This window comes from Gallinula chloropus (assembly GCF_964237585.1).
Source record: "Gallinula chloropus genome assembly, chromosome: 6".
NCBI lineage: Eukaryota > Metazoa > Chordata > Aves > Gruiformes > Rallidae > Gallinula > Gallinula chloropus.
Genome location: NC_140091.1, coordinates 1260651 through 1314780, shown reverse-complemented (window position 1 = coordinate 1314780; position 54130 = coordinate 1260651). Strand labels below are relative to the sequence as shown.

The following is a 54130-nucleotide window of genomic DNA, read 5'->3' as shown; positions in this document are numbered from 1 at the left end:
TGGCCAGAGCAGCCTTTTCATCGCTCCCTTTGGGCTTGGTCCAGGGACTGCACCGGATGGAGGGATTTTTCCATCCAAGGAGGGATTTTTCTTCGCTGCCTGGGTGTGGGCTGCTCGCCTCTCGCTCGCTGGGAGCCCAAGGGCAGCCTGAGTCAGATAATGGGGTGCAGGGGCTGGAGAAAAACAGGCAGAACAAAGGAGAAATGATGATGTAGGAGGGAAAAGTCTTTGTATTTCCATCCTGAGATGAAGAGCTCAACTGCATCACTGAGATATAAAAAGAAAGCTCCCCACTCATCCCCATGCCGGAGACTTCGGTGCGGTGCTCTGCCACCCCTGCCAGGCGCTCACCCTGCAGCAGGCTGGGAGCAGGGTGAGGAAGGAGCCCCCTTAGGAAGGGAACAGCCCATGGGACACCACAGCACAAGGATGTGTCCTTCAGACCTCCCAGAGCTGAAGGGAGCAGGCATCAAAGCCCCGTGGCACTGCTGGGGAAAGCAGTGCACGAGGATGAGAGGCTTTGGGCTGGGTTTTGCTTCCGACTCTTCGCCAGCATTTCCCCAAGCACCTCACTTTTCACTGGAGCTAAAGAGGAGTCAGGCCTGCCTAGGACCGAGGGGGCAAGAGGAGGGCTGTGGGAGCTGTAGGAGCTGGGACTTGCCCTTCAGACTTGTTAAAAATCAGTGCAGAAGAGAGGGCTGCAGACCGAGACTCAGCCCTGCCGCCGTGGGATGCTGCCACCTCCTGCAGAAGGAAAGCGACTGTGCCAAGCCAGCGCTTTGGTCCTGGGCTCTTCCTTTCCCTCCTCCTCCTCCCCTCCTTTCCCATTATTAGATGTGTGTTCCAGGGAGGGGAGGAAAGGGAACATTTCAGGGCAGCAGCGCCAGCCTGGCACGCAGCAACATCCACTAAGGAGGAGGCTGCGACGCTGCCATTAGTTTTAAGCAGTCCTGAGCACTCCCAGCAGCTCTCAGATGCTTCTGACCCGCCTAATTTACACCACAGAAGCCATCAGAGAGGGCAGGGGATGATTAAGATGTGCGTTTACTCTTCTAGAGCTGGCCAAGTACCTGGCAGCTACAGCCAGTGCTTCCCCCTGCCGCTGCTTGCTGTACTAATCACACTGCCTGCTCTGCTCTGGGGAGGGGGACTGGAGCACAGCAACGCTCTGGCTGCTTGTTTTTAAGACACACGTGTGGGTGGGCACTCCAGCTACTGCTCACATCCCCCTCTTGCAAGCTGCAGAAGAGCTGTTGGGGATTCTGGTGTTCCCTCTGTGGGCCAGGCCCAGGAAGGCAGGAGCCTCAAGCCAGCTGACAGGGAAACAAGCAGCATTACTCGCTGAGAAACCTTTGAATTTTGGGATTGCAGAGAGGAAACCTCAGAGCAGCCTTAAAAAGAGAGGTGCTACAGTATTTCCCCCCAGGAAACAGGCAGGCTGCAGTGCTATTACCTGTGCCCATCAAAACACTTGGGATTTGACACTCTCCAGCCTGAAGATTGCTTAACAAGTTATTTGGGGCACACTGCCATCCTGTTTCTGAGAATTAGTGAAGAGCTCTACAGTGGTAGAGAGCAAGGAACTGATTTTTTAAGAGCAAAACTGGCTTTAAAGCAAGCTTGAGATAGCAAAACCCAGATCTGAGGAAGGCCTGTGTGAACGTTCCACTCAGCCCATGTCCCTTCCAGCTTAAAGCAGCTGCTTGCTGGAGAAAATTATGGATGGGAATACATACCTAGCTGATCCAGACCAGGAACTGCCAAGTCCTGAGACAGAGGGTAGGGAATAAATGCTGTAAATGACTGTCTGAAAGGTCTCAGCCTTCAGCCAGGTGACTGACAGGTCTCTGGATCCATTCAAGATGCTGCACAGAGAAGGTTTATACTCAGCTGGGGTGACCTCGTGATCCTGGAGAGATGTCATGGAAGCATCAAAAGCAACCCAACAAGTTGTGCCAGCCTCTTCCACGACCTTGCCTCACCACATCTGAGCTCGTGAAGAACGCTGCAGAAACCCAGCGAGCTCTGGGGCTGAGGGAAGCTTGATGGAGTGAGAAAAGCAAGAGCAGAGAGAGGAGGGAGGGAGAAAAACAACCGGCCTGAGAAACAGCGAGGTACCATCCTGCTCAGCACACACCAGCAGTGTGTCAAGGCATGTCTCCAGGCTGAAGGGTTTACAGGGTGCACAAATAGCTCCATAAAAACATTCCTCACCAGTCCCTGGTGATGCTGGACCTTCAGCCACCCCCCAACCAGCCTGAGGGCCATGAGCCCATGGCTACACCATCACTCCAGGACAACAACGGCTGTTGCTTATAAGAGCACAAGAGGTGTGACACCACCAGCTGCCTCCATCCCCCCAGCCAAGCCCACCAGATCCAGGTTATGAGGCAGCAGATCCAAGCACAAGGTTCAGGAAGTGACATTCATTTACCAGTGGGATGTGGCAACTGTTTCATAACGATTAATGAGCATCCCCAGGCCATATGGTATTTTTACTCTAAGTCTAGGAAGTCTCTACACAGCCTCTGGAAGTTGCTGAGGATCTTGCCCTGCACAGAACTTTTCATAGCTGGAAATCTTGACAGACACCAGTTTGACTAAAACTCTTTTCCCTCCTTGTAAGAATTATAGGTATCACACACACACACACACACACAGTCAGACCGGTTCAGTTCACATGGAAACATACACTTAGACAATTAATTTATTAATAGCATTTCAATTTACAGTGTGGGTGATCTAGCACACCCAAAACACAGCACAACAGGCAGCCCCCACCCCAGGCATCACCCATCCTCATCTGCCCTGTGCTTTCAGCTCCCACGCCCCCCTGCATCTCATCTCAAGCATCTCCACCCTGCATCTCATCCTGAGCATCTATCTTCACCCTGCATCTCCTCCTGAGCATCCCCACCCTGCATCTCCTCCTGAGCATCCCCTCCTGAGCATCCTCACCCTGCATCTCCTCCTGAGCATCTCCACTGCCCACTCAGTCCTGTAGGACATTCTCCCGCAGCTACCAAGGGCAGTTTGGGGATCTGCCAGGTACAGGCAGGACTGAGCCTGTTTTGTTCATGTCTGAAGTTCCTCATGCTCCACTGGCCCCCAGCCCTCAGTGATGCCTTTCCCACATCCATGGAAGACCCTGCAGTGACACCAGCACGTTATGGAACACCTCAGCTGGGTGGGTAACCGCAGACACACGCCGCTCTGCCTTTGCACAGGCATCTCCACCAAGGCAGAGGGAGTTGGAGAGACGTTATTAGGTCTCACCGACATCTTAAAGAGGTTTAAATATAAAATGACTTATCAGGGGTTTCAAAGGCTGGAGTGGGACTGAAATAGTCCTCCCAGTGCCAACTGCCAGATGCTAAACACGACCCACAGGGACGCATTGCGTAACGGCTCGGAAGTGAGCGGACAGAGAGAGCAAAATCCACACACACACACACACAGAGCTGGAGAGGAAAGAGCTGGAGTGATTTCCAAGCAAAGCCATTACTGCTGCTTCCAGAGCCTGACTCACCCAGCTGCAAGGGGGCGAAGGTTGCAGCAGCACAGAGGCTGCACCAGCCAGCACCACGGCCCCGGCACCGGGACGTCACCTCTGTCGCCGGTGCGCAGCCTTTCTGCCAGCTCAGCACCTCACTGCAGTGAGCGGGTTTCTGGAGTCATCAGGGAGATGTTCTCCAGCAGCAAACAGCACAAGGGCTCCGGCTGGAAGCAGGAGAGACCCCCCTGGCACACACAGAGCTAACAGACCCCTCATGCTTGGACAGCCTGAGGAGACCGGACCGGCGGCTCACCCGCACACAGAGGAGACAACCGAGCATCAGAGGCCGGGGTGGGCTGTGAGAGTTGTTAGATAGGTGAGGTATTATCAGGCACACAAACCTCAGGGGTCTGTGCATTCCTCTGCAACATGAGAACACACACAAGCTGAGAGAAAAGGCCCTTCTCTAGTATCCTACATAGAAAAGCAGCAGTTAGGAGCAGGCACTAGCGCTTCCCAACTATGCACTTCAGCACCTCCTGTCCTGTATTTGGATCATCAATAAACCCCCTTCACTAGAAAAGTGCTATTAGAAAGGAGACATTCCTCTCTCCTACAGCTCTTGCATCAAGACTATGTTGCCATGGCAGAATCCAGCCCACAGTGCAACACTCCAGCCCTTCCAGCCTTCTGCCTGCATGGACACACACACAAAGTAGGAGATCGATGGCACAGGCTGACAGCAGACACTTGCACTTGTTGTCCTGAGGTCTTTCTCAACCATCTGCAGATGATGCTCATCATGCTTAGGGGGAGGCAGGAGATAGACAAAGCCTGTGTCTCCAGGCCTTTTATCTGTGGGAAGTGCTTGTGTCCTGGTTTTGGGTAAGAAAAACTCGCTACAAGTTTGCATCAGAGAGGAGTCTGCTTTAAACAGGGTGAGGATGTTTCTTCCTGAAGCAGCGTTACCTTCCCAGCCTCAGCTAAAACCTGGGTAACTTGGATGGAATGAGAAAGGGAGGAAAAAGCAAACCAGACTATCTAAAGGAACTCCAGAAGGCTGCAAGAGCAGCTTCAGCCACATGCAAACCCAGGCTGGCAGCTGAGAAAGGAAAGGCAAATTGCCAAGATAACAACCTGCTACCATGCAACTGGTACCTCCAACCAGGTGATTCCCTTTGTGAAGGAGCCAGCTCTGGCTTAAAGATGCTGAGAACCACCCCTGGATTCAGAGCCAGAGGATGTGGAACCACCTGCCTGAACAAACAGAGGAAGTCAGAGTAAAGGAAGGGGGAAAGCCAACAGCCTGGTATGGCTGTAAGCACTCACAGAGCTGCAGATGTCTCAGGAATTGCACAGCACACTGGAAAACTTAACTCCCATCATGGAAAAAAAACCCAAAACCCCACACATCTTTGGGAGGCAAGTCAGTATTTCTGCCAAAAACATCAGCATCAGGAGCCACATGCACATCCTTCTGCAGTGCAAATGCCTGGCTTTGTTAAAGATTTGCTCTGGCCTGAAAACAATTAAGACTGCACACTATAGATGCTATGATTCCTTTCAAGCTATTAGGCTGGAAGTACTTAAAAATTACCAGCAGGTACTGGCAGGAACAGAGATATTTGTTTCTGACTGGCATTTTTCTCTGCTTGCATTAAAAACTGCTAGTCAGGTGTAAGTGCTAACACGGAGCATTTATTGTTTTAGAAAAATAAACATGCAGAGAGCTGTCCTCTTTAAAACCCACACATAAAACAAGCCAGCAGAGACTTCAGAGAAAAGCAGTACCCCTGCAAGGCGTGGATTTGTCTGAGACCTCCAGCAGAGCTGTGTTTTCTGGGGGGGGGGGAGTCCCTGCTCCCATCACACACCACGCAGGGGTGCGAGTCCAGAGTCAATCACATAACAGAGCACTTGCCTTGCAGCTTATCCTTCTTTTTCTGCTGCTTGGATTTCTTCCCATCCACCTGGAGGCTGACAGTTCTCCTCTTCTCCAGGTTCAGGAGCTCCTGGAAGAGCTCCTGCACGTTGTAGTTCATTTTGGCTGAGGTCTCCATGAAGGAGCACTTCCACTTGCTGGCTAGCGCTTGCCCCTCGCTGGCATCCAGCTCCCTCTGGGTCTCGTCGCTTTTGTTCCCCACCAGCATTATGGGGATTTTCTGGATGTCCCCTTTGATCTGACAGATCTGGTCGAAGATGGGCTGGAGATCTTCCATGGACTGCCTGCTGGTGACGGAGTACACCAAGATGAAAGCGTGCCCTTTGGATATAGACAGCCTCTGCATAGCAGGGAACTGATGGCTTCCCGTGGTGTCTGTTATCTGAAGGGTGCAGATGCTCTTATCACAGCTGATTACCTGCCGGTAGGTATCCTCGATTGTGGGGATATAGGTTTCCCTGAAGGTTCCCCTGACAAACCGAAGGACCAGGGAGCTTTTGCCGACCCCCGCTGCTCCAAACACAACCACCCTGTAATCGTTGCTTTGTTCAGGCATGTCTGCAGCTCGACACAAGCGGTACAAACGAAGCTTTTAACCAAAAAAACAACCCCGAGTTCTTCAAGTTTACACCCCCCTACTGAGAGGCAGCCTGCGGAGAAGGGAGAGAGGGAGGGGGCAAAGGAAAAGGGGGGGGGGGAAGAACAAGAAACCGTTCACACCATCTGGGCAATTACACGGCAGGTTACCGAAATAAGCGATTAGAGAAGACACTCCCCTCCCCGCCTTTTTTCCTGCGTTACGGAGGGAACAAACAGCCACCCCCCAGGCACGCAGCCCCTGCACTCAACCCCAGGAGAAGTGAAAAGGGATTCACCTGTGGCCATCAGCTCCACCATCCAGCCCAACGGGACTACAGGCTCCCCCCCCGGCCGCTCAGCTCGGCGTCTGCCGCCTCCGCATCCCCCCCGCTTTCCCCGCCCCGGGTTGCGGGGAGCTTCCCCCTCTCAGCTCGGGGCCGCCGGGCTTTCTCCTTCCCGCCCTACGCGCTCCATCGGCCCCGCTGCGTGAGGGGCGCCGGGACGCGGGAGGAGCCGCCGGGTTGGAGGTGCTGCGGCTGTGCCACCTCCGCGGCCCCGCCGCGCCGCTGGGCTGGGTCTCGGCGCCGCCGCCTCACCCCTCCGCCCTCAAAAAAGCCCCCCCAAACCTAAGCTTCCCCTCAAAAGCTGCGTGGAAAGCGATGAGGAACCGACACAACAACCTGAGCGGGGGGGCTGGAGCGCGGCGTCGGCGCCTCATCCCTCCGAGTCCGTGCAGAGAGAGAGAGAGGCGAGGCGAGCCGCCTCCCCTCAGCACCTCCCGCGCCCCCTGTGCCGCAGCCTCTGCCCTCCTCAGCTTCCCAAAGCTGGTTTTATTCAGGGGTGGCTTTATTTCAACACTTTAGAATACAGCTCAGCTTCCCCTCCCAGCGCTGCCGTTGGGCAGGGGCGGGCTGAGGCGGCAGCCCCTTCCCCAGAGCAGACAGCGAGCCTTTCAGAGGCTATGGCCGCCAAGGTCCGCCGCTTCCATTCAGCTCCGTCACGCCGGCAAGTTGGGAGCTGCATTTCGCAGTCACAACTTGGCTGCCTCCTCCCTCATCAGACATCTCCCCACAAACACGGGCTCCCCGCCCGCCCTCCCCGCAGGCGGGCGGCATCACCAGCCCGGGCAACCCGCTGCCTGACAGGGACGGCGCCTGTGACGCCTCCAAAAGCGGGACCGACAGCGCCGTGCCCAGGGCGGCCGCTCCCGCCGCCCTCAGCTCTCGTCCCGCCTCATCGCCTCCTCCTCCTCCCGCTGCCGCCATGGCGGGCGGGCGGGCGCCCAGCGCTCCTCTGCCGCCTCACGGCCCCGCGCACAGCCCCTTCCCCGGCCCTGCCACCCCCATCCCGCGGGGGCTGCCCGAGCGCGGAGCCCCGCTGAGGCGCTGGCGAGCCCTCCTTCCCGCCCTAAAATGGCTGCTGGCCCCCACTGAGAGGGCTGAGGGCAGCTCTTCCCGGTCAGACAGACGCCGGTCTCTTACCTGCGCCCGGGAAGGCACCGCGCCGATCTCCACCGCAGGAGCTGAGCCCGGCCCGTTAGCGGCTTAACGTAGACATTTTAACCGGCCGGCTGGTGAAGCAGCACCGCGGTGCTCCTCTGCCTTGCTGGGCACCCGGGCAGGGGTCTGCCCTCTGACCCAGCTTCACAGACGGGGAGGGCTGCAGGGCACCAGTCTTGGAGCTGAGGTTCAACATCCCTCAGGCTGACAAGCGCCGTTTGTTTAGCCCTGATTTCCCGAGGACAACCAGGCTTGGCTGGTACTGACAGCAGCATCTCTCACTGTGACAATTAAAAGCACCGTCCCTGTGCCTGACTGGCAGGGGGATGCTGCGTGGATCAGGCTGGAAGTCAGCAGAGAGCCACGAGTCCCTGGGAGGCCATTGGGGAGGCCTCAGCGTGGAGCTTGAGCTACCTCAGAGGGCAAGGCTGATTCCAGCGTGCCTGGGCCAGCCCTGGGAAAGCCACAGCCAGGGATAGGACCTGAGGAAGTTTCCAGATGTGACAAGGGGCTTTTGAGGTGCTCTGCTGCCGGGGACAAATGTCCCAGCGAAGAGCTCGGCTCTGACTGGGAGGCTTGAAAATGGGGGTGCTGTAGGCCAAGGGGCATTCCGGGCCTGGCTATGGTCTGTAACTCATGTGCTGGCCAAGATGGGGCAGCTCGACACCCTTCCACAAAGCTGCTTTTCACTGTTGGTGTTGTTAAATCACAGCAGGACATACTGCCCAGCCGAAGGGCCTGGCATGCCTGCCCCAGGGCAGCCCTGTGCTCCTCACCTCAGGAGGGAGGGAACTCTCCAGAGCTCTTTCCCCCCATCACCCGTGTTGTAAATGAAAACATGGGTATAGAGGATGCCATAGATGCTTTCCCTGATTCCACAGGCCTCAGGGTCTGCCCGATTTGGGGTATAACAGCTTGAAAAGGGGCAAATAAAATACTTCTAAAAGTCTATAGGTTCTGCTGCTACCCTGCTCATGCTTGTTTCTGCCTGGCCCTGGGCAGCACATCTCAGCCCACTGCAGCCCCCTGCTCTGCTGCTGCAGCCCAGCAGTGACCACCTCACAGGCTAAACTCTCTAAGAAATAATTGCTTATCCTGACACACAGTGCCTAATAAGCAAGCCATGGTTTCAAAATGCATAATTACATCCTCATCAGAGAAGGGCAGTGCTGCCGCTTGCGGTCTGGGGTGAGGAGGCAAGCTTCTAGCTGGGGCATGCTTGGGTCGGTGAGCCCAAGAGTTAAATCTCTTTGGGAGCATTCACCACAGCCCTTCCTTGGGAGCTGGGGAAGTGAAGGATCACTGCCCTGTGGGATGGTGAAGGATCACTGCCCCGTGGTGCTTCGCTCTGCCACATTGATGCTAACAGATCCAGAGCAGCCAGAAGCAGTGGGGAAAGCTTTTCCTTCCAAATCCGTGTATCCAGGTTATCATTTGTTATTTCTCAGATACTTGCTGCCTTGCTGACCCTACAGTATTCTCCCATTTATTGTGAATCCACTTCTGTGGATTGCCTCCTATCCCAGGCTGGAAATCAATTAAAGAAAGGTCTTTGGACCTATTGCGTCCTGCTCAGGGGGGTTTGTCTGACACAAAAAGCCCAGAGGATTTTCTCAAGGAGTTTCAATCTTTACACGAGGCCCCGTCAAGCCCTGTCATCAGTCACTGCATTATTTACCAGGGGAAAAGGAAAGCAGATGTTTGACTACTGGGCCAGCTGCTTTAGACACAGAAACAAGCTGTCTCAGGCAGCTGCTGCTAAGGGCTAGGGCTGATCCTTAACATCTCAGCTGCACCACGTGTAAGAAAACACCCAATTTTTGCAAGGCCCTTGGGAGCACCCAGGAGAGAACTTGGATCAAATCCATCCAAAAATAAGGGGAACTATCACTGAGACCTTCAAAAAAACCCCCTCTAAAGCCAGTAAGGTGCCCAGTTGCACCAGCTGCTCTGAAAGTTCCCTCCTGAAACACTAATATTGATACAAGGAAATAATAATAACAGCAAAAATAACAGAGGAAAGAGAAATAGGGGAACAAACCAGATCTCTTTAACAGCACGTTAATCAAGATTGCTTCATGCTCAGCACAAAGGGGTGGAAATTAGTCCTAATAAACTGTCCTTCTGTCTCATTAGAGAATTATTAACGCTGCAATCAGAGCTGCTGAATCACAGCGCTGCGGCGAGCCGATGCTGTCCGGGAGGCTTTCCCCTGCTGCTAATTAGTCATCTCAGGAAGCCCGAGCTCAGCTCTGGAGGTGTGGGGACAGGGGGTGCCTGCTGGGTAACCACCCGAGGTTACCTGTGTTAAACGGGGAGCGAACCCCAGTGCTGCTCGTTGTGCGATGGCGGGGGGAAGTGCTGAGGTGGTGGGGTGCCCGGAGGTGCAGAGGATGGGTGCAGTGAACATCCCATGTGGGGATACCTGGCACCATCAGCTGACTGTGCCCATTCCTCTCTGGGCTCTCCACACCTCCTCTCACATGTTCTCCCTTTCACAGAATCCCCAGGTTGGAAAAGCCCTTTAAGCCCATCGAGTCCAATCGTTCCCATCCTGTGCTGACCCAGATCCCTGAGCACCTCATCTCCCTGTAGTTTTCCATTGAAACTATTGAAGCAAGACCCAGACTGTGCCCAAACCTGTGAAATCAGGGCATTGCAGCTTACCCAGCTTGCTAGGACTGTGTCTGTGGGGATTCCCTAATCCCAGAATCACAGATCACAGGGGTGGGAAGGGACCCCCAGAGCCCATGGGGTCCCACCCCCTGCCCAAGCAGGGTCCCTAGGACAGGGCAGGGCTGGAATCTCTCCAGAGAAGGAGACTCCACACCCCCTGGGCAGCCTGTCCCAGGGCTCCCTCACCCTCACTGGGAAGAAGTTCTTCCCCACATTGGGGGGAACTCCCTGTGCTCCAGCTTGAGCCCATTGCCCCTTGTCCTGTCCCCACAGACACTGAGCAGAGGCTGCCCATGGCCCCCTGTGTCCCACCCTTCAGCTATTGATAAACACTGATCAGATCCCCTCTCAGGCTTCTCCTCTCCAGGCTGAACAGCCCCAGCTCCCTCAGCCTTTCCTGGCAGGGGAGATGCTCCAGGCCCTTCAGCATCTCTGTACCCCTCCTCAAAACATCCACAGGCTGCTGTGCTGGTCCCCAGGACTGACAGCCCCGGGGCCAATGTGGGCAGCGGATTCAGCTCTGAACGTCTCGGCTCCTGGAGCTCCTGGCAGGCAGCAGGAACTTCTAGAAACACGCCAGTTCCCACGTTCCGGGCTGTGAGGGGCTTATCCTCATGGTTGGGACGGGCTGAGAGCAGCAGAGGGCGGCAGAGCCCAGCGCAGAGCCAGGGAGCACCCGGGAGGGGAGAGGGGGGAACACACACGAATTTAACAAGAGGGTGAGGTGGCAAATAAGGAACTAATTTGTCCTGTGGGATTCTGTCCTGGTTTTGCCCCAGCCAGAGCCGGGCACTGCGCAGCCACATGTTCTTTGGGGACGGGGATTGAGGGAGGGGGAAAGGGAAGGAGAAGAAATCCCAAGGAACCCAAACCTGTCGGGTTGGGATAAGGGGAGTTCCTGGGACAGCAGAGAGAGGTGGAATAATAACAACAGGACTTGGCAGCAAAATACAGGAGGCTGGTGACACACGATGGGGTTTCTCACCGACCCGCACAGCTCCGGCCACACAGCTCAGAGCCGGCCCGACACCAGACCCTCCCCACACCCCTGTGTCCTGGAGCTGTGCCCTCCCCCACAGCCCCCCTCATGCTGAGCATCACCTCACTGGCATGGAACAGCCCCTCTGGCCAGGTCAGGTCACCTGTCCTGGCTGTGGCCCCCCTTTTCGTTAGCAGGGAAATAGGAACAACTTTCCAGTCCTTGATTGCTGGGCAACAGCTGGAAACACCCCAGTGTCACCAGCACTGCTCATCCCAACTCCAAACAGTGGCTAGGAAGGAATTAACTCCATCCTGGCCACGATCAGGACAGCATCATTCACTGAGGGCACCGTAAAGGTGAACTTGTCCATGTCCTGCTCTAAGGGAATCATAAAGAAACAATCAAATCCATTACAGCAGTTTCCCACTGCGTTGGAATCACAGCTGGGGAAGGCGGTCCTGGCTGCGAGCTCCTTCAGTGCCATCACCTCGCTGATCTTCCCTAAGTCGTGTAACAATCCCCACTTCCCAGATTTCTTTTTGGTACAATCCCCCCCAGACCCACCACCCCTGTGGGATTTGAGACCAGGGGCCGTGACAGGAGCCACTCATGCTGTGAAACAACAGTCCCATCCGCGCCTGTCTCCAGCAGTCCTGATGACTTCATCCGCGTCGGGACGGCAGTGTCCATGGGGAGCGTACAAACCGGCTGTGGTCTCTGATCCGATACAGTTTGAGACCAGAACCTGAGGGGTCTTCTGGTTGATCCCAATCTCCCCTCACCACGAATGACCTGCTCAGTGCTGGGAACACAGCTCATAAAGGGTGAAAGCTGAGCAATTCGGGTACCTTCAGAGCGACAGGTGGGGTTACTGTGGATCCCATGGCACAATTAGCCCTGTATAATCAGCATCAGTGGCTCCCACGTGTACAATCAGCCCTTGTGGGGTGCTGCTTGATCTCCCCACCAACAAGGCACTTAGTGCCCCACCAGTGTGTCCCTGTGGATCCAGGAGCACCCTGTGGATACACCTCATTACAGCTGCCGTGTGGGGTACATCAGGGCCGCTCTGCTTGTGTCGCAAAGGGTTCTTGTGGGCCTGCAGTTGTGCTGCCCCCAGAACCGGCTTGCCCAGGCTGTAGGTGATCTGTGCCTACAGGCGCCCCGCGCCAGCGGCCGCCCGCTGAGGTGCAGCCGGGATCGGCCCTGCCTCACAAAATGGCCGCTCTCCCCGCACTGATGGCACGTCCCTGCCACCACGCTCCCGGCAGCTCCTCGCTCAGCTCCACGCTGCCTGGGCAGGCTGCCTGGGCAGGCTGCCTTGACATGCCCGGCCTGGCCGCACCCGCAGCATGCCTGTGCCTGTGCCCAGGCCGCAGCCCTCGCCCTCGCGACTGCCGCCATTTTGTGCCCCACGGAACTCGCCGCAGCGCAGGCCGCAGCCGTGGTCTCCGAAGAGGGGTCTCAGGCAGCGCTTTCTGGCAGTCGGTGTTGGCTTTGTCCCGAGACAGCTGCTTCAGCAGGTCCTCAGGGAGCCGCCTGTCATGTCCCTGTGGCTCCAGTGCCGGCCGCGGCTTTTCCCTGCGGGGAAGGAACGCTTCCCGGGGCCCCCGCTCCATCGCCGTGTGTTTTGCTGTGGGCTTCACCAATTCTCTACAGATCAAGGCTTCAAGCCCCACTGCCTTCCCTTGTTCTGATGCCAAGAGGGGGCATCAAGCCTGATGCTGAGGGTTATTCCGTTGTCCCCCACCCATCGAAGCATCAGCATCGCTGCCGTAACAAGGGGAGTCATGGGGTTTGCAGCGCCGGCGCGTCAGCTCTGCGCTGCGGGATGTTTCAGCACAGGGCAGCTTGCACTGGCTGGGAGAGAATTTGGGCCAGATGGGCTGTATCACAGGGAGTCATGGCCTCTGTTGGCATGGAACGGATCAACTGTGTAACGGCTGGAGAGTTGGGACCGTACTGAGCCACGGCTCTCTGCAAGTCCTGTACCGCTTTCCAAGCATGAGGCTGATGTTCCTGTGTCTGTCCTGCTGCTGCATCACCAAATACTAGGGAGAAGGCCATGGAGCAAGAGGATCTCCTCTGTCCCATGAGATACCGCAGTATGCTCTGTGAGGTCCCAGTCACCCACCTCCACAGGCTTAGCTTTGCCTTCCTTCCAAAGTTGTATTGGGTCTCATGGTTTAACGGTGATGGCAGCAGGAGGCAAGTCCCCAGAGTGAGGAAACCTTCTACAACCCAGCGCTCCCTGTGATGGGCTGACCCTGGGCTGCAGGGCAGGAGGCTTTGTCACAGGGTCACCCATCCCAGCCATCAGATCACTCCCCTCCGAGTCACTGTCTGAGTCTGCCAGCAAAGGGGGATACAGAAAGGGCTTGGTCTGTGTCCGCACTCCTGGTTCTGCGCTGGGCAGCGGGAGAGCAGAGGGCTCCGTGGGCAGGGATAAAGTGGTGGTTTGCCCAGGCACAGGGTTAGGGGGCCCATAGGCAAAGCTTATTTGCTGTCTTCCTTGGGGACTTCCTTTGGTCCCTTGGCAGCACCTATGTCCTCTCTGGTACTCCAGCTCCTTCATGAGGGTGCAGGGTGGGACCTTCATCACCGGAGTCACCAGGGAACCCTGACTCTTTTGGTCCGTGTTGCTTGGGCCATAGGACAGGCTCAGACCCTCCCAGCCCTTGGGGTTGTCCTGTGGGCTCAGACACGATCCCCTCCGCCCCAGCAGCCCCGCTTTGTGCAGGGTGCCCTGTGCCTTCCGAACCCTCCAGTTGCTCCCTTTGCTCTTTAACAGCTTTACGAGTCTCTAAGAGCAACCACCACATCGTCAGAACTTCTGCTGCTGCTTTATCTCCCCAACAGCTTCTCTCCCAGCTCCTTCCAGTTGGACACATTAAACACTGTTACCACGTTCACTTCCAAGCCTTGTTTCCCACCCCACAGTAAGACTTTTCCCAAGAGCCAGTTGAACTCCTCGCTCCTTCAACATCAGCTGCCACATGGAGAGCACCACACTCTCCTCCGTGGTGTTATTCCCTCCCATCTTCCCAGCAGCTCACCTTTTCCAGGTGCCTTTCTCCACGATCTGGATGAACAGCAGTTCTTGCTCCTCTCAGCTCTCATCCCCACAGCTTCACCCCCCCTGTCCTGTCTAAATCATGAGATGTCACTGCTGGGATGGACAAATGACACATAAAGGGGCCCAGGACACCAGCACAGAGAAGGAACGATGGGTTTCTGTGTCCTCACCTTTATATGCTCCAACCACACCTGTGTCCCTGTGCTATTGGCCTGCTGGGTATGTGCTCACATGCAGCTGGGTGACGTGTTGAACTCCACTAACGAGGCTTTGATCTCTCCCCAGGCTCCTTTATCTGCAGGCAGCAAATTCCTTATGAGGGTTTTACTTCTCTGGGTGTTCCACACTCCCCCTTTCTCATGGGTACACTGTGGTATCTTCAAGGCCAAGCTCTGCATTCTCAACTGAGGACTCTGTGGGCCTGCCACAGGCCCCCAGAGGGGAGGAACCGATTCCACAGGGGATGAAAATGCATTAATTTGCTCTTTTGGGACTCAGTAGAGCCTGGCAGTGCTGTACCACCTCTGGGTTTGTCTCTGCACAGCCCCAGCCCCTCGCTGTGATGGAGAAGCCTCAAGCCCAGCAGCCCCGTGTGTCCCCCTCAGCTAGCAGAACACAAAGCCAAGAGGCAGCCTCTCTTGCAAGGGGAACTTCCAGCTCTTGCTATTGAAATTCATGTGCCATCACCACATGTTCCACTTCTCCTTGGAACCTTTTCTTTTCCCCCTGGATTACAGACAGAAGGACAGTGTTTGGTGGGCTGTGGGGGGGTGTGTGCAGGCTCCAGGCAGCACCTTCCCTCTCGGCAGCAGGTTGAGAGGATGCCCGACTCCTGACATCGCTGTGGGCTGACAACCAACACTCAAAGCTCATGGCAAAGCTCCAGAGCTGGCAGGTCCAAGGGACAGAGCCTGAAGGGAAACCCAAGGGCTGTGCCTGGCCCTGGGACAAGGCTTCAGCAGCCCGGGGCGAGCCCTGGACCCACAGGCCTGTGGAGCTGTAACTGATGCTCCAGAGACAAGGCAGTGATGGCTCTGCTCTCCATCAGTCCTAAAACAAAGAGCAGAGAGCCACCAGCGTGGAAGCACCTTGTTTGGAAGCACCTTGTTGGGAAGCACCTTGTTTCTGCACTGCAAAGCACCTGGGGAGGGAGATCTGGGAGAAAATTGTCCCAGTCAACCACTCACCCCAGCAACACGGCGTGTGACTGGCAACCACCTGGAGAGGGGAAAAGCCCCCACAGAAGCCAAGGTGGTCATGGCAGGAGAGCTGAGCGCCCTTGGTCAGTGAAGCAGGCTGGCCACAACCCCCCAGAGTGTATGTTTTATTTAAATTAACAAAACTACACGTGGTTTTCTTTTTTTCTCCAGGTTGCTTAAAGCATTCTGTAAAAACTGAACTCAGCCTAAACAACAAAAAGGTTTAATAAGGCCCAGGGACTATTTCTGAGACCTGTGAGTAGGGCTGAGGAATTAAGGAATAAAAAACCCACCCCCCCCCACACACAAACAAACACACAGAGACACGGGCCCTGGAAATGGAGCGTTAGTTTGAGAGGGAATTTGGTTTGGAAGGTGTGATTCCCCCGCTGGGAAGGAGCCTCTACAAAACCTGGTGCTGTAAGTGAGCTGCAGGAGGACCCAGGGACGTGTCTGTCACAACAACATAAGTATCACATAAGAACCCGCGGTGCAGAGGATGTTAAAGTTGCAAAGTCGAAGCCTTGGCCAGGAAGGGGACAGGCAGGGTGCTGTGTGTTAGTCCAGTTCCCTCAGGAGCGCTGTGTGGCCCCACCAGCGCTGGCTTCCCTCATGTTAATTACTTACTCGTTATGTTTAGCTGCCTGTGCTGAAGGTGCAACCCTGGCCCTCGTTCCACACACAGCAAGGTGTGTCCCCTGCTTTATCCCTTCAGTGCCAGGGCACTGCCAGCCCACAGCACGATAACCCCCCCCAAAACCTATGAAAAGGATAATTAATGGTCCAGTTCCAGTATCCAGAGTGGCCCACAGCTCCCTCCCTACACCAGTCAAGCACCTCTCCGTGCCATGGCGACTTCACACACTCAGATGTGGAAGCACATGAGCAGCAACACATTCAGCATCCCCCAGCTGTGACTGAGCAGGGATGCAGTCAGCATCCCCCAGCTCTGAGTGAGCAGGGATGCAGTGGGCATCCCCCAGCTCTCACTGAGCAGGGATGCAGTCAGCATCCCTCAGCTCTGAGTGAGCAGGGATGCAGTCGGCATCCCCCAGCTCTGAGTGAGCAGGGATGCAGTCGGCATCCCCCAGCTCTCACTGAGCAGGGATGCGGTCGGCATCCCTCAGCTCTGAGTGAGCAGGGATGCGGTCGGCATCCCTCAGCTCTCACTGAGCAGGGATGCGGTCGGCATCCCCCAGCTCTCACTGAGCAGGGATGCAGTCGGCATCCCCCAGCTCTCACTGAGCAGGGATGCAGTCAGCATCCCTCAGCTCTGACCAGGCTGAGGCACTGCCAGGACCACGGGGAGCTCAGTGGGAGCTGGGGGAGTCCTGGCAGGGATGAACCCCACAGCAGAATCACTTCCTTTTGCTACAGCTGAGCAGCCCTTCTGCAGACAGGGAGACCCGTTCCACGGCGTACAACCCAGGGCTTCCCCAGGCTAAACCTCTGCAGGTTACAGACACCATCCTTTCAGCAATCCAAGCCCTTACAAACAGTATTTAAATGCTGCTTCAGAGTTCTTACCAAGGTCACAGCAGCCCAGCACCCCCTGGGTGATGCCCTGGGCACAGGCAGCAGGTCCCCCTGTGAGAAATCCCTGTGGGGCGCAGGCTGGTGAGGAGATGAGGGGTCAACACCCATCTTCTGGCCCCGTTCCTTGGTGGATTGGGAAAACCAGGAGGAATTCCTTGAGCACCTCACCCCAGCTGAAGTACTGCCTTGTCTCAGGAGACGTGGGGGACGGATGAGCAGGAGGTGAGGGAAGCTGGCCCTGCAGTTGGTTACAGACAGGCTCGGCGTGGTGACAGGGATGCTTCCAGCTGCACTGAGCTGTGGCCCCGTGCACATACAGCCATGGGTGGGCACCCCCTAAGCACAAGCTGTGGTGCTGGCTGGGAGCTGTGATGAGCCAGCACCTCCTGGTGACAACCAGTGCCCACGTGCCACAGCCTCAGCTCCTGCCAGAGCCCCGAAGCTGCACACAGCCTGTGATTGTGTGTCCTAATGCTGACACTGCTGGAGATGGCCTGGGGTTTCATAGGTGATCTCACCTCTCACTGTTTCCCAAGGAGACTTTCCTTTAGCCTGGAGGAAGCTGAGGGGAGACCTGATGGCTCCCTGCAGCTCCCAGGAAGGAGGGGTACTGAGGGGAGGGTGGTCTCCTCTCCCAGGTCACCAGCAGTAGGAGGGGAAATGCCTCAAGCTGCCTCAGGGCAGGTTTAGGTGGAGATGAGGAAACATTTCTTCATCAGAAGAGCGGTCAGGCGTTGGGCCAGGCTCCTGGAGAGGTGGTGGGGTCACCTCCACCCCTGGAGGGGTTCAAATCCCATGTAGCCACTCCAGGACAGGGGTTAGATGGCTGCTGGTGTTGGACAGGCAGTTGGACTCGATGACCTCAGAGATCTCTTCCACCCTTAACAGTTCTGTGATTCCATGATGTGCAGCCTGAAAGCTCAAGCAGCTGATGTGCAATTTCAGGAGGTTTAAGAATCCCAGGACAACGTGTCGCCTTTTCCAGACCGTGTTTCTCCCAGTACCAGTGGCAACTCCCCCTGGGCAGCTCTGGAAGGTTCCCCCTCTCCCTCACCTCTGACCCTCCACCAACACACAGCCCCAGGTTCTCATCTTCTAGGGCCAAAACCAGGAGAGTGAGTTCCCTGCTACTACCAGTTACCACAGACATTTACCCCTGGATCCTCCAGGCCCTGGAAGGCCCTTCTGGCCACGCTCCTTCCCACACACCTCTCAACTGGTCCCCAGCACAGCCCAGTTTAAGCCTCCAATCAGCTCCCACTCCCTTTGTGCTGCCTACAGCCTCACCCCCAGAGCTGCCCAGGCCCTGCAGGAGGGGGAGCGACCTCGTGGAAGCCAATATCCTCATCGGTGCCTGACAAACCAAGTCCCATCATCCCTGGGAGGATCCAGCTCTGCTGAGCATGCTGCATCCCAGCAGCACAGGGAGGAACAGGACTGCCCAGCACCCCTCACCACAGGACCTGAGGATGCACCGTCCCTCCCACAGCCTTTCCCTTCTCTGCAAGCAGCATAAAAATGAAGGAGCTGTAGCAGGAAAACAGGAGGGATGGGGACAACAAGAGCAAAGGAAGCCAAAGGGGCTGAGAACAGTCAGGAGCTGGCTGCAGGACTGGTATCCTCCAGGAACTCCTTCCTCCCACAGCTCAGCTCAGGAATCCAGTTGTCACACCCCAAGCAGCTGTGAAACCTGCTGAGCAAACGGGGTGCTGCTCCTGCCCAAACCTGCTGTGTGCCCACCAGCCTTGTCCCTTCCCCATCCGTGGCTCCTTCAAGGTCTCCTGAAGACCCCAGACAGGGCTCAGTACCATCTGAGAGGGTGGAATGAAAGGTCTTCCAAATGGGTTTTAGTTCCACCCCACCCAGCACCCTGTTTAACACAAGGAGAACACTGGGAGTACTGAGCTCCCTGCACCCCCTTCACGTGAGGTGCAGGAGAACAGCCCGTCGTCAGCTCTGCCCCTTCCTGCCCTCCCAACAGGTGACTTTGCAACCTTAAAGCTTCTCTAGCAGGTTCCTACGTGCACAATGTACATTATCCTTCCCCCCCACCCCACCCCAGGAGTAACTACACCATATTAAAGAGTTTACAAATGTTCTGCTGGGTCTGGCTGCTCCGTGACAGTACACCAGGCGCCAGGAGCTTGAGAAGCAAGTCAGGGGAGGGCGGGCTCGTCCCCGTGGGTGCTGTGCTGTCCCCTGCTCCCCACCCCGTGCTGGGTGCCGGCTGAGGCCACCCCAGCTTCACTCCTGAGCCTCCTTGCCAGCCAGCTTGTAGACCTCCGTGGGGCCGTCGGCGTGGGTGATGGTGGTGGTGAGCTGCAGCTCTTCCCCGCTGTTCATGCCCAGGTCACCTGAGGAAGGATGATGTTCCATCAGCCTGGGCTCACGAGAAAATGACCTCTACAAAGCAAAGGAGACGTCTCATCCCCCCCGGGCTTCCAGGAGCTACAGACACCACCGTGTTTCTACTTGGCTCTGGCCAGGACAGAGTCAACCTCCCCAAGCAGTCAGCACAGGGGAGCTGAGTTCCCTCAGGCTGTTTCCACCCCACCTGACATCCCTTCTCCATCAGAGGGGCTTGCAGGAGGGAGGTGATGACTCCAGGTTGACTCTGTGACGGCTGCTTGGGGAGGGTGACTCTGGCTTGGCCAGAACCAGGACACTCCTCACGCTTCTATTTACAGCACCTTGGATGCAAGTGAGGACTCTGTGCTGCTGCAGCCCCCTGACAAAGCACCCAGCAGCACAGCAGCCTGGTTTCAGCCAGGATGGAGTTAACTCCTTCCCAGCAGCGGGTGGATGGTTGGGAGTTGGGATGAGCAGTGCTGGTGACACTGGGATGTTTCCAGCTGTTGCCCAGCAATCAAGGACTGGAAAGTTGTTCCTACTTCCCTGTTAACAAGAAGGGTGGCTGCAGCCAGGACAGGTGACCTGACCTGGCCAGAGGGGCTGTTCCATGCCAGTGAGGTGATGCTCAGCATGAGGGGGGCTGTGGGGGAGGGCACAGCTCCAGGACACAGGGGTGTGGGGAGGGTCTGGTGTCGGGCCGGCTCTGAGCTGTGTGGCCGGAGCTGTGCGGGTCGGTGAGAAACCCCATCGTGTGTCACCAGCCTCCTGTATTTTGCTGCCAAGTCCTGTTGTTATTATTCCACCTCTCTCTGCTGTCCCAGTAACTCCCCTTGTCCCAACCCAACAGGTTTGGGTTCCTTGGGATTTCTTCTCCTTCCCTTTTCCCCTCCCTCAATCCCCCCCCCCCTAAAGAACCCAGCTCTGGCTGGGGTGAAACCAGGACACGCTGCCATTCCCCCCTTGCCCAGGTGCCTCCTTTCTCCTTTCCTCATCCCTCCATCTGAGCTGGGCAATTACAACTGGGAGCTGGGCAAGGATACAAAGTACATGAAAACACCCAGAAGGTTTTAGGCAGCCTCAGCCAAATCCTCCAACCCATCTAACCCAGCCGTTCCTTCCAACACCTGCCAGGGAAACCACACCACCGCCTGCCAGACATCTCCATGTGCTGAGTGGGGCCAAACAAAGATGAAGACAAATAAAAGCCCAAAAGGTATCCCCCTGTGGGTCAGACCACTGAGAGGCACTTACCATTGGACTGGTCTTCACCGTAATTCTTGTGCGACGGGGCGTAGAGGAACATGAGGGCGAAGACGTAGAGGTTCCACATCCCGTAGATGCCGGTGAAGAAGGCGCTGTTGGCTTGTATCGTCAGGTCCCCCCACTTCCAGTGGCCTTCAGTCACCTGCCCAGGAGAAAGCAGACACACAGGGGCTGGGGGTGAGAGGGGATTCTGCAACAGTACAGAGCGAGCCCCGAAATCATGGACTCACAGACGGTTCTGGGTTGGGAGGGACCCCAAGGGTCCCAGAGCTCCAACCCCCTGCCACAGGCAGGGACACCAACCTCCAGGCCTGGAGCTACACAAGGTTGCCCAGGGCCCCAGCCAACCTGGCCTTGAACACCCCCAGGGATGGGGCACCCACCCCCTCTCTGGGCAGCCCCTTCCAGCCCCTCACCACTCTCTCTGCAAAGAACTTCCCCCCAGTCTCTCCTCTCCCCCTTCCCTCCTCCAGCTTCACTCCAGCCCCCTTGTCCTGCCAGTCTCTGCCCTTGAACAAGCTGATTCCCCTCCTGTTCCTGGGGTCCCTTCAGGGACTGGGAGGCTGCAGTGAGGTCCCCCCACAGCCTTCTCTTCTCCAGGCTGACCCAGCCCAGCTCCCTCAGCCTCTCTCCCTAGGGGAGCTGCTCCAGCCCCCTGAGCATCTCCGTGGCTCCTCTGACCCCTCTCCACCAGTCCCACATCTTCCTTGTGCTGGGGCCCCAGCTCTGGCCACAGGACTCCAGCTGGGGAGGGCAGAGCAGAGAGGGACAATCCCCTCCCTGTCCCTGCTGCCACCCCTCTGCTGATGGAGCCCAGGATCCCATCGCCCTTCCCAGCTGCAGGAGCCACTGCTGCTCAGGGGAAGTTTCTCATCCCCCATGACCCCCAGGTCCTTCTCCTCAGGGCTGCTCTCCAGGAGCTCTTCTCCCAGCCTGGAGGTGTGTCTGGGATTCTTCAGCCCCGAGTGCAACACCTGACACTTAGTGAAAGCTCTAACTGAGAGTGAAATCAGTAAAGGAGGATGAGTAAACAGGGTACAGCAGCTCCAGTGGCGCAGAAGCCAGGCTGGGATTCTCCTCTTTAGCCTCCATCTGCAGGGAAAAGAGTGGTCCCTGCTAAATGATTGCATCAGGATTTGTCAAACTTGGATTTTTCACTCTCAGACTGTGACAGGATCCCTCACACTCTGCCATTCGTCCCTGCAGTGGGGGATGTGTTCAGCAGGGGCTGCCACACAAAGGGCAGCACCTAGGAGACAACTTCCCACATCTGAAAACATCAGACTTCTATAAATAGAGCTTTTAGAGGAGGAAAGCCAGCATGAATAATGCAGGGAGCTCATGTGCTGAATGCCTGATGCTGCCTCTGCCTGAGGAGCGGGGCCCAGGCTGGCAGCACCCGCCTCAGACACACAGAGATTCACTGGGACTGACAGAAACACCGACGCTGCTGCTACTCCAGCTGCCAGTGTCAGTGACACCTGAGGACAGGCAGACTGTTCACTCTGAAAGGCTGGCTTTCCATTAAAGAGAGAGGCATGAGGGGAGTGATGAAAGCCAAACCGACGTGAGAAGAGCAGCTGGAGGAGACTGCTGGCGTTGCACCCACGAGCGGGGATGGTTCTGGCACCCAACGACAACCAGAACTGCCAAGCACCAATTCCCACACTGCTGCCTCGGTCTAAGGGGGTTTAAGAGCAAACCCATTGTTTATATTCCAGCCCTGTCTGGACACTGACCTGTGTGACCTGTCCTAGGGACCCTGCTTGGGCAGGGGGTTGGACCCCATGGGCTCTGGAGGCCCCTTCCAACCCCTGTGATCTGTGACTCTTTGAGCTGCCTCATCTGCACCAGGACCCAGCACGTACCCCGAAGCATAAGAGGAGCAGTGAGGGAGACACAGCTCCTGCACCTGTAGTGCTGGACTTGGGAGGCTGCACCCATGGCTCTGCTGAACCTACGAGCTGCCTATGCTTAGGAACAACCAGGAATGACGCCTTTGAGGCCAGTGCAGTCTTTAAAAGTCACCAGGAGTCAACCACCAAACGAGGTGTAAGCTCATTTGTACAGACAGACTGTGTTGTAGCTCCAAACCAACAGGCACCAACACTTCTGGGAACAGCTGGGTTGCCAAGTCACACAGATTCAGAACTGTGGGGGTTGGGAAGGGGCCTCCAGACCCCATGGGGTCCAACCCCCTGCCCAAGCAGGGTCCCTAGGACAGGGCAGGGCTGGAATCTCTCCAGAGAAGGAGACTCCACACCCCCTGGGCAGCCTGTCCCAGGGCTCCCTCACCCTCACTGGGAAGAAGTTCTTCCCCACATTGGGGGGGAACTCCCTGTGCTCCAACTTGAGCCCATTGCCCCTTGTCCTGTCCCCACAGACACTGAGCAGAGGCTGCCCATGTCCCCCTGTGTCCCACCCTTCAGCTATTGATAAACACTGATCAGATCCCCTCTCAGGCTTCTTCTCTGCAGGCTGAACAGCCCCAGCTCCCTCAGCCTTTCCTCACAGGGGAGATCACAGAATCTTGGGCTGAGATGCCCAAGTCACCCTGGGGAAGATGGAATTCTGTGGTTTCTCAGCAGGATCCAAAGGCACCAGGTTCTTTCAGCACAAACCCAACACTTCTCCTCTTGCTGAGTCCTCAGAAATGACTAAAGCATCTTGGCTGCTCTTTCAAACAGCACAGCCCCAACCCACCCTGTGAGCCACAGGCCTCTGAAGGCTTCAGCCTGAGCAGTCTTGCAGCTGGGCTTCAAAGCAATGAAAATAACTTCTCAACAAGCAACGTCTTGCATCTGCTCAGCACAGGCCTGCCCTGTCTGTGCAGCCAGGGAGGTGACAGCGTGAGCAGCTGGGGAGCTGGTGGCCAGAGCAGGGTTTGGTCACTCACCTGGCTCACGATGAAGAAGATGACAGTCATCGCTGCACAAGCCAGGGTGATGAGCATCAGGAACTTGAACCTAAAAATCAGCCCCTGTTCGGAGAGAAATGTCACCGGTCACATGAACAGGCTCCACAAAGCCCACTTGTGGTTTCAGCAGATAGGAGGATGAAAAAAAAATAAAGAAAAAGGAAAAAGAAAAAAAAAAGGAGGGTCCAACCCACAAAACCCCAAAGCAAAACAACCTCCACCCACTCCTGGGTGCCTGGGTCGCCTGCGCTCCGCTCCCCGCACGTCTGCGTTCCTGCCGGCTGCGCCGAGCGGGACGTGCACGTCTGGGCAGCTCCTGCTTCCCACTACACCCCCCTCTGCGCCGGATTTACTGGGAGTTAAGGTGGGAGAGGAGGCAGGTCAGCATAAGCCATGAGGCTCATCCCCCAGCCAGCCCCTTAGCACACAGCTTTTCCTTCACCAAACCCCCGTGGGGAGCTCGCACCACTGAGGGAGAGGAGTCGGTGTGTCTACACACGGGTACCGGTACCGGAGCGAGTCCAGTTATCCCAGCAGCATTCCAGTCTCCATGGCTCAGGATGACTCGGCTGGGCACCCTCCTGCCTGCCACCCTTGAGGTTTTATTTCCAGCCCCCCTGGGGTTTGGTTCTGTGCCTGTGTTGGGGTTTTTAACCTGCCTCTGGAACCCTGCTGGGAATGTCAGCGTAACGCCTGCGTCCCACTGGGACCAGGCACCACTATTCATTTAACTCTTCCAGGCCAGACTCCTGCTTGCCAGATGTCTGCACACAGAGCATGGCCACAGCTCTGCAATCTGAGCTGACCTCCTGTGCCTCTCACTGAAGGGAAAGATGGAAGAGAATTGCTCAATGCCTTGTTTGGCTTCTCTGGAGCCCAACTGCCCGCATGCCTGATGGGTGATAACCAGGAGGGACCATCAGGAGTGACCATCAGGGAACAGAGCAGCACGGCTGATAAACATTCCCACCCCCAGGAGCAACCAGCACCCTCAGCCTGAGCGCTTGCAGAGCTCTGTAGCAGACACAGGCAGCTAGGATGGAAAGGGAGTAGGAATCCCCAGGCTGAAAACAGGGGTGGTGAGCCCAATGTGTCCTATTTTGATCCCCATGGGGCTGTTTCCCTCCTGCAACATGGTCAGGAAAAGAGGAGCCCCAAAATCTGAATTCATGCCATGGAAAAACCAGGGTGGTGTTAGGACCACTGCCCATGAATCACAGCTGCTCGTGGTACTGAAGGAGCAGCAGAGGTGCAGGCAGCTGGGGGGCTTACACGCTGTAGTAATTCAAATGGTACTTTGGCCAACTTCCTTCTACCCTCCAACACGGTTCAGGAACCTGGGAGATGGCAGCTACTCATAGCAGAGTGAGCTCACACCTGTCTGAGGGTTTAAAACCCTTCTCTGGTGCTAGAGAGAATGAAGAGACTTCTCAACAGTGGGACAGAATGGTGTTTGTGGGCTTGGAGCAAGAGGAACACTGATACAGGCCAGCTCCTCCAGCTTTGATCTATATGGACAAGTCTTGGCATGAACTTTAAGGCTGGTCTAGTTTATGCCAGGATGGAGTTAATTTCTTTCCTAATAGTGGATGGATGCCGTGGTTGGGAGTTGGGATGAGCAGTGCTGGTGACACTGGGATGTTTCCAGCTGTTGCCCAGCAATCAAGGACTGGAAAGTTGTTGATGTTTCCCTGTTAATGAAAAGGGGGGGGCACAGCCAGGACAGGTGACCTGACCTGGCCAGAGGGGGTATCCCATGCCAGTGAGGTGATGCTCAGCATGAGGGGGGCTGTGGGGGAGGGCACAGCTCCAGGACACAGGGGTGTGGGGGGGGTCTTGGTGTCGGGCCGGCTCTGAGCTGTGTGGCCGGAGCTGTGCGGGTCGGTGAGAAACCCCATCGTGTGTCACCAGCCTCCTGTATTTTGCTACCAAGTCCTGTTGTTATTATTCCACCTCTCTCTGCTGTCCCAGGAACTCCCCTTATCCCAACCCACCAGGTTTGGGTTCCTTGGGATTTCATCTCCTTCCCTTTCCCCCTCCCTCAATCCCCCCCCAGAGAACACGTGGCTGCGCAGTGCCCGGCTCTGGCTGGGGTGAAACCACAACAAAGGTCAAAAAAACCCACTTGAAGACCCAAGAACCTGGGCAGGCAGGAGGGACGTTACCTCGTAGTGAAGGCGACGAGCTTTGCTCATGGCTGGGAGGCTGGACTGCTTCCCACTGATGTTTCTGAACACTTGGAAGACCATGAAACACAGGAAGAGGAAGTACAGGCACAAGCAGATCCCTGCCACTATAATAAAGGCCATCTGGGCAGCACATGTTAAAGAGAAAACACTAGGAGCTCAACAGAGCACATCATCCAGGTGAGCTGCTGCTTTAATACCACCCCAAAGACTGGAGCTGAACCCCGAGCCAGCAGCAGTCACACCAGACAGCATCCTGCCCCTGGGTGAGGCAGAGCTGGGTGACCCCCCTGCCCTGGCTCAGAGGGGAGCTCCAGTTCCAGCATCGCCCAGCAGCGAGCAGGGATAATGCACCACAACACCTGCCTGCTCAGAACCTGCCTAGGAGGTTTGGGGAGCCACTGCCAAGCAGCACCATCTCCAGAGAGAACCCTGCAAGGGGGCTGGATGCTGCAGAGGGGGGCTGATTGCATTAGCTTATCTTAGCCCAGGAAGCCCAATTACTGGGGGTGAAAGTGAGCCCTTCCAGCAGGATCCCAGAGAAGAACTCCTGGCAGTGCAAACCAGGGTCCCAGAGCAGATTCCATCGACTGCTGGGGCAGGGGGGAGCAGAGTGGGTGCTGCTGGAGCAGCACCAGCTCCAGGGTTACCACAATGACACTCAGGACCTCCTCTGCTTCCCCCACACCTCAGGCATCTTGAGGAGGAGTTCACTTCTCCACTGACTTCCCCAACCACAGCACCAGTCCCTGGTGGGACCCAGCACTAATCCTGCCAGGGAAGCTGCTTCCAGACAGCACCAGTGGCTCCAGCAGCCCCCATGTCCCCCCTCACAGCCCCACCCTGCCCAAAGGAGAAGGGTCTCCCCCCACCCCATGTAGCTGGCAGGAGGGGAACACCCAGACCAAGCCAGGTGGAAGGATACAGCCAGCTCTGTGCCGACTTCAGTGGTCCAGATGCTGTAGAAGGGGTTCTTCAGCTGCACTCCCCTGCAAAGAGAAAACACAGGGCTGCCACAGGAGCCACCAGCTCTGTGAGCCCCACGTCTGCTCTGCAGCCTGCAAAGAGCCACCACGCCGCTTTCCTGTGTGGCTGGGGGGAGACAAGGTGGGAAAGGTCTTCTGTACATCCCTACGGGGCAAGAGATGCTGCTGGGGGGACAAGAGAAGCTCGGCAGAGCCTCCCCTCCCTTCCTGAGCCAGGGTCCTGTGTCCAGCTGTGGGGGTTAGACCCCCAGTCCCTGCTGGGGGAGGTGGCCAGAGCCTTGGCTCACTGCACGGGGAAGGCTCACACTGGGGAGCAGCAGGCAGGGGCTGGGGAGCAGCAGGCAGGGGCTGGGGAGCAGCAGGCAGGGCAGGGGCTGGGCAGCAGCAGGCAGGGCAGGGGCTGGGCAGCAGCAGGCAGGGCAGGGGCTGGGGAGCAGTGCTGCACCCACCTCTCACACATGTCGAAGATGAAGAGGCAGAAGGAGCCGACAGCGATGGGTCCAACCTGCTTCCAGTACCCCGAGAGGCGGTTCCGCTCGCTCTGGTCCTAATCAGGGGGTCAAGAGGAGGAGGAGGAGGAGGAGAAGGGAGTTAGCCTGAAGCCTTCTCCCATGGTGAGAGACCTTGCAGTGTTGTTTCCAACACTCAGCAAGTACCATGGGGTTGCCAGGCACCTCTGAGCTGTACCCACCATCATGTGCTCTCCACAGAAGATGATCCAGAAGGACAGGAGCATGGCATAGAAAATGCCCTGTCGGATGTCTCCAAAGAGCAACATCCAAGTCCAGTCAAACCCGATGGAAAACCACTCCACAGGGATGTTGATGAAGGTCATGGAGATTCCCAGAGCGAAGATGACCCTGCAGAAGCAGAAACACACCATCTCTCTCCAGTCTGCAAGGGAAGGACTGAGAGCCCCAGGCACCAAGGCTGGGTGTGAAGAGCAACAGAAGCAAGCCTGGCACTGTGGGCAGTGGGGTGTCACCTCCTGCAGTGAACCCTCTGGGATGAGGCCTCACCGAGCTGCCGTGGGCACCTGCAGCTACCCCCTGTCTATGGGTTTAATGGGAAGGGACAGAAAAGCTATGGATGCCTCCTGCTCCCAGCGTGCCTGGCTTGAGGGAGGGGACAGAGAAGAGACCACTCCTGTCTCCCCAAACACCAGCTCTGCCAGGGAGCAGCGACCACTTGGTCAGGGTCCTCTTGCTGGGGGTCACCCTGCCCGGCGCTCGAGCCCCTACTCACTTCTCCAGCAGGACGGGAGCGCGTGTCATCAGCGTGATCCGTCTCCAGTACCACACCATGATGATTAAAATGCTGGGGGTGAGGAAGGTCTTCATGGCAAACCACACTTTGGTGAAGCCCCCGTTCTGATGGATGCCCTAGGGAAAGCCAAGGTGGAGCTCAGCAGCTGCACAGGGCTCGATGCCACCACGCCGCGTGTCTCCTGACAGTGACAGGACGTGTAAGCACGTGTAGGTGCAACTGCTCTTTGAAAGACGTCGTCTGCCCAGCATGGGGCAGGTGCCCCAGCACCTGGGTCACCACCCAAGGATGCTTCAGAAGGCCCAAAAACAAGTGGCAACACACTGTGAGGTGGAGAGCTGGTGAGAGGGGCACCCCGACACGGCGTGGGCAAAGCGGGCAGAAGAGCTCTGGGACCAGTGATGAGCTCACAGGATCACAGATGGTAGGGGCTGGAAGGGACCTCCAGAGCTCATCAGGTCCAAGCCCCTGCCAAAGCAGGCCCAGATACTCATGAAGTCACCATGGGTGGGAAATGCATCACCCAAATGAGTGTGTTTCTCCATCCACACCCCCTCCCACCGCTGTCCCCAGCCACCTGGCTCGCTGCTTCTGCTGAGGGGGACAGCAGCAGGAGGTTTTCCAGCTGGGAACACCCCATGGCCACCAAGCCTGGAGGGAGGGCAGGAGGAGGGACAGCTCTTAGCCACCCCAAACATCTCCCAGGCAACAGCCACCCCAAGCAGAGCCGGTCCCCCCAAACCCCGCTGCTCCGCTCCTCCCCAGCTCCTACCCACAAGAGGCAGAGGCTTCACCAGACAGAGGACTCAGCCAGACTGTGGTGGGAAGAGAGAGACGTGTCAGAGCTGTGAGAAGAGACAAGAGAGGCACTGACCACGAGGCGGATGTCCTTGATCTCGCCGATGCCCACGTTGATGCCCTTCCTCTCGTTGACGGGCAGGCGGATGTTGATGAGGTAGTACTTGTGGGCCACGCTGCCGATCTCCATGAAGGGGAGGAAGTCGCAGTCGTAGTGACGACCTTCAGACTCCAGGGTCTGGCAGAAGGGCACAGAGCACCCACAGGGCAGGTCAGCCTCAGACGGACCAGCACGCCCTCCACGGTGAGGGGCGGCCAAAGCCCTAACGCTGGGACCACTGCTGACGCTGGGAGATGCCTGTTTGCTGCTCCCAAACCTTCTCCCGAGGCCTGGGGAGAATCTGCACAAGTCTGGAGAGCATCAGTGCTGTGGGGACCTTTCTGCTCAGGTTTTTGCTTGCTCTGGGTCACTGAGTCGATGGTGTTTGACCTCAGACAGGTTCAGGTCCCTGGCTCTTCATAGAATCATAGACTGGGCTGGGTTGGAAGGGACCCCAAGGGTCACAGAGCTCCAACCCCCTGCCACAGGCAGGGACACCAACCTCCAGGCCTGGAGCTACACAAGGCTGCCCAGGGCCCCATCCAACCTGGCCTTGAACACCTCCAGAGACAGGGAATATATACACCTCAAGCCATGGGGCAGTAGGGGATCAATCCCTACTTAAGGATCCAAAGCTTCCTCCCCCAACAAACCCAACTGGAGCCAAAACAAAACATGCAACCCCCTCACACGTGCCTTGAATTGGAGTTTCTCAAGCCCTGTCCTACCAGCAACACTCCCCACTGCACCTCACACCTATTCACTGCGTACAGGTGGCTGTATGGAAGGGTGCAGGTGTTACTGGTGATGTGAGTGGGTTGTTGAGAGGGGTTGGGAAGGGGGGGAACAAGACACAGAGCTGAAAAACATGGCATGGGAAAAAGACACCAGGTTAAGAGCAGGAATTCATCTGCAGCACCAAGAGAACCAGCTTTATTGAAACCAGAGGCTCTGTGCTCACTGCTACTGCACTCTCTGCTCCTGAGCTTGGTAGCTCCAGGCATTAGTGAGGTATTTTAGGAAACTCCTGCCCCACCTCTCCAGAGTTTGATTCTCAGGTTCTTTGAGTGCTGCAGAGTCCCTGGGGGCTGCTTCCTCACCACTCCTGAAGAACAAGGCTTGGTCCATCACTGAAGCACGAGATAGAGAGGTCCATCCCAGTTCTCTAGGAGGGTTTGGGGTATGCAGACCTCAAAGCATTGGGGTTCCAGACAACACCTCACACCCCCTTCATTCCTTACACTTTACAGTCTCCTCCTGACTTCATCCCCTTCTCCCACACCACCAAACTGAACCAACTCCATGTGGAGCTCATTGGGTTTATCAGAGATTTCACACCAGGAGTACGCTGACCCCTTTGAAAGCTCAGAGCTTCTAGGAAGCACCGTGATGGACAGGGAGCGGCCACCTCCCACCACACTCCCACACCTCCCCACCTCCAGCACCATCAGAACACCTTACTTTGGGTGAGCCAAAGGTGCATTTCAGCTTCCTGATCTCTACTGCATGTGCTATTTCCTGCCAGTCAGCAAAGGCGTCGTCACGGTACGCTAACGACACGTCCAGGGTGATCTCTGCGTTCTCTTCTGCAAGAGGAAGGAGACATCAGGCTTGTTAGAGGGGTGGGACAGAACATCAGGGGGTGGGAGAGCTGCTTGGCACCAAAAGGAGCTGTAAGGGGCACCCAGCTGTGGAGGGGAATGGGAAGTTCCACATTCCACACAAAATTCCCCTTTCCAAAACGTTTCTCTCCTCCCTGGCAGAGAGGAAAGAACTTCTGCTGGTTGCACAGGTCTGGTACCTTCCTAATGTGTCATGAGTCAACAGCTGGTCACAGCTGTGGGTGAAGAACGTTACTTACTCACTTAGAATAAACAGAAACAAGAATTGATGTAGAACTGGAGCCTGGGGGCCAGCCCACCGTGCAGTGATGCAGAGGCACGCAATAGGTCCTTCTGCTGGAGGACACAGCCACATGGCATCCTCAGATCTCCTTCCCATCAGCACTGGAAGAGCATTTCCTTACAGAAAACCACAACCCCCCATGAAGAACACAACCACCTGTGCTCAGGTGAGCTGTGTGAAGGAGGAACCGTGCAGCCACCGGTGTGTTTTGGTCACTTAGGTATGACAGCAGAAGTCATCCATCAATGGAACCGTAGGTTTCTTCTGGCTGTAGGTTCCCCATAACCACTGAAGCCCAACAGCCTGAATTAAATGGTGCAGAACAATCCCTTAGCAAAGATGTATTCCACCAGAGCGACAAAAAGGGTGCAGAGATCTCTGGGTGGGATGGGAAGGGAGGAAGGAGGGAAAGGCACCTCTGGGAGAAGGCCAAACCCATCACCAAAAGCACAAATTGCTTCTTGCTAGAAGGCTGCCCAGAGATTGTCACCATGCACAGGAAACAGGGCTGGGACAGACTTATTTAGGTGCCACAACCAAGTGAGTACCCAAAATGGAGAGTTACAGTTGAGGTCTGGCCAAGCAGCAACACGTCAACAGGCTGTAAGAACCCCAGGCAAGTCTGCTCCAGCTCCACCAGGTGTAAAACCCTCCTGTTTGCCCAGCACAGAGCCCAGGGAAGGCTCTGGAGGAGCAACATGTTCTGAAATGAGCACCTGCATGCTACAGCCTCACCTCTTGGCATGGATCACCAAACTCTGAGAGCTGCAGCTGTCAGAAAAGGGTTGGAAGGTGCCTACAGAGCCATCTGCCATGGGGAGATGTTGGAAGGTGGCTACAGAGCCATCTGCCTTGGGAAGATGTTGGAAGGTCCCTCAGAGCCATCTGCCATGGGGAGATGTTGGAAGGTGCCTACAGAGCCATCTGCCATGGGGAGATGTTGGAAGGTGGCTACAGAGCCATCTGCCTTGGGAAGATGTTGGAAGGTCCCTCAGAGCCATCTGCCATGGGGAGATGTTGGAAGGTGCCTACAGAGCCATCTGCCATGGGGAGATGTTGGAAGGTGGCTACAGAGCCATCTGCCATGGGGAGATGACTACAGAGCCACACATCACTGGAAGATGTTGGAAGATGGCTACAGAACCATCTGCTACAGGGAGAGCTTGGAAGATGGCTACAGAGCCACCCACCACAGGAGGACACTGGCAGATGGCTACAGAGCCATTTGTTGCCCCAGTGTCTCAGAGCTCTCGCTGCAAACAGCTCAGAGTCACAAGCTCCCTGGCAGGCAGCGTGCTGCAGCATGCTCCTGAGCTCAGGAGGCCAGGGATGCCTCTGCACATCCCAGCTGACACACACATTCCACCACAGCAGTGTCACTGCCCAGGCAGACGCCGTGGGCTCTGCCCTGTAAGGATGCAGCTGACATGCCCGCTGCCGGTAGCTTCTCACCGGGAAGCGTCTGGGTGGACACAGGGCTGGTGGCTCCCAGCTCAGCAGCTTGGCATGGGAATGGGAACGGGCTGCAGAGATGCAGCTTTGAAGCCAAACTCTGAAAACACTATCTGGGCTTCATAATTCTGAGGGGAAGCAGTTTCCTGCCTGCAAGTGGGCAGGAGGCTTTCAAGAGCCACGTGAACAGGCTGCCCAGGGAGGGGGCTGAGTCCCCAGCCCTGGGGGTGTTTAACAGAGGGGAGATGAGGTGCTCAGGGAGCTGGGTCAGCACAGGACAGGGACGGTTGGACTCCATGGGCTTAAAGGGCTTTTCCACCCTGGTGACTCTGGGATTGTGTCTCCTGTGTATCTGCAGCCTTCCACAGTTGTGTGTTTGCTGGGAAGACGTGGCAGCATCCTCAGCCGAAACGATGGGAAGGGGTGTGGATGGTAGCCATGGCTTCCCTTGCTATTTATACAGCGCTTGGAGGTGGCTCCGTTATGCTGATGTGGATGCACTGAGATTCATGCTGTTTCTTGCAGGCGTGACCTGTGCTGGGCAGACTGATCCCAAGCTCCTTCCCACAGCAACCATGAGTTAGGTTTCCATGAGACACGGATTTGCCGGCCCGGATCCGCTATTTAGAAGACCAGCAAAACAGATAAATGGGAACATAAGGTTAAACTTGGCCCGGCTCAAAAGAACTACAGACTTCATTTCAGAAGCCATAAAACCAACTGGAATGTTTGGGATGGAATCCAACAAAATCAGCTTTCATTACTTCAGCTTTGGAATCCAAAGGTTGCTGCTGCCATCAAGTATGCAAACCCAAAGGCAGGAGCTATGCTGGCGTGTGCCACCCCAGACCACGGGCTTGGAGCATCCCTCTGCACCTCTGTCAGGCTCTGTGCCAGGGTACCACCCCCATTTTATGCAAGACTCCTCAGAGTTGCCAGCACAACATGCCTGTGTGGATGCCAGGGCAGGGTCAGCTCAGCTGGGAGGGCAAAGTTCTTCCCTGGCAGAGTTGTGGGGCTGTGGCACAGGCTGCCCAGGGAGGGGGCTGAGTCCCCAGCCCTGGGGGTGTTTAACAGAGGGGAGATGAGGTGCTCAGGGATCTGGGTCAGCACAGGACAGGGATGGTTGGACTCCATGGGCTTAAAGGGCTTTTCCAACCTGGAGATTCTGTGAGGACACACAGGGGTTCCCAGCTCTGAGCTTTCTCCATCCACAGCGCAGCAAGATGCTCTGAAGCAGGTCAGAGCTGTGACCACCCCACAGTGAGGGGCTCCCAGGCCTGTCACACTCCCAGTGCTGCCAAATGCAGTTTCTCCCCATCGCTGTCTCAGTGCCAGCCCCTGGTGTCAGCCCCGACTCACTTGGTAACTCAGCATCAGCAGAGGACACCTTCGCTCTGAAAGCAGTGGGGCTGCTTGGGAAGGGGGCTCTGTGCCAGCTGTCAGGAAAGCAGCACACATAAGCAGACAGAAGTGGTGCTAGAATTCCTGGCACTGCTCCATGCTCCACCAGCTCTCTGAAGTTACAAAACCTCCCCAAAGAAACCAAAGCTGGATGAATTTGGACAGGAATCCGTGGCGCTCGGCCACCCGACTGTACCCAGCTGCTTTTCCAGCTGCAAGGGCAGCAGAAGTCGCTCTCACTCACTGACACTTTAAGTTCACTAGACAGCAAAAGAGAAGGAACAGAGCTGGTGGTTTTAGACTGTGAATGTGCAGAGGCCCCTCATTATTGTTATGCAGCCCAAGCAATAAAGGCACCATCACCCCACGCCCAGCACAGCGCAGCCACCACTTCACATTGTGCTCTGCTCCTCAGGGACGTTACATCCCTGGGTGACAACTCAGCAGCAAACAACTTCAGGTTCAACTTGTCCATCTGGAGAAACTGAGGCAGGAAAACCAAGAGCCCAGCTCAGGGTGGGTCCTGGTGGCTGGGGCAGCGAGCAGCCTCTGTGACCCTGCTCCAGCTGGGGATGGATACCAGGGGATTATTTCTTGGCACGTCCATGGTCCCTCTGCAAGGCAGTTCAGAGACAAGGACGGATGTTCCTTGTTAAGAACGCTGCAGCTTGCCAGACACAAACAGCCCAGCCTCATGGCAGCAGCCCAGCCCATAAAATAAATAAAAGGAGGAGAGGAATCCCCTCCAAGCTGGTGGCACCTCCTCCTGCCCTCCGCCAAGGTGCCCTGCCTGCAAGAGCCCAGCACTCACAAGTGCCACCGAGCAGCACCTAAAGCCAAGCAGGGATGAGTTTTTAAGCAAAGCTGATGTGCAGGGAACAGATGTCTGCCCAACCTGCTGGGAAAAGGGCCTTGCACACTCACCCCCATGCATGGGGGGGGGCACAGCACTGCTCTGCAGGAGCGAGGAGAGGGAGCACGGTCCCATCCTGCCTGGGAGCGGGACCGTCCTTCCAAGAGCAGGTAGCACTGTGGAGAACAGTCTGTGAGGAGCTCAACAGCTTTAATCCCTCCCTGGAAGCATCCAGTGTTCCTCAAATCCAGCCACAGGAGACAGTGTAACACGTGAGCTTTAGAAGCAGCTGTTTGTGCAGGGGAGGTTCCTCAGGGCTGGAAACCAGGATGGCAGCATCAGGGACACCAGTGCTGAGTGCAGGGCTCTGCCTGCTGCTCCGTGCCAGAGAGATCCCTGGGAATGGGATGTCCTGCAGTGCCAGGGGAGCAGGTCCTGCTTGGAGGTGTTGCCATCCTCAGGAGCAGCACTGAGATTCCCCAGTGCAGCTTCTCTGTGGCAGAGGTACAGTTTAAGATTCAGCTCGTGTCCCTGCCTGCTGCCTTCTCCCTCTGCTGGAAAGGGGGGTTTTAATAACCCAACACCCAGAACAAAGGAGGAAGACGGCTTGGGCACAGGAATAGCCTTCTCCTCAGAAAACAGCAAGGTTTCCCAGCCTCCTGCCAGGGATAAGCACAAGAGGAGCAGCTTCCAAACATCTGCATTTCAAAACCATCTCTGAACATCTGCATTACAGAAGCCCAGAGCAAGGTCAAGTCTAACGTGACAAAGGCTGGTTCCTCCTCTGAAGGGTGCAGATCCTGTGGGGCTCTGGGGATGCTCGGCCCTGCAAGGCTGGGGGTGGCTCCCCAGCTCTCCAGGGCACCGTGCCAGCGCTGCCCTTTCCCTCCACCCTGGGAACACTGGTGCCAGCTGGGTGAGCAGGGCTGACACACAGGCCAGACCCCGGCTCTCCAGGGCCCGGAAGCAGCTGCATCAGCCCGTGAGTCACCCTGGTGTCACCCTGATGTCACCCTGACGACTCCAGACGGGCAGCTGTGCTGCCCCCAGGAAACCCCACAGCCCACAGGCTCACAGAGGATGCAGCTCCTGTTCCACGTGTGGGCCTTGGTCATCCTCCTCCCCCATGGTGCTGATGCTTCAGGACGTGGCTGAGCGGCGTCTGTGGCGCAGACTGAGCACATCCCAGGGTGACTTCAGCATCTCTGGACCACCCTGGGGAGTTCTGGGAGCCAGTGGAGACCGGGGTGTCTCCCCAGGCAGCTTCTTCAGGCTGAGAAGAGCTCTTGCAGTGCTGCTTTCCCAGGTGATCCACCACAGCTACAAGACAGTCGTTGACACGGTGACCAGCAGCGGCTTTGACACCCCTGACACCTTCCAGGTGGCATTACCCACAGCAGAGGGACTGCTGGCTTTGAGGACTCGGATTAAAGCTCCAGGGAAAACACTCAAATGGTGGATTTAAAGGAAGAGATGAGGTCACTTCACATCTTCAGCACCGACTCTTTCAGGAAGCCAGTTCCCATCACCTCATCACCACAGCTCTGGACACTGATGCAAAGTCAGCAGCAAGACAGAGACAGGGATGCAGTTACTTTGGCTCAACAGGATTTATTTTGATGGCCTCTGCTACAACCCAACCCAGCAAGAGAGAGATGTTATTCACTAGTTTCTTAGATTTTACACTGAATTTGCATCTGCCTCCAGCTTGGCACTGGGAAAGCAGCATTTCACATACTCTCTTCAGTCGCTGAAGGAAAGCCTTCAGGCTGTGCCAAGACAGCTCACACCACAAGTATTAACATCCCTCATCTCCAAAAGCTTCTTATCAACAGAGAACAGCAGCAGCTACTGCACTGATAAGGGCTGGAAACCAGAGTCTCTCCCAGCTGTGGAAGGGTTCAACCCAAAACCTGGTTGTATTACCCAGGGGATGGCTCAAGACAAACTTTGCTGTGCTTCCATACCAAAGAACTCCTGAGCTTCCCACCCCTGAAGGACTTGGCCACAGATAACCTGAGGAAAAGGCATTCTGCACTTAGAGATGTTACTGGCACCAGTTTGGCCCTTCAGCAACCTGCACTAGGGCTGGGCTCCAGCTCAGCTCAGCAGCTGGACTTTAAAAGTCTGGGAGCAAAGTGTTATTCCTCACAATGCCATCACCCATGGAAGTCTAAGAACCTGAAGCCTTAGAGTTACACAGCTACTCTCTCTGTATCTTACAGAAAAATAGAGAGAAGATATCGTCTCTCTTTTGGAGAGGAGCTGTGTGGAGAAGGACCTGGGGGTGCTGGTGTGTGACAGGGTGGCCATGAGCCAGCAGTGTGCCCTGGGGCTGAGACAATGGGATCCTGGGGGCATCAGGAGGAGTGTGGGCAGCAGGTGACAGGAGGGGATCCTCCCCCTCTGCTCTGCCCTGCTCAGGCCCCACCTGGAGTGTTGTGTCCAGGGCTGGGCTCCCTGGGATCAAACAGCTAGGGATCTCCTGGAGAGAGTCCAGAGGAGGGACAGAGATGCTGAAGGGCCTGGAGCATCTCCCATGGGAGGAAAGGCTGAGGGAGCTGGGGCTGTTCAGCCTGCAGAGAAGAAGCCTGAGAGGGGATCTGATCAGTGTTTATCAATAGCTGAAGGGTGGGACACAGGGGCCATGGGCAGCCTCTGCTCAGTGTCTGTGGGGACAGGACAAGGGGCGATGGGCTCAAGCTGGAGCACAGGGAGTTCCCCCCCAATGTGGGGAAGAACTTCTTCCCAGTGAGGGTGAGGGAGCCCTGGGACAGGCTGCCCAGGGGGTGTGGAGTCTCCTTCTCTGGAGAGATTCCAGCTCCTGTCCTAGGGACCCTGCTTTGGCAGGGGGTTGGACCCCGTGGGCTCTGGAGGCCCCTTCCCACCCCTGTGATTCTATGACTGCAGGATCTACACCAGTGCCAGTGCTGGTGGTGTGCATACTGTAACAGGGGAACCTGCTCCATGTCTGCTTAGCTACTCACCAGAGCAGCTCTCCCATGAAGATACATATCAGAGTGTCTCAGTCCCATCCCCACCTCCAGAACGTGCCCCTGTACCACCTCCCTGGGTAAGAGAGAGGCTTTAAGAGACACAGGTTGGGAAACCCAGCCAGGGCTGGGCAGAGACTTACTCAGGTCATTGTCCATCTTGAAGGCGATGTCCAGCTGCATGATGAAAAGCATGAACTGGAACCAGGGGCTCATCTCCTTGTGGGGCAGGGGGATGTGCACAGCAAACACGATGTCGTTGGCTTCGATCTGCCTGCTCATCGCCTCGTCGAAGTCCTTCAGCTTCTCACAGGGGTTGAGTCCCCAGGGCACCAGCCACTTGGTTTTGTGGTGGTTTTTCCTTACGTCGATGCACTTCACTGATGTGTAAGGAACAGCTGTAGTGGGGCTGGGAGCTGGGAAGAGGAGAGAAGACGTTTGGTTTTAGCACCTTGAGGCACCTCACATAGTGGTTTCCCACCAAAAGAGGCACCTCCCCATTCAACTGTCTGAAGGGGATTTAAAACAAACACATCAAAAGATTCTCCCTCACAGCTCCTTGATCCCACAGTCAAGGAATTAAGTTTATTATGGCTGGGTTTGCAGTTGGATCAAGTTTGGATTAGCCAAAGCAGCCAGAACATGCAGGTTGAGTCTCAAGTCACACCACACTCACCCTGAGAGTTACTGGCAGCTTTACCTGCACATACACTCCTCCTGGTCTGCTCACTGGAGCAAAGCCACATGCAGAACACATGGCTGTGTCAAACCTAGAGGGATGAGCTCAACCCAAGCTCAGTGATCCAATCCACATGCTTCCTGGGGCAGGAAGGGGTCTCCCACCAAACCACACGATTCTTTGAGGATTTTTTAAAAAATCATTAGGGGAATAAGGGGAAAAAAAAGCTCCCAGCACCAATAAACTGGATTTTGCTGTGTTAATTCTGAGCTACTTCCTTCCCCATCTGCCAGCAAGCTGGTGGGAGTGCCCCCAGGGAAGAAGGGGTGCAGCCCACCCTTGTTGCCACCATACCCTGGTGAGCTGCTGCCCTGCATCAGAGCAGGGACATCCTCACCCCAGCCTAGCTCCAAGCAGGAAAGCAAGAAAAACACCCTTAGAAAACAAAGATAAATGCCAACAAGTTCCCATGCTGTGGGGTTATCCCCCACCAGCACCAGTCCCTCCACCCTGCAACACCAAGGGGCTCAAACAAGGGAGGCAGGTTTGCCTTGGAAAGGGAGAGAGCAGCAGCGCTCAGCACCTACCCCAGCACCCACACCTGCCCTCAGCAGGTCTGCCCCAGGACCTGCCTCAGCCCAGCCAAAGCTCCTGCTGTGAGAGATGGCAGGTGAAGCCAGGCAGTCCTGGGATGCTCCAGAGATCCTGCTCACCCCCACTGTGGAACACCTTACACAAGGGTGTTTCTTCCTCTGGCTCTGTGGCAGCTGGGAGTGACTGTCACATTCAAAGGTGTGTCCCTCCCCTACCCACAGGCACTCTGTTTTGGGAGAAAAGCAGCAGAATAGAGATCTTAGCTCTGAAAGGTGGTTTATATATTATATTTGGTACATATTTACTGCTCAGGGTTTACATTGGTGAGGAAACAGTTGGGAATCAGAAGTACTAACAGGAGTAAAAGCAGGGAAGCAAAGCAAGCAGCCTGCCTTCAGCATACACCACCTCAGAACCCCAGAGAAAGAAAAGGCTTTTAAGAACTCCAGTGTTCTCCCAACTTTGCTCCTCCACACAAGGAGCTCTTCCCAACAGCAGCTCTGCCTTGTTCCTCACACCATGTGGGAAATAAATATTTTAATGCTGTTTTACTGCATGACAGAACCAGCAAACCACAGGGACGAGCAGGGCTGGGGATGCTCCACTTCCCCATCTCCCCAGCATGATCCCAGGGGCTTCCACTGGTCAGGAAGCTGAGGGACCAGGAGGTGGGTAACCCCCCTGTTCCTTACAGATCTGCTCCCCTCTGCTCACAGAAAGGGGTATATTTTTCTGCACACCAGCCATTTCTCTGCAATGAAACCAGAAGTGTCCCAGTTTCCCAGCCACTCCCAGGAAGGTGCCATGGGGCAGGCAGCAGTGAGTTCCTGCTGGCTTCACGGGCTCTGGGAAGCAGAGGGAGCAGGTTAACTCTGCTTTGTAACCTCCTAGGGACTTCTACTTCATTTCTGTTTCCTCTGGGACTTGAAGAAATCAGTTCTTTAAGCCAGGCTTCTTGTGAGAAGACACTTAGGTACTACCCAGCCCTTTTACAAGCGAAAACAGGCCTGAAATTGAAGAATTTGGGTGTAAGTTTAAGTTATTGTTGTAAACAGGCTCTAAAGCTGGTGACAAGCACTGTGCCTACACCCTGGGTTAACACAGAGACAGCCCACAGAGTAACAGACCCCACATCCAAGTCCCCAGAGCCAAGTGACCAAGGTGGAACAGGGGTTCACTGGTCAGCCACAGGCTCCTGCAGAAGGCTGCCCACACCTCACAGAACCCCAGATCACAGGGGTTGGGAGGGACTGACTCAATGAAATCTAATAATGCTGAATACATTGATGTAGATGCAGCTCTAGACAGTTAATGTAACTTTAATTTGTGTATTTTAATATGTGGATTTTTATTCTTAAAATAAGAATGTATTTGCTTTAGATTTTAGTAGAATTTGGCTGTGGCTGTGTGGGCTGTTCCATGGAAGTGGCTACAAAACTGAGCCAGAACAGTGCAACAGCCCTGCAGCTACAGAAAGTGAAGATGGGGAGGCATAAATGAGACCAACGACCAATGAAGAGACAGAGTGTGTCTTGTTTTCAGCTGAAGGGGTTCCTAACTGGTTTGTGCAGGAATGTGCTTTGGAAACTATGGAGCAAACCATAAAGAGCTTGTGCTGAGGGAGAGGAAGACATCCAGCCTTCATCCCTGAAGACCCCCGAAGACCCCCTGAGTGTCCCTGAGCACGCTCTGTCTGTCAGGAGTTAATGGGAATGACTTCCTGGAAATAACTTGCATAACCCTGCCTTTTCTTGGGAATGGTAATGAACATGTAGAGTTAATCTCTATAAACAGGAGGAATGTGGCTTTCCTGGGTGCACACACTGGGAGGAGCGATGGATCCCCTGTGTGCCCAGCGCTGCAATACAGGATCCCTGCTTCACAGGCACCAAGGCTGGGGAGTTTTCATTCCAGCTTTGAGGCATCAGGACCTCCAGAGCCCATGGGGTCCAACCCCCTGCCAAGGCAGGGTCCCTAGGACAGGGCACACAGGTCAGTGTCCAGACGGGGCTGGAATCTCTTACCCTCACCTCATCCCCACCCTTGTCCAGGGGCGTGAAAACCAAATCAAATCCAAGCTCCCCAGCTCTGCTCACCACTGTCCACACACACAACACTGCCCCAGCCAGCACATCCCACCAGCAGCTCCGTTGCTTTTCTGGGATGCCAGCCAAGAACTCCCCACAGCATCTCCCCTACTGTGCCACCTCGTTAGGAAGACGACATCCACGCTCCTTCCTGCGGGCAGGGGAGGGATGACTCAACACCTGAGTGGGGAGGAAGTTATTAAAAAGCATCTAAACTTCTGTCTCCCTTCTGTGGGCTGTTTTTTGGTTGACATCATAAAGTTCCTCCCAGCAGAGACGTAGCAGCAGCGCTACGTGGGCTCAGCAGGAAGGGATTTGCTCAAGCCAGGGATACTCCCTGATTCACTAGTGCATCACACAGAGGAAGCACTGCTGCACCTCAAACCCTCAGAGCACCCCAGAAAGCTCACAGCAGCACCCCCCCCCTCCAAAAAAAGAGCAAACCCTTGATGTGCCAGAAGGAAACAGCAAAATAAAATAGAAGGAAGCATTCCAAACACCACCAAGGCAAACCCAGCACTGTGGGGTGCATGAAAGAGTCCAGTGGCCTTTTGTCATACTGTGACACAGAACCCAGCAAGCTCAGCTACAGTGGGAACAGTGCCCAAGCTCTGGGAGCTGATCAACCTGGGCAGATCTTGGTGTGATTTGAAAGCAGCCGTTGCTGGGTACAGAGGATTGTTCCTTCTGTGGAGCAGAGGAACGTCTCTGCTTTGATGCAGCTCATCACAGCCATAAATACATGTTTTCATCGCTGGCTGATGAGGATTTTAAACACTTGGCGTGCTAACTGAAGGAGCCCCTCTGCCAAAGCTGCAGCTTTGAGGAGCAAGAGACAATTGCTATATATATAGAGATATATTCCTCTTGTCAGGAGCCGCACACCAAACAAACGTCGGCGCTTGGCTTCCATGACTTGCTTGGCTCTGGTCCCATTAAATTCAAGCAAGAATCAAACCAAGTGGGGGGAAAAAAAATATATATATATATATATAATTAAATAAAAGCTTAGTGAGGCTGCAGCCAAGTCAGCTAACAGCATTACAAAGTGCTATGCAAAACAAAGCTAGCGCCGGGGGATTTCGGCTGGAGCGCGGTGCCAAGCAGGCTGCTCCCCCCAGCCATCCTGCCCGTGGGCTGGTAGGTGGCTCAGCTTTATCTACACAATGATATATGTCAGCTTTAAATAATTAAACAGCCCTTTGTGCATAACCCAGTGGGTTAGCATCAGCCTGGGCTCCTGCTGGCCGGGGTGAGAGGCGCTGCGGTAACGCAGGTACCGTCACGCTGAAAGCCGTGGGCACCAGCCCGCTGGAGCTGCTGGTGGATCCTTCCAACCCCCCCTACTTACAGAGAAAAAACTTCCCACAGACAAGTTTGGAGCCAGGATGATTCACAGCCAACGCTCCCGGAGCCACAGCCACCATCTCCGCGGAGCCGGCGTGCCTGCGGGAGGTGACCGCCACCACCCCGGCCCTCGCCGGCTCCGATGGGACCCACCTTCATTAAACCTTCCTCAGAACCCAGACAAGTGTGGACACACACCCAGCAGAGTCTGGACCACCCCTCCTGCAGCACCCTGCTGCTCAGGGAGAGGTCAGGGAGCACACACAGCTCCTTGGATTCGTTTTGGATGGTCCCAAGCTGAGCTGGTAGCGGTGTCTCACCGGAGGATGAGGGTGCCACAGAGTAACTCTGGGTGAGAGGGTTTGGAGGAGCTGTGTCACCACACCTTGTATCTACCAGCCAGAGAGATGGAAGAGCTATACCCTGGTTCAGCAAAAGATGCTGTGGGGTTTGGATCCACAGCACTGGCAGCCACCCTCCCTGCCCAGGGAGAGGAGTTCCCTCCGAAGAGCAACCAGAACCAATGTTCTCTCACTTCTTGTAAGCAGCCAGGAATGGAAGCAAACAGCCCAAGCCACTCCTCACCTGGAGGCATCCAATGCCACATCTGTCCCCTTGCCTCAGCCATGGCAGAACCTGCTGGGATCTGCTGAGCATCCTGCCCCCAGTTCCCAGCAATGAGCTCTGAAGGGACTCAGGGTCGCAGACCTGCCCGTCACTGCTGGATGGGCTTTGGTCCTGGGGACTGTCATGCTTCAGAGATCCTCATGAGGAAAAGTTTTAGTTCAGGTCAAGGTGCTCCTACCTCTTGGGCTCACCTCTCCCACAAACAAGCCAGTGATGGAACGTGGGCATGGGTGAGGGCCACCACAAGAGACAACTCAACGGAGAAGCTCCAGCGCCGTTTGGAGCCCATCAGTCTTACCCCAAGAGATGGTGGCAAATAACACCCAGTGGCTGCAAAACTATTTCTCCCCAGTTCAAGGCTTGACAGCTTGAACATCCCTCATACAGCAGGAATACCTTTCCTTTCCACCATACTCTTCATGAAGCAAGCTCTACTGCCACGTGAGCTTTCACCTGCCCCTTTCCAGGGGGAAACAAGAACAACATCCAGCAGTTACAGGGACCCCCTCCTGGGGGGCATCAGGAGGAGTGTGGGCAGCAGGTGTCAGGAGGGGATCCTCCCCCTCTGCTCTGCCCTGCTCAGGCCCCACCTGGAGTGCTGTGCCCAGTGCTGGGCTCCCTGGGATCAACCAGCCAGGGATCTCCTGGAGAGAGTCCAGAGGAGGGACAGAAATGCTGAAGGGCCTGGAGCATCTCCCCTGGGAGGAAAGGCTGAGGGAGCTGGGGCTGTTCAGCCTGCAGAGAAGAAGCCTGAGAGGGGATCTGATCAGTGTTTATCAATAGCTGAAGGGTGGGACACAGGGGGCCATGGGCAGCCTCTGCTCAGTGTCTGTGGGGACAGGACAAGGGGCGATGGGCTCAAGCTGGAGCACAGGGAGTTCCCCCCCAATCTGGGGAAGAACTTCTTCCCAGTGAGGGTGAGGGAGCCCTGGGACTGGCTGCCCAGGGGGTGTGGAGTCTCCTTCTCTGGAGAGATTCCAGCCCTGACCTGTCCTAGGGACCCTGCTTGGGCAGGGGGTTGGACCCCATGGGCTCTGGGAGGCCCCTTCCCACCCCTACAGCTCTGTGATCCCTCCTGGCTCCCCCGGGGAGCACTTCCCTCTCCCACACCTTCTCATGTCCCGCACCTACAGCACTCCCAATTAACCACTGCCCCTTGCTCTCTCACCATAAACAAGCCCTTTGGAAGATCTCAATGGCATTGTGTCCACACTGATTAAAGCCTGAATCCCACTGAGCTCATGCGGTGTTAACTTCTCCCAGGCACCAGGAGCTTTCTGCTTTTCTACTCAATTACCCCCTTCGGCGCAGAGCCATCACTACCCAACGAGCAGGCACAATGCCCTTCTGCTTCATTACACTAACCAACAGCAGGATAGGAATAAACAAGCTAATTTATCATCGGACAGACCGGGCTTTTCCAACCGGAGCACTGAGAGCCTGGACAGCCTGATGCACACTCCCCTACCTGCTGCAGCACGGAGGCTCTCCTTTCCACCTCCATCTCTCCAGACCTCAATGCTACCAGCTTAGCATGTTAAGGAGAGTGCCTGCTAACAATTTAAATCCCTATTTTTCATTACTGGTTACTGAAGCTGTTCCTGAGCACTGTGGCAGCTCTTCCAAGCAGAACTGCTGCCCATTCCCATCACCTAACGCATCTCTGGAAAAGAAAACCCCCCAAAACCTCACCTGCTCCCTCCTAGAAGCCTGGTCCCCATGGGAATAGCATTTTTCTCACTGTTTAGCTTCAGGCTTTGTCAAGCTTTAGAGCCCCAGGGCACCGTTTCTCCTCTCCTTACAGCAGGAGTTGCCAGGCACAGCCCTGCACCCCAACACCCCCATTTCTGTCCTCTCCCATACACAGCTCAACACCACAGGGTTCTGTCCTTGGTGTTCCAGACCAAGTGACCCTGCCCCAACCACCCAGGTTTGGGTGATTTCTGACCCACAACCACGTTCTGCACCCACATCTCCTGCACCAGCTGAGCCAGGACCAGGCAATATGATCACCCTGGGGTGCAGCAGTGGCTCAGGCAGCACTGACTTCCCCACCACAGTTGGAGGGCAATGGAGGTCCTGACCCAGTTCAGAGCACGGCTGGGTAGAAGGTGACATTTGGTGGCACAGATGACAGCCCAGACCCCTGCCAAGCCCAAACCTATCCCCTCTTACAGCTGCCAGGACATGGATGTCCCTAACCATCCAGCACTGACCTGGTGGCAGTGCTTGGCTGGGACCTCTGGAACAGCCTTACCATGGCTTTGAGGAGTGTCTGGGCTTTCTCCACTTCCTACAGCCCAGCAGTACCCAGGGATGTCCATGTGTGTGGATGCTGGGGGGTGGCTGGGATTTCTTGTGCTTGCAGTTCATTCTGCAACACTGCTTTTGCAGCCCTGGGCTGTGCTGGCAGGAGCTGGCTGCACAACCCAGAGGTTTTGGTCACTCAGAGTGTCAGCAGAGCCACCAGCACAGCCATGCTGAGACCCTTTGAACCTGGGAGCACAGCCAGGCTCCTTGCTGTGGGAATGGGAGCTGCAGCACACTACAAGGCTGCTGCCACCCAACCTCAACCAACGAGCTTGTGGGGGGAAACAGCCCCACTCTCCCAGGTCAGGGCCATTCCCTCAGCCTCCACAAGCAAGAAAACCTTACAAGGTGGCAAAGGACAAGGGGATCTGCTGGATGAGCCACCCTCACTCATCATGCACATACACAATGCAGCGAATGCAAGTGAAGCAAGTGCCAGCAGCAGGAGTTCCCTAAGTGCTGAAATGTCAATTCTCAAATATTTTATTGAAAAGAAGAAAAAAAGAAGGTGGCAGAAGTGATTTACTAATTGCCACAGGCAGTCTGGGCTGCTTCCAAGTCCTCCTTTGTCAGCTCTCCACGCAGACCAAACGCATTTCCTGCTGCACCCAGCCAAGATATTAAATCCCAGCAAACTGAGGTCTGTCTAAAATAGCAGCATGACCCGACTTCTTTATCCAGCTGCTCTTCTCCTGAGCCTGGAACTCTACCAGCAGCACAGGACAGATAGCAAGCCACCCTGAAACCACCCAATACTCAGATATTTGAAGAATTTCATCCCCATGTGAATAGGAGGGACCAGATCCTGGTGCTTCCCAGGCAGGCAGCCCTGGAGCAGACAGACACCTCGGCCCTTCAAAGGCTGCTGGGGAGTTACAACTTGACTTCAAAGGCTGTAAATGGTATTTACTAACAAAAAAACACCCTTCCTGTTAAATCCTTACCCCTCACAAAGGCAGAGGCAGCATGACCACCTGCTTGGGAGGTGCCTGGGCTGGTTTAAAGCCAAGCCTGCTTGGTTAAGCATCAACAGGAATGGAGAGGGGCAGCAAGGGGATCCCCTCCACCTGAACTCCTGAGGCATGGAGTTTCCCCCAACACATCCCCACATCTACCTGCGTTTTAGCAGCCGCTGAGGAGAGCAAAGAGCCCGGGGCCAGCCTCACAGGGGATTTCCAGCCTCACCACCAGCTCCTCAGGCCCCCAGCAGAGACATATCTGCCTGGGAACTCTCCCTTTTTGGGCACATTTACCCATTCAGCTACAGTTACAGCTCCTAAAAAAAAAAAGCAGAGCTGAGCTAGACCTGAACTAAACAGACATGACCTTTCATGTCTGCTTTTTCATCAGCTCCCAGGGCTTCTGCCAAGGCTGCAGCACTGCAGGAATGTGGCTATACAGAGGAGTCTATTGGCATTCACAGCCACAGTGCAGCACCAACCTATTCAGCACGGCTTGCCCATCCTCTGGAGAGGCCAGTGATGAAAGAAAGTCAGGCACATCAAAATGGGCTTTGTCCCAGAGCCTGCAGACACTCTGCCTGAGCAGGCAGCACCCACGTACCTTGGAAACCAGAGTCTCTGTGGTCAAAAGCTCAGTTCAGCCCTAGGAAGGTAATGAAACCCAAGGGAAGAGAAATTAAATCCTGGAAACTCTCAGCTCAGGAGCCAAATCAGACATTTAGATAATGAACTGGAACTGTCACTAGCTGCTCAGCCATTTCTACACATGACTCATTATCTCTCTGGGTGAGACACACACGAGTTTTATTTGCTCCAGTCAAAACAGTTCTGGGGTTTCAGCCTCCAGCAGAGGCAAGGGAGCTGTGAACCCCCCCACTCGTCCAGGATGCTCACCCTGTACCTCCACTTTTCCCCCATCAGCTGAGAACAGTCAGGCACCAGGCTCCCAGTCCTTACCCACGTCCCTGCCTGCTCCTGGACGTTGCCTTCACTACAGAGAGGTTCTCCTGCACTCAGTCAGCTCCTCTGGTGACCTGGGACCAGGCCTCCTTGGGAGTCCTACAAGCAACTCACAAAACAAGCTATTGAAAGGACAACTTTTCAGGAGCTACAGAGACAAACCCCAGGGGTTTGAAGCAGGACTTGGCTGCACAAAGCTCTCTGAATTCCTCTCATGCCCTCCATCTCCTCCTCTGCTCTTCGCTGCAGCCTCCCGTGGCACCAGGAAACCAGGGGCAAGATGCACATTGCTTGGCTGGACTGGAGGGATGGAGGGAGCAAGCAGCAGGGAAAGAGGGCTTGTTTCCCAACCCTGGGTCAGCAGAACAGGCCAGACCACCCAGCAAAGCACGAGCTAGCTTAGCAACGCGCCAGGGAGCGTGCTGAGGTGGTGGGTTTGCATGCCCGCCCAGCAGCACCCAGGGGCTCACAGTCACCTGAAGGCTGCAGAGCATCCTGGGCAGCACTGACACCCCAATGCAGCCTCTCCTGCTATCTCCCTGAAAGCCAGATTTGAGCTGTACAGCCACAGACTGGTTCTCTCCTTTGTCACTGTCTCCCTTTCTTAATACTGTGCATGTAAACGAGTTGGAGGACAGGAGGGAGTGACAAGAGGGACACCACCAGCATCCCACAAAGGAAGATGGTTTGTGTAACCAAATGCCCTGGTTTAAAGAAAGCCAAGAGGCACTAAACCCACACTGGAGTGGGGTCAGATCTCCAGACAGGCATTCCTATGCCTGGCCAGCCACGGGGAGGGGAGCAAGCAAGGTGTCCTAGCTCAGTCCCAGCCCAAGAGCAGCAGTTGTGGTGTGACCTCCACTGAAACATCCCAGCACAGATGGATCCAGCAGCTGGTCCAGCTTTGGGAAGGATCATCCTCAGGCTGGGTCCGAGCTAACATGGCTCCAGTGCTGGCTGGCACAGCTCAAAGCCTGGCCAAGCCAGGTGGCAGCCCCAGGAACAACCAGGACAGTGGTACCTGGCTAAACCCACCACATACACCAGCAGGCACAACACACAGGGGTTCCAGGAGAGCTGGCATGGCTGCACAGCAGCTGTAGCCTCATCTCACCACCATTAACACCACCTTGAATGAGAATAGAACACATTCCTGCTCCATCCCACTCCCCAACACACACACATGGTGCTCACAGCACGACAGCAAGGACAAGGTTTCCTTGCAGCCAGTCTCCTGGATGATGTTTTACCAAGTACAGATACATCCTAAAGGAACATGCAACACACAGCCCAGAGGTGTCACCTCTAAAGAAGAGGTGTGCCAGGGAATGGAGCACACAGCAGAAGCTCTGCAGGGCTTGGAAACAGCTCACAAAATTCCACAACAGCTGATAGGAGTCCTGCTTCCAAACAAAAGAGCTGCTGGAAGCACACAAGCCCTTCAAGAACCCAGGCACAGGTGGAAAATGAGGCAGGGAAATGGGACTGGGAGAAAAACCCAATTTGAGGACAGACGGAGCTTTGTCGCCGCTGTCGTATCAGGTACCAAGGTATTTGTGTATCTTGGACTGGCACGAGTAACCTGTTAAAATAGAGCACTTAGTCATTGTTTTGAAATATGACCTAACCCTCTGCTAGAGGAGAGGCTGGGTTAGCCTGAGCCCTGTTCCAGTTGTGGACATATTTTGGTTTGTCTAGACCTGAATAAACTAAAATAACTAGATTCTGCCTGTCTGTTTGGGGCACTGGAGCAAACCGGACCTGAACGCTATTTCAGTGACACCTCAGCTCCCACCCCACCTTGGGTCACACCTCGGGGCAGCACCAGCCCCGTCAGCAGTCCCAGTACTCCCAGCACCAGTCCCAGTACTCCCAGCACTGTTCCGCTCCCCACCTGCTGCAGAGAGACACCAGCCACCGACCCATTTCTCACCAGGTACCACAGAGGAGATGCCACAAGAGGGGCCAGGACCCCCAAGCTGTGACCCACAGGCTCAGCCACAAGCCATTGTCTTGGAGCTTCCTGGGACATGGGGACCCCAAGGGTGAGGCATGCTCCAGAGGAGCTCCTGGGAAGGGTCTCAGTCCCCCAGCTGCCATGCCCTGCACCACGCCAGATGTTGGGGACCACACCAACCTTACACCTCAGAGCTGTTTCACAGGCACCATACACACAGGGGCTCCAGGTCCCAGGGGGCTGGCAGGGAGATGCAGGAGGGAAGAGCCTCTTAATTCCTTGAATGCCTCAGAAGTGTTAAATAAGACAGGAAAAACCAGTTTGGGTGATTGACTGGCACAGCTTTATCTGCTGGAAGACCAGAAGTGGGGATTTCCACCCATTAAAGGGTTTGCCTACAGTACCAGTCCCCTCCCTGACTCCCTGCAGACAGAAAATGTGGTTACTCCAAGTTACCCTGTGCAAGACACGGAGGCTCAGCCCCAAATCACTGCCTCGGTTGGCAGAGGAGCTGCAGCATCAGCCTGTGCCCCCCACAGCGGATGCCAGGCAGTGGGAGCACCCGGTAAGGCAGGGAGCAGCCAAGATGGAAGAGCAAACTAACAGCACCTGAGTTCTTCCATCTCCAGACCCTTACAAACCTCAAGGAAACCCCTTCTGTTTGCTCCCCATGGAGCTGTTTCTCACGCCTGTCCCCAGGTGATGGCAGGAATGGGGCTTTAGGGGCCTTTCCTACAAGCAGCTTGATTTTCTTTAAGCTTAGAAGCAAGAATCTGCCAGAAAACCACTTTTCAGATGAGCCCCGAGCCTGGCTTCTCCACACAACACAGGCCAAGGCAATTTCTCTCGTGAGCCAGTGTTGGGTTCAGTAACCCACACTTGAACCAGCCCTGCAGAAAGGGAGAGGAGATAAAAAAGCCCCATCTCAAGAATATTCGGTGCCGGGTCAGACCCACAGGACCAGAAAATGGGGGTTTAACACAACCAACTCGGCTGTGATTTAGCAAAGTGAGGAATTAATGCAAGAGAAGGAGGGAAAGTTCTCTGAAAATCACACCCATCGGCATCCCTCCGGCTCCCCGGAGCTGGGGAGGTGCCCGGGCAGGACCCCGCTCTCCATGGGGCGGCTGGAGCGAGTCCTGCAGCCTCCCCCAGTCGAGAACCACCGCGGTCCCACCTCTCCTCGCACTGTAAGTGCCGCAAACTGCCCCGACCCGAGGTCAGGCCCCCCCGGAGGGTCCGGGCTCCGGACCCCCGAGCAGCCCGGTGCCCCCCCGGGTCCCGGCGCTCCGCCCGGGGCTGGGAGGGGGAGCTCGGCCGGGCAGCGCGGCCCTTTCCCGGCGCTGGAAGCCGCGCAAGGAGCCGGCGCACAACTCGGCCGCTTTCTAGTAAAGCCCAATACCTCAAAGCACACGAATTCCAGGGGCTGCCCCGAGCCCCCGCTCTCCTCCATCTTCCTCCCTCCCTCCAGCCACGGCTCCTTCCCCGGGCCGGAGCCGCCGCCGCCGCCCCCTCCCCGCTGCCGGGTCCCCGCCGCGGGCACATCCACGCCAGCACTTCCGCGGGGCCCCGGCCGCCGAACCCAGCGCGATCCGGGCGAGCAAGTTTCGGCCCCGCCGGGCGCGGGGAGGCGGCTGGGGGCACCCGGGGAGGCGGCTGGGGGCACCCGGGGAGCTCCAAACCGGGGGCGGGACAGACACACGGCCGTGCCCGACCCCGTGGCTGGGCGCGGGGGGACAATGTGGGGGGGGTGTGGGGGGAGGTTTGAGCCCCCCACCCCACCCCGGTTTCCCGAGGGGGGAGTGAAGCCCAAACGGACCCTGCGCGTTTCGGGGCGGGGGGATGGGGATTGGGGGGAGGAGGGGGGTTCCCCCAGGGCAAACGATCCCAGACAAAAGCGCGATTGCGGCGGCGCAGGGGGGGGCCCAAGCACCCAGACGGGCCCCGCCACCCCCCAGCCCGGGCCCGGCCGCAGCAGCGCCCACCCATTCCCCCCCTTTCTTTCTTCCCAAGGTTTTCTGTTGTTATCGGAGGGGCGGGCGGGGAGGTTTCCTCCGGCGGCCGGTCCCGAGGCCGAGGGCCGGGGAGGGGCAGAGGCACGCAAAGAAGGATTTGTTTAAAATTAAATAGATTTAAAATATACACCCATGTGCTTTTGTAGAGCCAGGCTGGCGAGGCGAGGTCCCCCCGCGCGGCCCGTCGCCATGCTGAAGGTCTCCCCCCTTCCTCCTCCCTCGGGCACAGGCTGCAGCCAGGCCAAGAAAACTTTTCTCTGCCCCTTCTTGTCTCGCAGGCACTAGAGTGAGATGTGCACAAAGAGGCCCGGGGAGCCGGGCTCTCCTAACTACAATGGCCCGGCTAATTAGATCATAGGAGCGAGTCAGCGATACTGTAACAAGTAGCTAAACAACGCGGGGGGAGAAGGAGGAGGAGGAGGAGGAGGAGGAAGAAGGGGGGGGTGGTAGAGAAAGTTTGCACCTCCGGGACTCACCGATCAGACCTCCCACCAGAAAGGCGATGACTTGGAAAACCAGCAAGATGCCCCCGACGATGCAGAGCTTTTTGGTGCTCATGTTCTCGATGATGGCCCCAGCCATCTTCGCTCGGTGTCACCCCCCGCTCCCCGAGCGGGGCGGGGGCGATGGGGAAGGAGGGGGGGAAGGGAAGGGAAAGCTCCGCGGGGCCGGGCAGGCTGCGCACTGATTGCCCCGGAGCCCGCAGCCGCTCCGCCGCCGCCAGCCGTGATTGTGGCGGCCGCCCGGCTGCATGTGGCGGCTTTAAAGGAGCTGGCAGCGGTCACATGACGCCGGCCCCCCGCCCCGCCCCGCCCCGGTGCCTCGGCCCCGCCGCCGGGCCCGGCCGCTCCCCCCGCGCAGAGGGAACCGGGCGGCCCGGTGCCCCCACCCAGCCAGGGACCGGGATGGGGATGGGGATGGGGAGGGGGGGGACACACACGCTGCGTTCCGCCTCTACGGGCAAATACCGGCGCTGCAGGTGGGCGGACGGCGCTTGGCACCTTCGCAGTGACCTCCCTTCCCCGGGTGAAATCCGGGGAGCGGCCGCCGGACCCCCCCGGCCGCCCCCCGCACCCCGCCGGGTCCCCCGCGGCCGGGCTCTGCCCTTCCCTCGGCGCTGCTCCGCCCCAGCAGCTCACGCTGAGTGTGTCCTCCGCGTCCCCAAACCCTCGGCGAGGGGTGGTCGGCGGCTCCGCTCGCCCCTCGGTCTCTGCGATGGGCCGTGACCCGGGCAGGGTTCAGCCCCCCTGCCCGGGTTCAGCCCCCCCCTGCCCGGGTTCAGCCCCCCCCTGCCCGGGTTCAGCCCCCCCCGCCCGGGTTCAGCCCCCCCCGCCCGGGTTCAGCCCCCCCTGCCCGGGTTCAGCCCCCCCCTGCCCGGGTTCAGCCCCCCCTGCCCGGGTTCAGCCCCCCCCCGCCCGGGTTCAGCTCCCCCCCGCCCGGGTTCAGCCCCCCTGCCCGGGTTCAGCCCCCCCGCCCGGGTTCAGCTCCCCCGCCCGGGTTCAGCCCCCCTGCCCGGGTTCAGCCTCCCCTGACCGGGTTCAGCTCCCCTGACCGGGTTCAGCCCCCCCCCCCGCCCGGGTTCAGCCCCCCCCCCGCCCGGGTTCAGCTCCCCTGCCCGGGTTCAGCCCCCCCTGCCCGGTTCAGCCCCCCTGCCCGGGTTCAGCCCCCCTGCTCGGGTTCAGCCCCCCTGCCCGGGTTCAGCCCCCCCCTGCCCGGGTTCAGCCTCCCCTGCCCGGGTTCAGCCCCCCTGCCCGGGTTCAGCCCCCCCCCGCCCGGGTTCAGCCCCCCCCCCGCCCGGGTTCAGCTCCCCTGCCCGGGTTCAGCCCCCCCTGCCCGGGTTCAGCCCCCCCCTGCCCGGGTTCAGCCCCCCCTGCCCGGGTTCAGCCCCCCCCTGCCCGGGTTCAGCCTCCCCTGCCCGGGTTCAGCTCCCCTGCCCGGGTTCAGCCCCCCTGCCCGGGTTCAGCCCCCCTGCCCTCACTCCTGGTTTTTAGCACTGGTGCTTTCCAGCCAGTTTTCCAGCCCTGCTGCCGGGTGAGATGCACAGTGAGGGGTAGGGAAAGCCCTTGTGTGCAGCCAAAACTGGATGGGGAGCTGCTGAAAGCACAATTTGAGGATAAATACACCACGGAGGGAAACAAACAGGAGGCATCAGCACAGAGAGGAGCTGTTGAAACGAATGGCGGGTCAAATGCAGAGAGGCACAGGCCAAGACTGGGCTGAAGCAAAGGGTGGCAGGAATAAGAGTTGAGAAGAAATGAATGCCAGCCCCCCAGCAGACCTCCCCGTGGGATCGCAGCAGTGCTGGCAATGGGATGTGGTAGCCCTGGCTTCCAGCAACGTGCTGGGTCCATCCAGGACACCAGCAGCATCCAGGAGCCCATTTGCTTTGCCTGGGGTGACAGGAGCTCCACACGATACCAGTGATGCAGGCGAAGCGGCACCAGAGCTGAATCTGGAAATCTGAGGAGCAGAGGGCACAGGGTCTGGCCACACCAGCCCCTGACCCACAGCACAGCATGAGAGAGGCACCTTCTTGGCGTTTAGCTGATGGGTTTTTGGGAAAAGCTCCCCTTAGGGTCCCTCTGCCCAACACCAGGTCTCTGTCCCTGCCACTACCTCACCACCTTTGCAGCCTTTCCCCAGCCAGGAGAAGGGCTGCAGCTGGCAGCTCCAGCAAGCCCAGCAACTCTGGGTTCAGCACATCCAAAGGAGCATCTCGTGTGTCAGACCCCCAGCGTGCCAGAGGCACAGAGCTGGCAGCCAGCCAGCGACACAGTGAGGGATTTTGGATGATGCAGTAAGATGTGATGCTGCGATCCAGATCCTGGCTACACGGGATCCATCTGGCAAGGGCTGTAGCCGTGGTCCCCACACGCTTACGCTGGTTTTCTGGCACCAGGGCTTTGGCTTCCAAAGTCAGGCTTGAAGAACCAGGTGAAGCCAAGCTCTGGTGCTGCTCCTCCTGGGGTTTTCTTCCCTGGTCACTTCTTGATGTGCAGAGCTAATTTGTGAGTTCTCTTCCCCTGACCACCAGGCAAATAACGTTAGAGGGAATAGAGGTCTCTGGGATAACTTTGTGACTGTGGGACAACTTAGGCTTTTAGAATATTTCAAGTTTGTTTCTTTTTATAG

At 56.6% G+C, this 54130-nt stretch overlaps 2 protein-coding genes across 3 annotated transcripts; both read right to left on the bottom strand.

Annotated features, from left to right (window-relative positions):
- Positions 1 to 5180: 5180 nt before the first annotated feature.
- DIRAS3 (DIRAS family GTPase 3) lies at positions 5181 to 5994 on the bottom strand (the record flags this gene model as incomplete). Its single annotated transcript, XM_084265975.1, has 1 exon — positions 5181 to 5994. One exon carries the CDS (start codon positions 5992 to 5994, stop codon positions 5398 to 5400), a length of 597 nt encoding a protein of 198 aa, XP_084122101.1. The 3' UTR covers positions 5181 to 5397.
- Positions 5995 to 19179: 13185 nt separating this feature from the next.
- On the bottom strand, positions 19180 to 51580 carry WLS (Wnt ligand secretion mediator; the record flags this gene model as incomplete). 2 transcript variants are annotated; one of them, XM_084266573.1, is made up of 12 exons in its annotated part: positions 19180 to 19339; positions 20589 to 20742; positions 23497 to 23580; positions 25683 to 25826; positions 26629 to 26692; positions 27139 to 27236; positions 27381 to 27549; positions 27935 to 28071; positions 28830 to 28991; positions 30315 to 30439; positions 37604 to 37876; positions 51475 to 51580. In XM_084266573.1, 12 exons carry the CDS (start codon positions 51578 to 51580, stop codon positions 19230 to 19232), a joined length of 1626 nt encoding a protein of 541 aa, XP_084122699.1. In that variant the 3' UTR covers positions 19180 to 19229. The 2 variants fall into 2 exon arrangements, with proteins under 2 accessions (XP_084122699.1, XP_084122700.1); XM_084266574.1 differs by lacking the exon at positions 37604 to 37876.
- Positions 51581 to 54130: the final 2550 nt, after the last annotated feature.